Below are 70933 nucleotides of genomic sequence, written 5' to 3' on the forward strand. Positions count from 1 at the left end.
TAAAATCGGACTGTAAATATATTCAGAGGTAATTTTTATTCCGTGCCATTCTCAGTTTTAAAAAAAAATAATTTCATGCTTACTTTGGCAAATTTTCTTTCTTCCTTTTGCATTCAGCATACTGCAAGAGGCTTGGAGGAGGCATAATTCATAGCTTTATCTCTTCTCATTAGCGTAAATGTCATAACAGGGGTGGGATGTTTTAGGCAGCACTTTGAGAGCTCTCTGTCTGCACAGAACGGCTCAGTGAGTTGCAGGAATAATCAGAGGATAGGCCCTTTATGCTTCCTGCACCTCTTGCTCAAAGCCAATTCAGTCCAGTGTGGCCAATTCAACTGAAAACCCAGACAGAATCTGTTCCAAGCAGGCCAAGAGCCATTCTATGAGAAAACTGATTAGACCGATTAAAGAGCTCTGATTCTGCGCAGGCACTGTGGTGAGTTTCGTCTGGTGGGGGAGGGGTGTTTTTGAGTTAAGGGATTCCTTTAGTAACTATGACTAAGTCTGTCCCGCTTCACCAGCCAGTAAGAGCCCATTTTACATGCCCAGTCAAATGTGTTTAGTAGATAGCAGAGATTTAGATGTCAGAACAATTCAAATTAGAGTTCTGTCTTTTTTATTTATAGTGTGAAAAACAAGTGTGCGGAATAACTGCTGTGAAATACATGGTTTATCAATATTTTTGCTCATATTCTGCTCATGTGGCAAAACTCAGTGACCACACTAACTGCAGCTAGTGCTAAATAACTGTTCTCTATGCACATGAAGCACTACATTATAAAGTACTTTAAAGAAGTCAAAACTTAGGGCTTCTATATTTGCAACACATCACTAAAATTAAATGCTTTAGGTAATTTTACTATTGCACAGACACACGGACAAGTACAGTTTAATAGTTAAAAACTTTTTTCAGTTTTAAATGTCAGGATTTTTGCTCCCTTTTGTATATTTATGAAAAATGTTTGGTGAAGAAGTAAAATGAAAATACAAAAGGTTATACCTTTAAATTAAAATAGTGAAACAATTTGACCCCATTAACTTCTGTATTTCTCAGTTTGGATAAAATGGTTTGCTAAATGAATAAATTAATTTTCACTGCATGGACAAAAGAAATAAAGAAAACAAATTTTGAAAATAAAAATATTTGAATTTTAAAATATTAGAAAAACCAAAAACTGGTTTAAATGAAAAATAACTATGGCCTGAGATTTTATCTATTTTATTTATTTTTTACGAGATATGGGTTGTGTCTTCTGTAGGTGTGTTCTCCACAGCTGTGTATCTTAATGGTTGTCTACAGGTCAAAGGTCAGATATGGCAGGCCCACTAAAAGACAAGACAGTCCACTGCTCACAGATGTCCGAAAGTAACAAACACTCACACAGTTTCCCACAAGAGAAACATGCTACACCCCTTCACTCCAGATGGCACCACCCTTCCCAGAAGAGGTGAGGCACCAATCTCACCCAGTTTATGCTTGCGGCATATTAATATGCAAGTCAAACTGCAACCATTCCACACAGCACTTTTCATATAATATTTTCATATCTCACACACAGATACTATTAGTGCAAAAAAACTGCAAATATGATGGTGTATGCCAACTCTCCCTAACGCATCCCAACAACATTTACTGGTGTCATTTGAAAAATTAAGTTTTACTTGTCATTTGGGCCACATAAAAATACCTCAGGTTATTTAATAAACACGGTGTTTAAAGTGGATCAAACTATGCATGTGTTTAAGTGAATCATATCAGATGATTCTGTGTAGCATAAGCGCTCCCTTGTGGCAATCACAAAACTCACAAAAGTGACAAGCTTGGCCCAGTGCTTTTGCATTTCATCAAATCCGCACTTTTGGATTCACCCTCTCTTCGTTAAGAGCCAGACAGAATTTGTTTCGCTGATATTACACAGAAGCAGTTTCTGTGGAAAACAGCTTAGTTTAATTGGACGCCTGTCAGGCTGTGTGTGGTTCTGTGCTAATGCCATGAAGTTCGAGTCACGGTTTGGAGAGGGTACCTGTTAGTTGTAATTACCCTTAAAACGCACAGCTGGATTTAAATGGCAGTAAAACAGCAGCAACAGGTGTGAGGGCTGTTGAGGTCTGCTTCCAAGTCAGTCACACAAAACACACCTGGCCATAAAGTCACTACCTCACATCAAGGTGCAAACACACGGCCCTGAGATCGCAGCTTAGTTACAGCACAATCACGTTCCGAGCAGCTGGCAACAAAGTAGTTCCTTGACTAGACTAAACAAATAGACTACTAGACAAATACCAGTGTCAAAAGACGCTCTGGATGTGACTGGGCTTCTTCAGTGGAAACTGAACCCAGCGGGAAGGCCTGACAGAGCTGGAAACGAGCAAAGGAGATGGCGTGTTTGTACAAGTGTTTGAACCTGGCCAGCCGCCGGACATTTTTCTGAATGAAAGAGGCGACTTTTAAAAATCACACCTCCCTCCACGGGCCTCCGATGCGCAGCTTCCCGAAACCATGAAACGTTCCAATAGCCTGATGCTTCACCCTCTAGGAATCCCTCCAAAAAACACACTGCGCAGGTGCATCTGCTCTGAAGTTTGCAAATAAATGATTTTGCTCTCGATCGTTATGAAGTCTGAAGACTATTAGCATTCCAGAGTGGTGGAAATATTCATGAGTTTTCCGCATCTTCAGATGATAAATTCTCCAAGACAAGAACAATCTAGCGCAAGTGCATAAATCAGCCTAAATTATCACAACTACAAAAAGCGGTATCGGCGACTCGGACGTTGTCAGTCAGTGGTGCTAATGATATTTTGCTTTTTTAAAAGTATAGTTCACCCAACACACTTAAAGAAATAGAGTTTCCAAAAAGGGGTTTCATGGTGAAGCCATAGAAAAATAATTTTGGGTTCCCCAAAGAACCCCCCTCCCCTTTTTTTTTTAACCTTTATTTTTTAAGAGTAATTATAAAGAACTTTTTGTGCAATGGAAAGGTTCTGCACTCGGTAACACTCTACAATAAGGTGTGATTTGTTAACATTAGTTAATGTATTAACTGACATGAACAAACAATGAATAATACATTTATTACAGTATTTATTCATCTTTGTTAACGTTAGTTAATAAAAATACAATAATTCATTGTTAGTTCATGTTAGCTCACAGTGCATTAACTAATGTAAACAAACAACTTGTGATTTTAATAATGCATTAGTAAATGCTGAAATTAGCATTAACTAAGATTAATAAATGCTGTAGAAGTATTGTTCATTCTTAGTTCATGTTAACTAATGTTAACTAATGAACCTTATTGTAAAGTGTTACCCTGCACTCTTCAAAAAAAAAGTTCCATTATTATTATATTCAGAGTGATGCTTTTGAAGAATTGTTTGGGGTTCTGAGAAGAACCTTTCAGTGAACAGTTCTTAAAAGAAAGTTTGATGTTATTTATTTATTTATTGTGAAGAACGTTTTTGTACAATGTAAAAATGGCAATAAAAAAAAAAAACCTTTATTTTTGGGGGTGAAGTAAAAACAAAATACAAAGGGTTATACTTTGAAATTAAAAGATTGAAACATTCTGACCCCATTAACTTTTGTATTCCTCATCTGTAATTCAGTTTGGATAAAATGGTCCACTAAATGGTTTGCAAAAAAAAAAAACAGATACATTCCCACAAGTCGTGATCAGGTTTCAGAACAACATATTGTGTTTTAGGGTGAACAATTTTTTTTTTTTTTTTTTATCTGCCGTTACAAACAATAATTTCCTACATCTGTTTTCACAGCTACAGACAATTTTTCCCGAATGAGATTATGACTATATGTGTAAAACAAATGAGGTTGGATGCTTCTGAGCTATTCCACCATTTTTTTCAATGATATTTTAAAGAAATTAATGTAACCTGATAGTTCCCTGGTTCAAGTCACAAACACTCACCACCTGCTGAGGCTGGGGAGAGGGGCGGCTGGAAGCTCGGTGCAAATCAATCAGCAGGCTAGTTCAGACGAGGACACTGGCAAACGCTCCTCAGGAGCTTGCGTGTCGAGAGGCCTGGCGTGAACTGTGGAACCAAAGCACCCTGCCAGCCCTCTCCATAACTAAAGCTGATTTAGACTGAGGGCCTAGAACAGAATTAGGTTTCATCCTCTGTCATGTATTTAAATAGTGATGTTTTGAGTCCTGCGGCCCTCTTTGATATGGCCAAAAAAAGCCTGCATTTTTGTCTGAATCTATGTAACACAAGATGAAGAGCACAGCAGGATGAAATGCAGTCCTCTCCATTTCAGTCTTTCCCTCCAAACACTAAGAAAAACAAATCTAATGTTCACTAAACTGGCCTTGGTGTTATTTAGTACGGTAAATGTTCTTCTTCACTCTTTCCAATTTGTTATTCCTTAGCGAGCCACTCAAGATTATAAATGGACAGTCGAGAGAGACATGGAGATATATATATGCAATGAGGGAATACTTTTTTCTCTGTTACATCATGATTTACATACTGAATAAATAGTATCCTGCTTCCAAGTATGTGACTGCGTCCCAACGAGCCTTTCAAAGATTTTACGGTGAGTGCAAAATATTATGAAATGTGTTAAATAAAAGAAATGCAATAAAAGGGAAGGCTTTATATGCCCTACAGCCTAATAAACATATGATGCCAACATGCTTGCTCTGACAGAACAGGGAGTTTAAATACATTTCCCTAATGCGGTTTCATTTGAACGGGGAGCATTGATAATTGGGTCAATGACAAATAAGAGAGTCCAAGATAAACAAAGTAAATGTTTTAAAATTCTAGTTTAAAAAACATGACAAGCTTAAGCAATGTAATTTATGTTTATGTTGGTTCCATATGGTTAAGAATAGCTTGAAAACACAATTTTCATGACAGTTTGGAAGTCATTCAATTGTGAAAATTGTGTTTATTGTGTAACCATCAAGTAAAAAGTAATAACTTGTTTCATCTTAATTATTTTCCAGAAAGTTTTAAAATACATTTTGAAGGTAAAAATATTGAAATATTTTTATTTGATTGTACAAATTCACAAAGTTGTACCATATGACATTTTATATCCTGATCTAACATTTCAGGAAAAAGGCCAAAAAAAGGCCAAAGTGTTTATTTTAAGGGACTTATTGTGCATAACACATCGTTATTATGGGTCCTGTAAGGTGTCCTATGTAGGTGTCGATATGTTGTTTGTACCAAATGACATTGATTTGATATTTTTATTTAGGGATGGTAAGATTCACCGATTAATATTGGTGCATCGGCATAAAAGTTAACGATGCAATGTATCGATTTAAAAAAGTGTGCATCGCAAGTTGCCATTTGGATCACGATGCATCGTTTCTAACATATTTGCATTGGTAAAAAACTATTTATATATATAGAATTATAAGTAGATGTGCTATACTTTTATTATTTAGAAAGTGACCAATAATTTGTGACCAGTATTTTATATTTAGATTGATTTCTCAAGCACGTTCTCTCATCACCACAAATAACTATTTTAAGGTTGTACTTGACATTTTATGTCAATGACCCAAATATTAAATGATGTTATGCTCTTCAAATGTACATTAACTGCACCAGGGAGAAAATAAGAGTGGCAAAGTGTTTAACCAGCCAGGTTCAACAGGTAAACTAAGGCCTGCCCTCCACATGTAAAGGAATCTGAGAACACCAACAAATGACCATTATCTGAAATTTCATATGTTTGACTTTACAGTCAAAACGTCCTTCACAGTTCCACAAAAATGGCTTATCATAGTAAACCTGTCCACTATTACTCTCAGGAGCCAATCCACAGTAGAAGCAGAAAAATGGACCCATGCCAGAATCAGTCAATATGATTTTGTCTTCCTGACCTAGACTTTACTTGGCTTGGCCGATGAGCTGGATTTCCAAAACTGAAATTCTCATGGTAGGAATATGTGATTTTGATGGATGTGCATGGTCTGTTTCCCTTGAGGGAATGAAAAAGAAAGGATAATAATGCTCTGTTTTTGGACTGACTATAAGCAGTCAATTTGCAGTTCATCTTGGTGTAACATCACTTCCCATCTAACTAAAGCTCCTCACGGCCAACCCAGTTAGCAGACAACACCTGTGGTCTCCATTCAAAACATCAGCAAACCAGAGTGACAGTTTGCAAAATGTCTGTCGGATACATTTTTCTTTAATCATACAGGTCGGACAGTACAGTCAGCATCTGTTCCCAAAACAGATCCATAAAATCCAAGATGGTCCACGATTACAAATTTTTAAAAACTGACAAATACAGAAAAAACAAACAAACAGTTGCTTCCAAATGCCTGAGGCAACGGTGAGTGCAAAATATTATGAAATGTGTTAAATAAAAGAAATGCAATAAAAAGGAAGGCTTTACTCCCTACAGCCTAATAAACATCTGATGCCAACATGCTTTTCTGACAGAACAGGGAGCTTAAATACATTTCCCTAATGCCTGAGGCAATGTCTGGGACTCAAAATTGAATTTAAATCTGGAAATAAACAGAAGGTTTTTGCATTTTGAAAAATTCCAAAAAGAAATGTTATGACATGAAATAAAAACCATAATAACAGTGGTCAATTTGTACAGCTGGTCAAAGATCCTGCTCTCCCAGATCATCTCAAATCATACAGGAGCACAAACTCATCAGGATTTTTCAAGGGCCTTGAAAAAAGGGACAAACCAATACTAAGAAATTATAGAAATTATAGCCTGAGCACGACATCCAACTAAAGCATTTATCATCTTTAACCTTCAAAGTCTTTGTTCCAAAACCCAGTATTTGCTTGAATCAAATCAAAGTAAAGAGGTAGGCAGGGGTTAAATGAAAAAGCAGCTCTTGTTCAAGCTCCCCCATTATCAGCCTTTCGCCCGCCTCGGTTGAATTTGAATCTTTTTGCCACGCGCTCGCGGTTCTTCCCTGCCAACTTTTTTTAGTGTGTTCCTCCTCTCTTTCTCCTCACCTCAAACCTGTCAAATCCTATAAGCAAAAACACATTGAACGCACAGTATTTTCTTTCTTTCTTTTTTTTCCTGTTTTTCACAGGACTGATGGATTTTCAATCTACGAAACATTTGTCTGCATGACATCACCCATGGGTTTTAACTGCATTATTTCACCAGATACTATACTAAGGAGAGAAACACTTTCATTACCTTCATAATTCACTTTGGAAAATGTTCCTATGACGTCTCCTTTCTCTTTAGTTTAGCTAGTTATTACTACAGGAGTAAAAAACCCATCCTTGCTTGTCACAATGGCATGCATTTAATTAACTGTCTCATAACAGAGAGTGATTACAAAACACTGTGGTGGATGGGATTCCTAGATGCTGACCTTGATAAAATTGCTGTGCATGGTCAAATTCTACATGTGACATTTCCTTCTCAAGTGGTTACGCAGATCAAACTCTACTAACATGCATTAACTTTACACTTATTGAGCTTTTATTTGACCATTTGGAGTACCACTGCACATAGACTACATTACTGTTTAAATGTTTGGGGTCAATAAGAGTTTGTTTGTTTGAGTAAGAAGGCAATAAATTACTAAAATTGTACTCTTACACAAGATTTCTACTTCAAATAAATGCTGTTCTTTTGAATTTTCTATTCATGAGAGAATCTTAAAAAAGGGCTTCCACAAAATGTTTCCAAAACTGATAAGAAATGTTTCTTGAACACCAAATCAGCATATTAGAAAGATTTCTGAAGGATCATGTGACACTGAAGACTGGAGTAGCGGCTGCTGAAATTTCGGCTTTGCCATCACAGGAATAAATTACATTTTAAAACATAAAAATGTAAAAAATAATAATGATTTTTCACAATATTGCTGTTTTACTGTATTTTTGATCAAAGAAATGCAGCCTTGGTGAATATAAGAGATTTCTTTAAAAAAAAATTAAATATTTTATTATAAATATTTTTAAAAAGTAGTTAATTATTAAAATGTTACTGATATAAATAATATAGTAAAATATATTTTATTATATAATATGCTATATATTATAAAATATATTTTATTACCACTAAATTTGATCTCTTGATCTCTTAAATTTGAAATTAATCTCTTGATATTTGTTTTAAAACTATTTAAAACTTTACATTTTAATAGAATCGGATAACTAATTTATATAATCTATATGCTAAAATTGATATTATTTAATTTACATCAATATTCTTATATTGTGTCAGACATTAAAAGCAGCAGCCGTTGCACTGTGACTCACCAGCTGACAGCCTTATACCGAACCCAATGCAAATACTTACAAAGAGGTGCATCAAGGCAATGGCTATGCCTACCAGACTCTCTTCCAGCTTGCAAGTAAGTTTACTTTCTTTCATCAGCCCCAGAATTCACAGGTGACTGCGATAACAGATGTTGTTGTGGCTTCATTTGCAGCTCTGGAAACCAAGTGTAAGAGAAATGAGCTGTTATACCTTCAAACACCACAGAAATACATTTGGTACAAGCTAATTTTTCTCACAAAAAGGGATTTGTTTAACTTTAAAGGAAGCAAGTGGGAGATTTTAAGGCGCGTTACTGTGCCAAAGGTCCCTCGGCTACAGAAATCACTGTAAACAGTTCTGGTGAATAATTACTGTTTTATCATGGTTTGGAAAAACACATCTGATTGGCTCGTGGATGTGGGATGTCAGCAGACACAACACACAGCAGACTCAAGGTAAGCACATCTTACCTCGGCGTGTGTGGAGGGTTATTAAAAGGAAGACAAACAGCATGCTGAGAGACGTGACTGGTCTGAAAGACCCAGATAGAGCCAAGCGACGCCCGCTGATGACAGACAGACACACATTCTTTACAGTACCGTTGTCCCAGGACATCTTGAGCAACATGGGCAGATGAGGCCACTTGAAGAGACGTAAAGTGCAAACATAAACACAAAAGTTAATAAGCCTGGATAAGGGCTGCTAATCTTACATTTAAAAGGTAACGAGTGACTAATGGAGCTGATTAAGTGCTCCTTGAAATGAGATTTGGTCATAGTTACATTACGTTTGCCCTCTAGGCCAAAAAATACACCAGCCATAAAAGCCACAGCAATGACAAACAAAGCAATGCGTTAACAACAGTTAAGATCAACTTGCAATGGCTTATCAGGCATCACCAAGTGCCATGTAGTCTGGTGGTGTGTCACAAATATTTACAGCCTTCTCTGAGTCAGTCATTCGCCCTTTTGTTGAATTTTTATTGAAATAACTCCAAACTCGGGTGCCAGACATCACTGCAGTTAACCTGTCTGATGGTAAAAGCATTGCACTGTGGGTCAAAAACCATTTAGTTTATAACTGAGAAGAAGAGAGAAACATATGGGCATTATAAATGACTGCAATTGTCACTCACAGAGCTTTATAATGTTTCAGGCATTGTAAAGCAATCAGAGAGGCTGGGAGTGATTTCACAGGTCTGTCTTATTCACTTGACTATAAATAATCCTGGAAGACTCCCATGAAGCACAATGAATGAGTGTGTGATACAGATGGGCCTTAAGTTTTACAGCTATATATTAAAGTTACAGTGTGTAAACCATACAACAAAAACCATACAAAGTTTTTCAAAAAAAAAATCATATTGTTGTTTGGATAAACAGGAAATCCCACACTCCAAACTTACACCACTGGTTGAACTTTAAGTTAACATGACAAGGTGTGCATAGTATTTTACCGTTATTTAAAAGTTTACACAAAGAAATTAATGGTAATTAACAGAAATTAAAATTCTGGACAATGCAAAAAAGCTGATAATTATTTTAACATTTTGGATCATAACCAATAACTATAGACAGTATTAAGGGTTTATATAAATAATTATTTTTATTATTATTAACAACAACAATAACAACTTTGTCTTAATAAATCATAAAATAAAAAAAATGCAACAAAATATATATAAAAATGGGTGAATTTAGGCATCACAACATTATAATGCACAGTATAATAGATATTCAATGTGAGATTCTTTGAGGATTACACTGAAAAGTGTAACGTGTAAAGTGTAAACAGTAACTTAAGGTGTGTTAGATGACAGCAAATGTGATCTAAATGTTAAAAACAGTGGAAATGTGCTCAAATTAGCACAATTAAATATACAATATCCAGTGTTGTTAATGTTGTCTTTAACTAAAACAATAAAATGGCTTTTGTTAATGAAAATAGAGTTGAAATAAAATATTATACAAACAAAAATTTTAAAAACTTAAATGGAAATGTTACTGGCAACGAAAATTACTAAAACTAAATCGGAAATAAAAAAATATATTAACAATATATTTACATTAACAATAATAAAAACATATATACAAATTATTACATAAAATATAGTAAATATAAAAATTCCAATTATAAAAAATTAAATGAAAGCTAATTAAAAATAATAAAACATACTTTAATAATACATAACATAAATACATAAATAATATTGTCAATAAAGCCACATTTTTGTGTGACCAGCAGAAAAAAAAAAACTGAGTGCCCCATCATGTGTGTTTGTCTGTGCACACAAAACAGAGCATTGAAAATGCATGGTTAGTGTCACTCTCAATAGAGGTGGTGGATGCATCTAGTCTGACATCTTCAGACCACACCGACCTCATTTATGAGCGTGCTTTCAGCTACAGACCACACTTCAGAGGGACTTATTGGACCTCTTCACCTATACCCAGGTTGGCTGGGTAAGGACAGACATTTCATCACTTTAAAAGAGGAGAGGGGGGAAAATTTTATCAGCAGATCTGAGATCCAATGACAAGCAGTGAAGCGAGGCGACTTGGGCCCTGGCAAAGCACTCCACACAGGCCTGATTCTCCCTGGGGCTTCACTCTCCATGTGTGGTCCCTCTCTGTTTCTCTCAGGGCCTGTGTGCCTCCATGCACATGGACAATATGACAACACTGACGGCCCAAGATGAGCCAAGACAAGAAAAACAATCAAGCCAGGGCTGTGAACTCGACTGTGAGAGCTTGATTTTCACTGCCCTTCACTCCCTATCTGAAAGCAGCCCACAAACATGCATAAGCACACAGGATCTTCTCTTTTTTTCCACACTCGGCTTGCTAACGTATAATGGAGTGATGGTAAAGATCCAGATAAAACATGCACCCCCTTCTTTTACGTCCTCCATATGCTTTGATTTCACTGCTCTGAAAGGAGGGAAAATGATTCATGCTGTTGGCGTGCGCAGCGGAGCTGCAGCTGGACGCTGCACCTGCAACTCCCAAATCTGGGAAAACAAGCTCCCGGGAGCAGGAGGAGAGAAACGGGCCGGGCTTCACACACACACACATATACATGCAGAATACCTCGTCACCATCCAAGAGCTAACTGATTACTTTGTACTCAGAAGAGTAGCTTAAACTATTATAGAAATTCCATTGATACATTCATTAAAACAGCCACAAACAAAGGAGGCAACATCACCTTCGTGATTCAAGCCAATAAAAAGCAGCTTTTTTTCCAACAAAGTCATTTTCTCATGAGCACGTGTATGACAGTTAGCGGAAGCTAGGTTTATAAAGTTTTAAATATGGATATTTTTCTTAAACAAACGCATGATTAGCTTCAAAGGCCTTTATTAATATATATATTTATTATACATATATATATATATATATATATATATATATATATATGGTCATTTATAAATTATTGTATGTAACTTGTATATCTAATTACAACCCATATTTATTGACAATTAATTGCACTAAAATGACTTATTACACTTACTATTTAAATAATATTAATATTATTTCATTGCAAAGTGCACATAATGATAATTCTTTATATTACTTATTTAAATCTCCCCCCAACAATTAAAATAAAATAAATAAAAAACCTAACATGAATGAGAAACAATATTCCTATATTTAAGGACATTTCTCTTATCTCTATAATCTATTTCAGAGTGTGAGCTGCAGTTTTATGTAATTTTAACTCATATTTACTGAAAACTAATTGCACTAAATATGGTTATACAATTATTACAATTACTAATTAAATAATATTTAATAGTATTATTTAATTGCAAAGTGCACATATAATAATACTTATATTGTTATATAAATTATTATTATTGCAAAATCCCTCTCTCTCAAAAAAAGTTGTATAAATGAGACTTTTTTCTATATTGTTACTATAATGTATTTCAGAGTGTGAGCTATATTTAGTGAAAATAGGCATTATTTGATTGCATTGTGATGTTACAGTGTGTCTCTGAGGGTTAAAAACTGATTGAGATATTGCAGAACTTAAAATGTTCTTAAATCAGTGACATTTGCATGCCAAACTATGACCCACAAGGACATTCACACACACACACACACACACACACACACGCGCAAACTTGTGCAGCCCCTCTATTCACACGCAAACAGCTGGGTGAAGAATGTGGGAAAAACATGCTCCCAGTTCTGTTTTGAATAGCAGTAACTTCACTGGTCACCCACTGCCACTTTGAAGCATTCAGAAGGACTCTTGATCCTTCACAGACAGACTGTAATGTGGGATTATGGAGTGCTGCTGGATATTTGTAGTAATATGACCTTTGTCCTATAGTGAAAGAGATTACTGTACCTTATGATGGTGCATATGGATCCATATCATGCATACTGGACCTGTTTAAACAAAAACAGAATCATGAGATAAACATAATAATAAAAGACTGTTAGACCTTTATCTCACAGTGAGATCAATTATCTTGTTTCAGCAACAAAGATGGTGACAGACATAGTGATATAACACCCTCAGGTAACTCTGAATCTTGGCCACCCACATTTTTTACATCAGATAGCATCTGTCACAGTAACAACTTTAGTTTAGTTAGGCTTCACTCTCTGACTCAGCTCAAGGTTGTCACACTGCCGTTGTCACTGCTAAAATGCTCAGGGCCTGGAACCAAATTTTGATCGGTGGGCCGCCTCTCCCCTGGGGCTAAATGAGAAGGCTATACTCATCAACGGTCCCGGGACAAAGTTCTAAATCTCCCCTCCCCTGACAATGACACTGTCTGGTTGTGGTACACTTGGCTGACTCATTTTTCATTTTTTTCCGACAGCTTGAAAATGCAGATATGTTACAAATGCCTTTAGGGTGCTGGTGCTTCAACTGGTAGGTCATGAGCTAGTAAGAAAAAAAACAAGCTTTTTGTAGTATTCAGAGGCAATTATTATTATTAAATATTAAATAAATAATACATATATTTGTTTTTAATAAATATTTAAATATTTTAAATATTATATTTAAATACACACACATGTGAGTATATGCATATACAGTATATGCACATATAAACATTATTAATTATACATATTTTAAATAAAAATTAATATATATAATTATTTAAACATACACACACACAATAATAATATACATTTAAGTTATAAATGTATAGTTTATAATAATATTATTTTATTATTAATAATATCATTATAAATATAATGGCTAACATTTTAAAAAACACTTTTTATTGCAATAATTCATATTTTTTATATGTACAGTATTACTGACATTATTATTTGTAAAATTATATGCATGTTTCAATTTGTATAATTGTACTTATATTAATTACTATAATATTATTTGTGTGTATAATGTGTTTGTGTGTGTACTTTTTTTTAATAAAGCCCAAAACACACATAAGACTCACCAGTATTCATCTGGGTACTGTTACAAGAAGGGGTCCAGTTTTCAGGGTGCTAGATGTAAACTTGAAGGTACTGTGTGATGCTGACTGCCATGCTAAACTGGACTGGTGTGACATGCCAAGTTTAAGAAACTTCATACAGCTGCTGCTCAGGCCAGAATTGACTTTGGCAAACACTCTCAAACCTCAAGATCCTTAACAACTTATGTCCTTTCTGCCATCCAAGGCAAGCAGAGCCCTGTCAGGAAACCTCAAACCAGAGGAGTGCATCACACAGAGGCCTGCAGGCACTTATGCCAGCGCCTCCTGCAACTAAATGAGCCAAGAAATAACATTTTTGGCCGATTTATGTCTTTTGCACGACCACAATACTAGGAAATGACATGAAATACTGTATAACTGCTTTTACAGCACTAATCGTGGTGACAGTAGTGTTGGTGGCACGCAAGCCGAAAATAATGCTATCAATGCAGGAACGCACAAACAAAGCATACGTTTAGCAAATATTTGGATACTTTTCGAATAAAATGTAAATATAGATGCACCTATGTCGCGATATTTATATTTTATGATTGGTTACTAAAAACGGACGTATCAACTGATCTTTTTCAATTGTTTACGTCTGTTTGATTAACTTACTTACATTTTTGTTGTAACTATATAGTGATACGTTAGCATAAACTTGTTTCTAAACACATACATGTCGTTTTGTTATTAAATTAATGTATGTATTTGATTTATCCATGCCTGCCAGGAAGAAAAACTAGAAACCCTACAAACAACCTCTTCGAAGATTGAGCTCATGAATATTAATTAGATTACGGTTTTGATTACGTGCCTGCAGTGTTGGATTACGTAATCACGTATATTAATATTCATGAGTCAAAACGTTTTGCTACGGTTTAAATCTTTGCATAAAACATTTTAAAACTTGTCAAAATTATTTAAAGTAAATTACATTACATTTTAATAATTTAATAAATAAAATATTATATATTATGTTAAATATAGGCGTATATGTCAAGGTCTACTTCTGTTGAATGCAGAGTAAGAACAGCTTTGCTGCTTTTTTCTCTAAAAAGTGTACAGCGTCTTAAATTCACCATGATTCGTTATTTTATCCTGATTATTATCATAATAATAATAATAATAATGTGATTAATGCTTATTGGTAGCCATAGTTTCTGTCAATGAAAAGTGTGAAAAAGCGTTTTTGAATTAAAACAATAATTGAAAAATTAAATAAAATAAAGTTATGGAACAAAACACACTTTGGAGTACTTTCTGTCACTAGAGGGAGCACCGGACAAAAATGCTCTGATGACGTGTCGAGCAACATGGCAGCGCACATGATGGAGCACAACAAGCACAGCAGCGATGAGCTTTCTCATCTAGAACGAACAGACTCTGAATCTCCTTCAGAGGATGGACACTTTACAGATGGTGTAGTTGCACTTGTTCAGAAAGAGATAGGTGGCGATCTTAAGTCGCTTAAGAAGGTGTCAGGGCTTTTGGAGAAACTGACATTAGAGAACAAGCAGCTGGAGGAGCAGGTAAATAAAGCCACACAGACTCCGTTAGAGCTCCTGTTGTAGCCATTTTATTACATGTGAATTTTATTTATTTATGTATTACGATTGGCTTAAAATGTGAGACAAACTACACTTGCTTGACTATTTATTTAGTTAGTATTTCTGTTATTTGTGACTGCATGAAATTAATTCTACAAGTGATTTTGCATACACTGAAAGCATATTAAATGCAAGTGAATTGTTTTCTCAAATGATTTAAATAACTTTTGTGAAAATAAAATGTCAGTATATTGGTGAAATTATGTTCCGTCATCATTCAGCGTGACAGATATATAAATATATGTATATAAAACATACTTATTCTGACCTGTACTTAAATAAAATATATAAAATAAAAAAGTTTTCATACTGCATTTTATAAAATTTTAATTGATTTAAAAATTCTAGCAGTTTGAAGGATAGTGGTAAAGACCACTATTTTGGGGGCTGCACTGTAATCCTTAAATACAGTCATTCAATATCTTTTGTTCATAAATATGACTGACAAGATTTTTTGGTGAATAAACAGTTGTTACAGTGAATGCAATTTTAGTGTGTGTCTTCTGTAAATCATGGTAAAAAGTGTCATTTTTTATGCTAAAAAAATAAACAAAATAATATTATGTACAGAAAAATTGAAAGCTGCTTTGATGCCTGAAAACCCCTTTTACTCTTTGACCCTTATATGTATAATTTATGTTCTATTTTTCTGTATTATTTAGTATTTTTGTTTTATAGATTTATAGTTCTGTTCTTAATTATTATTTTAGTATTTTGGAGTTATTTATAAAATTATAATTTTGTGTGTATTTACTTATTTTAGAAATACTTTGATTTATTTGTAAACCAGCATTTGTGTGTGCATGCAGGTGCTGACTGTGTCCTCTTCTGTGCCGTTGCGTGTGTCGGCTGCCCTGTCCGTGGCAGAGGAGTCTCGAGTGAAGCTGGAGTCTTTACTGGAGAAGGAGAGACTTTTGTCCAACACTTTGCAGCAGCATCTGCAGGGCGCACAGGTCTGGGCCGACAGCATCGGGCAGGTCTTGGGTCAGCTAGACACATTAGAGAGGCATATGAAGTACCTTCAATGTCTGGCTCGTATTGAGGAGCTCAGGTAAGGGTTAAACTCTAAATTGTGTGTTCAGATATTTTGGAGGGCACTGAAGGTTTTACACTGGTATCTAACACAGGTTCCACTTCACTTCTTTTGTGTTGCATTAGTGACAGCATCCAGCAGCATCTGATGACCAATAGCGTGTGGGATGCGGTCGGTGCAATAGACAAGATGGCCGCTCTGGATATGGGTTTGAGGAAGTCAGGCTGTAGCCACCTGCAGGCTTTCCTCAGAGAAACACTTCGCTTTTGGCACAAGATCATTAAAGACAAACTGGCCAGGTATTAGACTTCTTAAGAATTGTATGTTTAAATGAATAAATATTTAAAAGTTTTTAGCTAAATGTTTGGTTCTGTTTCAGTGATTTTGAGGAAGTCCTGATGCAGTTTCACTGGCCGTTCATCTCACCCCCAACACAGACCCTCTCTCCCCCGGCCAACGCACAGGAGCTCAACAGCCAGCTAGAGCTACTGGTCTCCCAACTTCTCTCTCTCCAGACCTCGTATCCTTAATCTTCTGGAATTATATCCATTTTAATATAGATTCATTTTCTCAATACACTCTACTGGATTGATTCGGTGTCCATAACCAGAGGAGTTTGATTGATTTGGGGTCACAACAATATCCTTAAAGGTATAGTTCACCCAAAATGAAAAATTCTGTCATTAATTACTCACCCTCATGTCGTTCCAAAACCCGCAAGACCACCGTTCATCTACACAAGATACTGTTCAGACCAACTACTTTATTTTGCTTAGAGTTTTTGTTTTTGCTTTTTTTTAAATGTATTTTTACATTAATTTAGGTTATTATTTTATTTGTTTATTTAATTTTTTTCATGTGCAAAGCTGGTAATTTTCTTTAACAGGTGTTGAAGCGATGATCTTATATCAGAGAAGAAAGAAACACCGTCTGGTCCAGGGCAGTCCCAGACTCCTCCACTCTCATTGCCCATTCAGATCATGCTGCTTCCCCTCAGTAAGAGGTTCAGGTATCACTTCACTGGAAACCGCCAGACCAACAACTTAAGCAAGGTTAGCGATTACACATTTGTGTGAGTAGGCAAACTATTGATAAATTATCATATGTACATCAATTATACAATATTAACTTAAATCTTTCACCTTTACAGCCAGAGTGGTTTTTGACCCAAGTCCTCATTTGGATGGGAAACAGCTTCAACTTTATGGATGAGAAGATTCAGCCTATATTGGATCGTGCTGGAGCCAAAGTTAATGCAAGAGTATGTTCATCATTGCATCAATTTTTCTACATGCATATTATTGTTTTTTTTCACCTTGTACTTTTTTACTCAATTTCATAACTCAGTCTTCCAGTAAAGCAACCGTTTCTCTTTGGTGACGTAGGGCAGATCCCTTTCTGACAATTGACTGCAAGCTTGCATTCAGATCAGCCTCCATCCAATCAACAACCTATTGATAGAAACATTTTTTTCTATACTACATTTCACTTAAATGTACATCACAAAACGAATGAGATCTGTAGCTAATTCCGTTTTAGTGCATCAAAGCCATCTGTAGGCCTTAAAGTCTTATCAATCTGTCCTCCAGGTGGAGCTGTGCAGAGGACTCTTGACACTGGCACAGGAGAAGCTCGCCCACGATGCTCCTCGATTGCTCTACGACGATGCTCTCTTCTGCCACCTAGTGGACGAGGTGCTCCAGTTCGAAAAAGAGCTCCGCAGCACCCACAGTTACCCGCGAGCCTACCCCGGTGTCCTGCACATACTACTGGAGGAGACTGTGCTCCAGAAATGGCTCAGTGTGGAGAGAAAGAGTGAGTGTAAATGCTACGAATTTGAATGTAAAATTTTCAGTTTCTATGATAAATTAAATTTAGTTTGTTGCTCTCTAGTGGCTGTGGAAAAAGTGGACGCAATGCTGTCTGCAGAGGGAGCCTGGAGCTCTCAGTACAAAGACATCACTGATATGGATGAACTTAAAGCACCAGATTGTGCTGAGACCTTCATGACCCTTCTGCTGGTCATCACAGGTATCGATAAAAAAAAATCATCCTCAGATTTGATTCTTAAGGTTAAAACTTGTTTCTAAATCTCTCCGCCATCCGTCTCTTAGAACGATACCGCTCTCTGCCGTGTCCGCGGGCTCAGCTCAGTTTCCTGGCTTTGCAGAAGGAGCTGGTGGATGATTTCCGTATCCGCCTCACGCAGGTGATGAAAGAGGAGTCCCGACAGCCGCTGAGCCCTCGCTACTGCGCCATCCTCAATGCTGCCAACTATATCTCCACTGTTCTCGGTGACTGGGGGGACAATGTTGTAAGTGTTTTTGAGGCTAACAGGAATTTGTATGAGGGCAAGTGTGTCCAAACCTGTTCCTGGAGGGTCACTGTCCTGTAGAGTTTAGCTCCAACGCTAATTAACCCTTGTGCGACCTTATGGACATTTTTGTCCATTTTAGTTTTGTTCTTTTTGATAATTTTGCCTGTGTTAATGCTAAATGCATAAATTTTGTCTCAGGTGTGTATTTTTATTGGAATTTTAATATTTCACCCTCATTTCCTTTAATAAATCTATTTTACACTAGGTACACAAAATTGTTACACTCAGGACCTTTTGGACAAAAATGTCCCCATTGAAACCCATTAAAACTGCTATTTTTCATCGCAGTGCCGTTTAACTGTAAAATGATGCAATTTTTGTTAATAGGCTTTCATTCTGTTAGCAAGGCTTCAAAATTAAATTTTTTTACAATTTTTTACCAGATGGTGCCATTTTTTCAGGTTTGGTCTATAAAGGGTCTATAAAGCAAATACTCACTTTATTCCTGTTTTCTGCTTCTGCGTATTATAGAGCCAATTGGATAAATAATGCAGCTATAATTGTGTGGGTGTGTTGGTATGGATGTCAGAGTGTGGTTTGTATGTTTGTCATAAAAAAAATTTAGTAATATTTGAGAAAGAAAAACTCTACTGTAAATCACAAATCCAAGCACTGTGTGCACCAGCAGAGTTTTGCTGGCATCTAATGGGGAAAATTTGGTACTGCGTCCAAACAAAATCTTACGGAGAGCTCATTTTTTGAGATATCAACCTCAAATTTGGAACACAGCTTGTTTAGATTTATGGCTTTGATTTTCTAGCAGGTTTAGAGTTCAACATGTAACATAAAATATATATTTTATATAAAATATTGTTCATAAAGCATTTTCATAAACTTAAACTTCTATAACTTTTTATTGGTTTCATTTTTTAAACTTTTAAACTGGTTTGTATGTGTGTCATAAAAAAAAAAATTGTGTGTGTATGTGTGTGTTCTTGTAAAAATAGAGAGAGAGAAACTACTGCAAATCACAAATCCAAGCAGAGTTTTGCTGGCATCTAATGGGGAAAATTTGGTATTGCGTCCAAACAAAATTTTACGGAGAGCTAATTTTTTGAGATATCAACCTCAAATTTGGAACACAACTTGTTTAGATTTATGGCTTTGATTTTCTAGCAGGTTTAGAGTTCAAAATGCTTCGTATATAAAATATTCATAAAATAACAAAATATTGTTCATAAATCATTTTCATAAACTTAAACCTGTATAACATTTTTTTTGGTTTCACTTTTTAACCTTTTTTACTTCAACAATAATCTGCCATGGGTCTTCTTTAAAATGAGACCACACTTAAGTCTCTGCTTAATTTTTATGACCGTTTTTTTGACATGGACATTTTTGTCCACTATGGACCCAAGTGTAACTTTTTTTTATTGATGCACAAGGGTTAAACACACCTGAACCAAAGTAATCAAGGTCTTAAGATTCACTAGAAACTTCCAGGCAAGTGTTTTGGAACTGGTTTGAGCTAAAAACTGCAGGATACTGGCCTTCCAGGAACAGGATTGGACACCCCTTATGAGGGACATGTTGCTTATTTTTGTAGTAGCAGTAATTTAGCTTTTTTATGATAATTTCCTAGAAAAAAAATTACAAAACTGCTTATTAATATTTGAAGAAGTGTTGTCCACCAAATTTCCCAAGTCATGTGGTTTAATTTCCTTTTATGACAGGAAAGTTTAGTTCAGATTGTACAATGTCAGGTGGTGCGACTACTTAAAAATGTAATATTTATTAATTAATAATTCATGATATTAAATATAAAAGTGTGTGTGTGTGTGTGTGTATATATATATATATATATATATATATATTTTTTTTTTTTTACATTTGTTTTGAAAGATATATTTTAAAAAATTAGTGTGTACTTTACGTTCACATGTATTCAAGTGTGAGCTAAATGTTGCTTGAAGTCCAGTGTGAAGTTTCCACAGTCAGTGATGATTTGGGCTGCCATGTCATCTGCTGGTGTTGGTCCACTGTGTTTTCTGAAGTCCACAGTCAACGCAGCCATCTACCAGGAAATTTTAGACAAGCTTTATGGAGATGCTGATTTCATTTTCCAGCAGGACTTGGCACCTGCCCACACTGCCAAAGGTATCAAAAGCTGGTTCAATGACCATGGTGTTACTGTGCTTGATTGGCCAGCAAACTCGCCTGACCTGAACCCCATAGAGAATCTACGGGGTATTGTCAAGAGGAAGATGAGAGACACCAAACCCAACAATGTAGATGACCTGAAGGCCGCTATCAAAGCAACCTGGGCTTCCATACCACCTGAGCAGTGCCACAAACTGATCACCTCCATGCCACGCCGAATTGAGGCAGTAATTAAAGCAAAAGGAGCCCCTACCAAGTATTGTGTACAAATACAGTAAATGAACATACTTTCCAGAAGGCCAACAATTCACTAAAAATGTTTTTTTTATTGATCTTATGAAGTATTCTAATTTGTTGTGAATTGGTGGGTTTTTGTTAAATGTGAGCCTAAATCATCACAATTAAAAGAACCAAAGACTTAAACTACTTCAGTCTGTGTGCATTGAATTTATTTAATACACGAGTTTCACAATTTGAGTTGAATTACTGAAATAAATGAACTTTTCCACAACATTCTAATTTATTGAGATGCACCTATACATGCACAAAATCACTTTCCTTTTCTTTTCTCTCAGTTCTTCTTACAGTTGCAGCAGGCTGCAGTGTCAGTTGGCGAGGAGATCCTAGGTCCTCTTGGGGCCACAGAGACAGGGCGTCTGGCCTCTCTGGAAGAATCTTTGTTTGAGGCCCTGTTGGCCCTCCTGGAAAGGCTACGAGGAGACATGCTGGGACGATTACTGGATGCAGTCATGAGAGACGTCAAAGAGAAGGCACAGCTATACTGCAAGGACAGGTATGGATGGGAATAACTTAAAAACAGTTGTGTTAACAGTAAATTTAATAGATGCCTTATGAGGATGTGCGTTTTGTCCAAGTTTAGTTTTAGGCCTCAAGAGCTGCTAAATGGCTCTTTAGTTAACCGAAATTAGGAAACTAGAAAATTAGTTAGGATGGTTTCAATCTGAGCAATGATCTCTGGATAGCTGGGGGCATAGTGGAATTCTTTCAGGGCTTTTTTCTGTACCAGAAAAAAGATTGTCTGAAGTGAATCTGGTCTATTTCAGGTGGATCTCCTTGCCATCACAGAGCGACCAAGCCACTATGTCATTATCCAGCTCTGCATGTCCCATGATGCTTTGCCTACGGGATCACCTGCTCCAGCTGCAGCAGATGTTGTGTCTTCCTCTGTTTCAGATATTCTGGCAGGGCCTTGCTGAGAGGCTCGACAGCTTCATTTACGAAGATGTCAGTTTCTTGCTTCAACTTTTTCACTGTTAAACCTTAATTTACCATAAACTAATGTGGATTAGCTAATACTGGTTCGGTACGATTTTTAAAATGTTTTTGAAAGTAGTCTCCTGTACTCAACAAGGCTGCTTTTATATGATCAAAAGTGTCCTTTTTGAATAAAAGTATTAATTTATTTTTAAAAAATCTTACAGACCTCAAACTTTTTAACAGTAGTGTATCTCAAAAAGCTTCAAAATCAAACTTAAAATTGTAGAATGGTTAAAGAAAGAGACATATTTAAAAAAAGAAAAATCTTTCATCATATTTTAGTCAGGATTTGCTGTATTTGAAGTCTGCATGTAGTAGTTTGTTGGGGAGTGTGTTGTTTATCTGTCTTTTTTTTGGCTCTCACTCTTAGCTGATCCTGTATAACCATTTCAATGAAGGCGGGGTGGCACAGCTTCAATACGATATGACCAGAAACCTCTTCCCTCTGTTTGGACACTACTGCAAGAGACCTGAAAACTTCTTCAAACAGTAAGTGTATATAATCAAAGCTAATATTTAGAAAAACCTGATTCAAATTTCTCTGTTTCCTCGTCTCAGTGTGAAGGAGGCCTGCATCATCCTGACTCTTAAGGTTGGGTCGGCGCTGCTGTTGTGTGATGTGTTGAAGCAGTCAGAGGAAGATGATGGTCTTCTGAACCATCAGCAGCCCAGTCCAGAGTCAGCGCTCAATGAGCTGGGAGTCTATAAGCTGGCCCCCAGTGACGTGCAGATCCTTCTCAACCTCCGTTCAGCCTGGCTCAACCAATCATAAATCACCCAAAGCAGCACTAACAAAGCATTACCAAGCACTAAAACACCTGTTACATTTCAGATATGACTGAATGAAATATCCTACATCAGCTGAGCTACAGTATTTAAAGTGAACTGAAGGGAATAATGAAGAGCATGTTGATGTAAAAATGAAAAAAAAAAAAAAGCTTTTGCTGACATTTTCAGCAGAAACAAATAAATTAATTAATCCATGTTTAAGTGCTGTCCTCTTTATTTGGTGTTAAATAAAACATTAAAGTTTTTATAACACATTAAATGTGAAGTTGGGTTATTTTGTTTTATATCATCAATCTAGAGCAGATCAAGGCTGTGGGTTTAATCTCAGAAGAGAGAGGAGCCACGTTATGAGGGCTGTATCTTTCAATGTGCCACCTGTTGCAGGATTAAAGCAGTGTTCCAGATTCAGAAGGGTCTGCATGCTTAGGTCAAAGGGCATCTGCATGGGTACAATTCACATATTTGTGACAAAATCATACACACATGTTTTTTTCAATCATAAATACATGTTTAGAATCTGTGTTGTTATTAAAATGTTTTAGTTGAAAGTGAACAAATCAAATGAAATATTAATATTAGATCAAAAACTTAAACCTAAACAACTTTAATAATTAGAAATGTTGCCTTGGTATCCAACTGAATGTTTAAATTGAAGTTGTAAATTACTAAAACTAAATTCAAGCTAAATAGAAAAAAAAACAAGCACATAAAATTAAACTAAAATGAAAAATATTAAATACTATAAAATAGTATAAAAATTCAACTAAACACTAAAAATAAACATTTTAGAAAATAAAACTTTACCTCTGCGATGGGTGCTAAATTGAAATCAGACTTCAGTAAATTCCTGATCTGAGAGCAGATGCGTGTAGTTTTCTCCAAAAGCATTTCCTAGAAGAAACCATTGTAGATGAATGACAAAGAGATGCAAATTCAGTGTGCCCTACATTTAGGGTTAGTGCAAAAGTACAACATGGTGATTTAGGACTCAGGGATACCTGTCGGTGAGGGGTGGACGTAGCCGTTCTGGGCTGAAGGAGGAGGCTGAGCTGGTGGATTGTGAAACATGCCCATCAACCTCTACACATGCTGTGTTCAGCAGCGCATGAACAGCTTTCAGCCTGGATGGAGCAATAAGAGTAAATAAAACTCAATTAACTACCACTTAAATCAAACAGACAAAAAGAGAGTGGTAAATCTAAACCACAGTCCCTTTGCTGACAATTATGCACTCTGTATAAACAGTGTATGTGTATCCAACACAAAATAAGGTTCGTCTTTGGATAGATAAACATAAAATGTACCTGTCCAAACAGATCGCTCTCTGTCCAGCCTAGTGCTGCCACTGCATCTGCAATAGGGCTCATTGCTGATAGAGGAACATTATTTACAGCGAAGAGAAGCAGAATCTGAAGAGATCAAATACAACTCTGCTCAGGAACCGATATTTATTACAGAGAGAACCATTTAATTTAAATAAAGGACAGATACATAATTCACATAATTTGTAAACATTGAAGGTCTGATTACCGTGTTGTCCTCTGACATGTGTCTGTACCACTGAATGCTCAGTTCATGCATGTCTGTGCTGGCCCAGGGGTAAAGATCTGACAATGGCTGGTCATGCTGGCAGGAGTTAGGAAAGAGACAACAATAATGATTTTATTTTTTCTATTATCATTTGGTGATAAGGTAATGCATGTGTGAATAGAAACCTGTATTCTCTGATGCCTCAGTATTAGAGCAGCAGGGGGATCAGGAACGGCCCACTGCTCTCTGTAAGAGGGTTGGTGATGGCTAAAGAAGGTGTGTAACTGGTAGAGTCTGCGAGCAAGTTTAGGATCACCGGACATGGACAACAGCCCATCAACACCCTGCACTGCTCCTGAATTACACAGCCAATTAAACCATCATTACATAAAAACATATATACAGTACAAAAGTTTTCAGAGTTTAGATTTATTAATTGTTGAATGAACTGAATAAAAAAGCCCTAGTTTATTAGTTACTTGTGCCGTACCTGGTTGTGAAGAGACCTGTAGCAGGTTGATTAAGTGCATGTAGTAGCGGGACATATGAACCCAGGTCAGCTGAGAGCATTTCCAGCTGTTTATCTCATGCTCAGCATCCATGAATGCCTCAGGACTGGTGATACAGTTCTCAGCATTTTCTAGCCCTCCTGCCAATGCGATCAGCACATGTACATATTTAGAAATAATACCTTTATTCAGCAAAGATGCATTCAATTGATTTAAAATAACACCAATTTGAATCCAATCCAATCCATGTCTAATGCAAAACTAAATACTGAATTTTTGCAATGTGTGCACTGTGCACTGTGCAGTGATTCTGGGTTAAAGTTTACCACAGGGGTGGAAGAGATCATTCAATGCAAAGTCAGGCAGGGCTTTTATTGAGGAAAGTGGTACAGGGCCTTCAGTAACTCCAGTGAATCCATGCAAATAGCCACATTTGCCAATAACTTCTGATGATTCTGAAAAAACAATATAACCACTATAAAAATATAAAACATAAATTTAATATTGTTGTTCGTATATGTTCAAAATGACCTAATCTGGAGCTATATATCTTTATCAGATCTTTACTGTCTTAACACATTTTAGATAACAACAAAGGTCAAGTTCACATGAATATCTACTTGTGTCATGCTTCAACAAACATTTTGAGCATGATAATATCCAAAACCTGTTGTTGCAGTAGTTTCTGTGTGAGCAGATGAAGAGTCTGGCTTCCTGTTCCTCTCAGCTCACTAAGAAGTAACACAGCCTCAGCTAGAGTCATTTGAGAGCGCAGAGATAGGGCACTGCGCCCAGATAACAAACTCACAATCTCCTAAACAGACACCCGTCATCACCCAACAGAAACAGTCAAATAGCACTAAATCAAAATCAACTGTCATAACAAACTACTGACCTGTAGCATGGACGTACTGTCTTCTCTGGGTCTGCCACAGTGTGTGTTGAGTTGGACGCCTTGTAGGAGCAGCAGGGCTTTAGTGTCAGGGTCTCCCCAGGCCTCGGCCTCCTCCAGACCCTCTTTCAGCATTCGAAGCGCCTCTGCACTTCTGTCCGCACCTGCACAAACAAGAGCAAATGGTCAAAAAAAAAAACTGTTACATACAACATCATTTACACCACATTAAACTTTGCAAAGCTGCTAACCAGAGCAGATTGCAGTTCCAAGGATATGGCCTACGAGGGAGCGAACTACCGCCAGCCTACAGCGCAGCCAGAAAAGGAGATATATGCGTTCTCTTGCTTCCACTTCTTCTGGAACATCTCCGCTATGGAGATCGAGAACAGACTTTGTGTCCTGGGAGCTTGTCTGCAGAGAAAAATAACTCAGAGGTTGATTATTACCTGATGTGCTTTGGCTCTGGGTCGTCTGAGAGCAGAGGAGGGTGGTCCGCGAGGTGGCAGCGGTCGGAAATCCCTTTGAAATACAGGAGACCTCTGGAGGAGCCTCAAAGCAGACACTGACAGATCTGCACTACAATAGAGAGGAAAGATGTTTAGATTTACAATGGATTCAAACATACAGACAAGCATGCATCCTTTAGGAACATACCATACCAAAAAAAAGTTACGTTTTTTTTTTTTTTACATTTTTGAAAGTGTCATATGCCCACCAAGACTGCGTTTATTTGATCAAAAAACAAAGTAATATTGATAAATATTATTACAATTTAAAATAACTGCTTTCTCTTTTAATATACAATTTATTCCTGTGATGGCAAAGCTGAATTTTTAGCTGACATTACTCCTACTGTTTCACATTTTTGTAGAAATCGTAATAACACTTTTTCGGGATTCTTCAGTATATTTAAAGTTTAAAAGAACAGCATTTATTTGGAACATTCTAAAAGTCTTTACTCATAATTTCTGAAAAACTAATGCATCCTTGCTGAATAAAACTACTAGTCTAAAAAAAAAAAAAAAAAAACTTCACAAACATGCCTTTTTTCCTCATGATTTAAGTTTCTGTACTACCTGGCAGACATTCTGCCCTGTTGCATGTTGATATTGGACATTAACAGTCTGATCTCCACTGCCAGCTCCATTTCTTCAGGATCGGTGCTCTGAGGATGTGGGGTGAAGAGCTCTGGACTAACCAGAACATGTGCTTCTTTTAAAAGTATGGCCTGAAATGGGCAATAAAGACATTATGTTCACTTTGTCCTTAATGTTCTTGGCATTCGGTAGATGCATTTATATTTTTGTTTATAACTTTATACTTTAAAGGTATTAATGCTATAGGGTCAAATAATGTTAAAACGCTTTTATAGGCCTAGATCTGGAAGAACAATTTAACAGAAATAAAAGTTGGACAGCTTTAACGGTAAAATGGAGCACCTTGACTTCTCCTAATGCGAGTTTCCTGGCACTGAGCTGGAGACCCTTGGACTCGTCAAAGCTGAAGACATCAGGCAAACAGGAAGTGCTGAAGCTTTTCTCCTGATATTGGGATAACTCTGTGGGTTAAAGAAAATATTTCAGTAATGTGTTATGGAGATTTATAATCTGTATTTGTCCATAATAAGGTAGTACTGAAATTTTACCTGGAGTCAGTGGCTCAGGCAGGTCATGTATAGTGCTATATACAGCCAAGATGAGATGAACTCTGGCCATCAGGAGCTGCCTGGTCAATTTTGAGCCATAAAGAGCCACGATGTCTTTACATGGCCTACTATTAACCACTTACTCCATAACCTGAGAAAAAGATCACACAAAGCATTATGCTTTTTACAGACAGTACAGCATGTTGTCAGTGACTTGATGTACATGTGTAAAAACAAGTAAACTCACTCGAAGATTGGAAGAATCCAACAGCGGTTTTCCTTCATTAAATATTTCCTTTGTCTGTGGGATTCAATGTGAATTTTTTTAGCAGCTATTACTCCAGTCTTCAGTGTCACATGATACTTCAGAAATCTTTCTAATATGCTGATTTGGTGCTAAAGAAACATTTCAACTCTACACTTTACTGTAAAGAAAATAATTGCATGTATGTTATTTTTTTATTGTTTATGCTGCTTTACCCAAGGCGGCTTCTCCACTCTGTGGTGGCCTGCATGAGGTACAGGGATTTCCCTGCCAAATGTGAGACTGCTGAGTTCTTTAAACGCCTGACTGAAGGCCCCCAACTCTGTCAATATCTTTACCTGTATACACAAACAAACTTAATATAAACCCATAGAGTCAAAATAGACAAATACATTCAATCAAACACAGATTTACAAGATTTACAAGAACAGACAACAATGTCTTTCAAACCTTCAGTATTCTGCATTTAACAGTGAGGTGTAGATCCCGAGACACTGTTCTGGCAATATACAGGTACAGAGCCAGTACAGGAAGAACCTGAAATAAGCAGTATGATGTGATGAATATTAAGATGAATTAGACATCAACTGTAAAATGCACAAATGCAACCATCTTAATGTAAGTATCAAGGAGTGTTGCTCCGGTACCTTGAGAAGGTGTCCTGAAGTATACAGCCAGTGGCAGAGAAAAAACAAACTGGCAACAGTGGTGCCAAGATTCCCCCGATCCGGTTCAGAGAAGAGGTCGATACCTGGGATCAGCTCCTTCTCCAGAGTACATGGAGTAGGAGAGGTCCGTCATCGGATGGGGCATAGAGGCCATCGGTAGGCACTGCGGAGCATATGAGTGTTGACATGGGTGCTGCTGGTCATACTTTCCTCATTAGCTGAGTTCAAAACAGAGTACTTTTTCATCTCTACGAAAAGTAACTCAATTATTACCTTGAAGAGTTTGCCAGAGAGAAGGCAGCACTTTGTGCGCTGATCGATGTTGGAAGTCAGGATGTGCCTGTCATTTGAGGTGAAATCATACAGCTGTAATGAAGCACAGTCACAAATACACTTTATGGTTTCTCACTTACTGTGCAATCTTGGCCGAAAGCAAAGCTCCCTGAAGACAGCCCCATATCCCAGCATGCCGCAGGGTTTCCTGAGAGGAGCTGCTGCCCCATGAGTCACCATCCCAAGATTCCAGAACTCCAGAGCTTTGCAAGAGCACAGTCCAAAGCCTTACTCCAGAAAGAGTGTGTGCAGATCTACACACAAACACAAACACAGATAAAAAATAAAATAAAATGTTTTTTATCCTTATATGCCTTCTCCTCCTTATATGAAATCAAAACATCTGATTACCTACACTGCTGTTCAAAAGAAAATTAATAGTTTTATTTGGCAACTGGCAAGGATGCGTTACATTTACCAAAAATAACAGTGCAGAAATGTATATGTCACAAAAGATTTGTATAAAAAAACACTGTTCTCAAAGAATTCTGAAATGGATGCACAAAAATATTAAGCATCACAATTTCTGAAGGATCATGTGGCACTGAAGACTAATGAAAAGTAATGGCTGCTGAAAATTCAGCTTTGCCATCATAGAAATAAATGCATTTTAAAATATATTCATATAGAAAGGTTAGTTGACCAATGATAGTTTCACAATATTGCTTCATTTTAAGGTATTTTTGATCAAATAAATGCAACCTCGGTGAGCATATGAGACTTCTTTCACAAACATTAAAAAATCTTAGCAACCACTAACTTCTAAAAGGTAGTGTAAACATATACAGTACAACTTCTCTAATTAATAATAATCAAAGCAGCAAAATAATGCAGTGAATCATACTTTTGATTTCCATTGTAGAAATACAAGTTTCCAAGGTCATTGAGTGCTTGCACCTGGAGGGAGTTGTACTTATTTGCTTGAAGATATTCTGCATAAAAAAAACATAAAAAACATTAAAACAACAAAAAAAAAAAAAAAAAAAAAATGCTGCAAAAGCTCGTTCTAGAACAAATTCGGCTTGTAAGATGTTAAAGTTCAGATTGGTTCTCACTAATAGAATTGTTGTAGGAAGAAAAAACAGTCTGGAGCTGTGATAGAGGCAGGGTGTTGCTGTAGATGGAGCCCAGAGAGCTGAAGTCCTCTGCAGACAGGTCTATAGGGCTGATGCTGGCTGCCATGCTGAATTCCACTTTTCCCTGCAGAATGCCGCTGATCTCTTTAGAGAATGGCACCTCAGCATATGCTGAGGCCACATATAAAGGGTGTGATTGAAAGTGTAAACAAAGTAGAGTTATATGTATAGTTGTATAGTAACTTGTATATTATAGTTTGAAGCCCTAAAACACAGAAGAGACTTTGAATGCCACGAGTTCCCAAAATGGTTTTCAAAATAGCAGTTTTCAATTTAGAAGCAAAATAAGGTTTGTGGTTCTAACTTTTTCTAATTTATGTATAATTTAATATGAAACTCTCTTCAAGTAATGTTCACCACAGAATGCGTTGAATGCGTTATTGCTAAATATAACAATTAAATTCTTTCAAGAAAAAAAATTTACTAATCACCAAACTTGTGCTGTGTGTAAGACTTACAGTGCTGTGTCCCCGCCAGTAGGAGCAGGAGTAGAGTTCGGCTGTGCTGAAAGGTCAGCAGTGTGTGATGTCTTTTCTCCAGAGTCTCTCTGAAACACTGCAGTGTGTCCTCTACATCCAACGGTACACACACCAGACACATGGTGTCACGAATCCTGGCCATGAACTTCCATTTGTTCACCACCAGAGGTCACCCGCTCACCACATAGACTTTCACACTACACAGCACACTGGACTACATTTCCCATCATTCATTGCACTGACAACACACACACAGCTGATTCAATCAGTAATCTAATCAAGCTCACAGCTGAGAACTATCACCCAATCACACACGCTTTATAAGCCTTGGACTTCCTCGTTGTCACTGCTGAGTATTGTATAGCGCATATCCCGGTGATAGCTACTCTACGGAGCCCACTCAGGCTAGGCTAGGCTAGGCTAGGCTAGGCTAGGCTAGGCTAGGCTAGGCTAGGCTAGTCTAGTCTTGCCTTGCCTGTTTCTTTGTGTTTTGATATCTGCCCGTGTTTCCTGGATTTACCCTTTGCCTTGCCCTTCAGACTCTGTTTGCCCCTCGTTTGGATCTTTGCTTGTGTACCTGGATTATCTCTCTGCCTTGCCCTATTGGATATTGTTCGCCGATCCACGCTTGCCCTAGGATTACTCTTGTGTCTTGCCCTCTCTATACCTGTTTGCCGTTGTTTGACCCTGACTGTGAACTGACCAGGTTTACTAATAAAAGCTTGCACATGGATCCGCACGCCTCACGTCTTGTTCGCCCCGTAACACATGGCTCTCTTCACATCTGCAGTAAATTATAAAGCACACACGTAAGACTTAATTATACATGACACAAATATGACATGCAAAATGCACAAAATGGTAGATTAATCAGAAAATAAATGGGACCTGGCAACCCTTTTTTGTACCTGCAAGTTTCTTGGGCTCTGAGTCAGTGATCATAATCTGACCTCCTCCACAGGGAAACAGTAACTGTCTGCTTGCATAATTCCTGCATGTCACCTACGGACGTCAGTTACAAAGTGTATACATTTTTCCAACTCTAATGGATGCACAACTGGAATATCCATTATAAAGGTTTGCATTGAACAGGCTGTGAACTCAATTTTATGCAGCTCTTGTCAAAGTTAATCAAAATGATGTGTAAGTGATCATTTCTGTCTACCTTCTCTCCAGAGATCATCTCAGTGTAGGTGAAGTGAGGTTGAGGGGCTGGAGGGCCCCCGAAACAGCTGATCCTGTCCAGCAACCTTCTCTGCACATGCACCAGAACAAGTGTTACCATGTGAGAGTAGCGCTCCCTGAAACCCATTGCATTTTAATAGCTACACATTTGCAAGAGAAATTACATTAATGAACATTTCGATTACTTGTTTAATTTCGGCAAGTATACAAATTAATGCTACACCAGCGAGAAATCAGCATACCGAGTATATGTATTGAAAAGTAAGGCGAGGTGGGCGAGATTCTCCCACTTGGCCTGGTAGTACAGAAGCTCTAATGTGTGCAGAACCAGAGTCCTCAGCCAGTGCAAATCTATAACTGTCCCGTCATCCATTGGGCCAGAGAAGTACAGGCTGGCCTCAAGCTCTACATCTTGATCATCATAAACATTCCACAGCTACAGAATAAAAAGAAAACAAATATGAAAGATATCTTTACAGTTTAGCTGTCATTTTAAAAATATTTGACTGCAGAATGGTGCAAATGACCAATCATTATGAAGTAAATTTTATGGGAGCTGTAGGATGACTGAAAATATATATATATATATTTAACTAATTTTATTTAATAAAATAAAATAATTGATTTTAATAATTTTAATTATTAATTAAAATGTAAAATTAATTTAATTAACTCAATCTTAAAAATAATTAAATTAAATTAAAACTGAAAACATATTTTTCCCCCTCTCTTATTATTTAGAGGGCCTTTGAACAATGTGTTGGACAGAGGACCTTCAAATAAATAAGATTGAGAACCACTGCTCTAGAGGTGATGTGGATTAACCTTCAGCTTCTCCATCATGTCCATGAGAAGATCTGAGGCCAGTGCTAGTAGGCGAGTGATCACTGTATACAGCTGCTCTATCGTCAGCCGTCTGGCATTGGCATCAGGGCCTTGAGGTCGCTCCACCATCAGGACCAATGTGCTGGATTGGTCCCAGAGAGTCCGACATGCCCATTGTAAAGTTGTCCAGTGACCCCAGCGATGTGCCAGCACCTAGTGGAAAAAATGGGAGATGCTCACAAGATAAAAAGCATGGCAAATTAGGGCTATTAAAATAAAACTGCATTTACCATAGCTCTGCGCATGTGTACAGAGGCTTTGTTAAGTGTGTCCAGTAACTGAGACATGGTTTGATGAAAAGGAGTGCCGTCAGCTTTAGGGTCATGGGTGTGCTCAAAGTCCACTTCACCTTCAACGTCACTTTCTGCAGAGCTGAACTCCTCGTCACTGCTATTTGGTTCTTCTGAGAATGTAGTGTAAATTAGGACAATCATATACTGCATCTACATGTAACGATCTACACTACCATTCAGAGGTTGGGGTCAGTAAGAATCCTAAAAAAACTGCTTTCAACAATGATAATAATTAGAAATGTTTCACAAGCACCAAATCAGCATATTAGAATGATTTCTGAAGGATCACGTGACACTGGAGACAACAGTGTAGATTCTGTCACAAAAGTGTAGAGATGTCATGCTAAAGAAACTTTAACCTACCTTGATTAGTATTTTTAACTTTGTGCTTCACTTCCTTCTTGTGAGCACGGCGTCTAGGACGGGGTACAGCTTTGGGATGTGGTAGAGTCATTTCAGGTGGCCTAATGTGCTGTGGAACATTCTTCCACATAATCAGCATTCCACAGTGAGCCAGAGAAAAGAAAGACTGCGAAAGATGTCTGAAACTGGAAAGGATTGAAAAAAGCTCAAGTTTCAATTGAACAGGTCCAGAGAAAATAATAATCAAAAGGTATTAACATAACAGAAAAAAGTATTGATATTAAGATGAGCTTGAGGTTGAAGACCCAAACTGACATTGAAATGTATTATTTGGCATTATTCGGTTTTCAGTTTTGCTGATGGATCTGAGTACCAGAGCTTTGGTGGTCCCAGGTTCCTCCTCAGTAGGCATAGGTGGGCACAAGCCAGACTCAGATTGACATGGCAACGCCACAGTGAATCCTCAGAGCGCATCTGCCTTAGCTGCCAGCGGCGCTGATGTCTTCTGATAAGAGTAGCCAGTTGACTTAGCAGGACGTCCACAGCTCTGACCTCTCTGAGGGACACAACAGTAAATACAGACAAAGTTTTAAAGATATAATCACATCCATTACCGTTCAAAAGTTTGGGGTCAGTAAGCTTTTTTAAAAAAAAGAAATCAGTACTTTATAATACTATTTCTAAAGGATCATGTGACACTGAAGTAATGGCTGGTGAAAATTCAGCTTTGCTATCTCCGGAATAAATTAAAATTTAGAATATATTCAAATAGAAAAGAGTTCTTATTATAATACGATTTCACAATATTACAGTTTTTACTGTATGTCTGATAAAATAAATGCATACAAAAAAAAAAAAAAAAAACACTTACAGAATCCAAACTTTTGAATGTTAGTATACACGACTGTACACTAAAAATACATTTTAAAGATGGAATATTTCACTCTTTTGCAAGCTGGGCTGAATATTCTTTTACTTTTGAGAGTAAAATAATATTTTTGTCTCCATTATTTTTGTTTTCTTTGCACACAAAAAGTATTCTCGTAGCTTTGTAAAATTACGGTTGAACCACTGATGTCACATGGATTATTTTAACTGAGCCTTGCTACGTTTCTGAGCCTTGATCGTGTTAGGATCCTTGCTGTCTATTGGAGGGTCAAAGAGCTCTTAGGCTCCATCAAAAATATCTTAATTTGTGTTCTGAAGATGAATGAAGGTCTTAGGTTTGGAACGACATGAGTGCGAGTAATTAATAACAGAATTTTCATTTTTGGGTGAACTATCCCTTTAAATTCAACAGCTGGGAAAAATGTTCTGAAACTAATAACAATGCTATTGTTCATCTGTTTTGTTATTGTTATAGTTGTGGTGCAGACTCCATTGTTCTCATAGAATTAGAAAGATTATTAAAACTTTATAGTTATTGTGATCATTATAGTTATTGTCCTTAGCGTGAACAAGCCTTAAATTTACATTTAGTTGGACTGAGGCAGACAGGAGGAAAAAGTGTACCAGACAACAAGCTAGTCCCAGCCGAAATGAGCTCCAGCACCACATCCTGGACCTCGAATTCTTCTGGAGCCTGACTGAGCTGTCCTGTAGAGCTTCCAGCACTGCCAGAAACCGAGCAGCATTGCCCTCGAACATCTCCATCAGGATACGCTCGGTTGGTGTGCGAGGCCATGGGGTCTACCGAGAGATATAAGAGGAGAGATAAGAGTAAAAAAGAAAATATTATAGAGAAGAACTAAGACAAAGCTGTATTCTACATTATTAAAGTGAATACTCACTAGCTGTAGCTCTTTCAAATTGCTCTTCTGTTTGGGTCTAAAGAGGCCTTCGGGGCTCATACACCGAGTGCTTAAACACCATTACTGCAAGATTCTCTCCATTAATGGAACAATAACAGTAATAAAATATTGTAGTTATAATACAAGAACGATAAAAACAACAACATGTTTCATTTAGGCAGCATTTCCTCACTTTTATTGTGGCCTCCTTATAAGCTTGTTGGGTCTCCAATGACACTTGGGAGCCAGTCATCTCCTCCAGCTTGGCCAGTTCACTGATCTTCCCAAGGGCTCGGCGAGCAAACACCTACAGTAATGCACAACAAGAGGCGAGAAGGACAGATTGCCTATGGGCTCTTGAGTAATAAAGCTAGGTTGATTTAGCGTTTTGATGTGAACTCACCTCTGCCTGAACTGAAGCACAGTCATGAAAATAACATTCGCACACAGCACAGTAAAGTGTGGCCCTCCATGGCAGGAAGTTGGCAGTCAACAGAGGAACAGAGGTCTCTAGGCATGTGCATGCCCATAGTAAGTACTCTAAAACCTGAACAAAGACATAAAAAAACTTCAGAACAAACCAAAATATACAAAACGGATATGTTTTGTGAAAAATACAAACAAATAAATTAGTGCTGTCAAACGATTAATCGCATCCAAAATAAAGGTTTTTGTTTACATAATATACAGTATGTATGTGTACTGTGTATATTTATTATGTATATATAAATATACATACATGCATGCATGTATATATTTAAGAAAAATATGTTATATTTGTATATTAAATATATTTATATACAACATAAATTATATAATTATAAATATATGCATTTAAATACATGTAAATATTTTCAAAATACATACTGTATGAGTGTGTATTTATACATACATACATAAATATACACAGTACACACACACATATATTATGTAAACAAAAACTTTTATTTTGGATGCGATTAATTGCGATTAATTGTTTGACAGCACTAAAATAAATACATAAGTATATTGAGTACTTGCTCCAAACATGAAGGAATTTAATTAATAGAAATTTAATACATTGTTATATTTTAAGCAAGTATATTGTTGTTTTATGTATCTACCAACATATTTACTATTATTATTATTATTTGCAGTTTTTTCTTTTATGTTTTTCTATATTTATGTACAGTATATTTGTAATAATAAGATCTTGAGGCAGGGGACATGGGAATATAACAGCTGATACATAAAAATAAAGTACACTAACGTTCAAACGTTTGGGGTTGCTTGATATTTTTTTAAGTTTTCAAAATAAGCTTCTCATGCTCGCCAAGGCTGCATTTATTTGATCAAAAACACTACATTATTATTATAATTTAAAATAACTGTTTCATATTTGTATATATTTTTAAAAGTAACTTATTCCTGTCATAGCAAAACAAAAAAGTTTTCAGCAGCCATTACTACAGGTTTCAGAGTCACGTGATTCTTCAGAAATCATTCTAACTTTTGATTTGGTGCTTGAGAAACATTGTATTATCAATGTTGAAATCAGTTGTGCTGCTTTATATTTTGGTGGAGATTTTTTTTACAGGATTCTCTTATAAATAGAACATAATTTATTTTAAATGTTTTTGATTTTTTGCAACGTGAAAATCTTTACTGTCACTTTTGATGAGTTAAAAAATATATACTGACCCCAGTAGTGAACAGTATTGTTTATTCTGAAAAGTGTCGCAAAACATCATAGATAAAGGCATGTTTTTGCGAACCTGTGAAGCATGGCCTGCTGACATCAGAAATCTGCATGTTGTAGTACATGTGTAATGAGCCTGAGGCGCACTCTTTTTGGGGCACGACCTTGCGCGTGCGTGTGTCCCATGTCAATCGTCTTTTTCTTCTTCCTTTTATTTTTTTAATACATTGAAATGCACTTTTTTAATACATTGAAATGCACTTTATTCTATCATGAACAGAGTTTTATGTTATGCTTGTTTTATTTATTCATTTTTTTCTTGGGTGTTAGGCGTAAAGCATATTTATATGTAATACAATTTCCCAAAACATAATAAATGAAAACGGACAGCTTTGCCAATTTTACAGATTTCCACCATAGACTGTAAAAAAAATGTTTTCCACCCAACTGTTTATCTTCACCAACCTGCCATCTACCGGCCATTCAGTAATGACGAATCTACCGCAAAAATGTGTATTGCAGCAAATATTGATACATAGTACTTAGTGATGTATAATACTTAGTAATATAAATTGATAAATATTTAAATGTAATTTATAATTATATTATTTAAAATCACGACAATTCGACACGATGAATCTGCGACCTCGAAACTAAAGCCTGACTCCGCCTGACTGTTGTACGTTACATGTGGAGCTCAAGTTTATATCGAGAAGGACAGACGACTGTAACCTCAGGGTCAGTAACATTTAAACGTGTTGTAACTGTAATTTTGTGTTCATATTACAAATCCTGTATTTGCACCGACCAAAGATAGTGTTATAAACACATATTTTCGAAGAGCTAGCTTTGCTAATATTGTCATTTACCTGCCATAGAAGGCTATTGCATACTATATAAGTTGCTATGGGATGGAATGCATGTATATTCAGTGTCCGTTTAAAAATACCTTAAATGTCTTAATTTATTTGTTTGTTTATTCGTTTTCAACATACCAAAAATCAAAACAATCACGGCTAAATGAACAGGATCAGAAAAAAAATGATTTTACAGTGTTATGATGTAATTTATATACTTTTATACCGATGATTATATATTGAATATTTATAAACTTACGATTTGTGTTTTCAAATATTCTTCTGTTGTAGATCTGTATAATTTATTATGAATAAACAAATTGTGATCCTGTTTCTGGAGATCTGCCTGCAGAGTTAAACTCAAACCCTGAATAAACACACCAGATGAACAAGATTATCAAGGTCTTTTCACTTGTAAATGAAAACAAGTCAGTCTGTAGGAAGACTGATCTCCAGGATTCAAAACCTTGATTCGGACTGTACTTTATCAAAAACATTTGAACTTGATTACTCCGCTCACTCCATTCTTTTTTGTCTTCATCAGTTATTCTGAGGATGTTGAGACTCAGAGGACTGGACTGGCATGTGACGTCCTGGAGCATCCTACGGTCAACAACGAGAGAAACAAATAACCTTTCACATCATATCCCAAAAGCCACATTTCCCTCATGCAGGTCTCTCAAAAAGATACATATGTCCCATATTAGAACATCAGCTCAAGGTTTTCTTCCACCACACTGCCGTCTACCATGGTTACTTGGAGAACAAAGAGCTTTTTACTCTCAAGGTTCCTCTAAAACGCCAAACCCAGGATCATCAGCAGGGATAAAACTGCGTACACGTTTGGTGGTGACACTGCTCTTCGGAGGTGGTATTATTGGTACCTGGTGGTATGTTTATCAGGAGAAACAAAAGAAGATCCAGATGCAAAGACTGGAGCAGTTGAGAAAAGTGGCTGTTGGACAGGGAGACTTCAGTCTGTCAGATCACACAGGACAGCGAAGGACCAAGCATGACTTCCTGGGCCGTTGGGTGCTCTTATATTTCGGCTTCACCCACTGCCCGGATATCTGCCCAGACGAGCTGGATAAAATGACCAGTGTGGTGCGTATTCTTGATAAAGACCCCAGCCTGCCCCCTGTCCAGCCATTATTTATCACTGTTGACCCTGAGAGAGATGATGTGGCTGCAATGGCAAAGTACGTGAAAGATTTTCACCCCCGGCTGATTGGATTGACGGGTACTGCGGAGGAAGTGAAGCAGGCAGGACGGGATTATAGGGTCTATGCCAGCGCTGGGCCTAAAGATGAGGATGGAGATTATATTGTGGACCACACCATCATCATCTACCTAGTTAACCCAGATGGACTCTTTCTGGACTACTACAACAGAATGAAAAACGATGTACAGATTGCTGAGAGTATACGTAATCACATGAAAAACTATGTTAAATTATTTCCAGATTAATCTAAATGGGGGAAAAAAATGTTTGCACAATAAAGCTGTATTTCAAAACACTGATCAGCTACATCCTAGTTCCTCATGTGCAGAAATAACGGCATTATTAAATCAAGTTTTTTTGGTAACTGAAATAAATATGGAAAATCTTAAACTTGACAAATTGGAAATGTTGGCAACTAACTGAAATAATTTTAAGTACTAAAATGACTCAAATTAAAATTGAAATAAAAAATTAAAACATACAGAAATATTTTAGTGACAGGCATATAAAATTACTAAAATGAAAAAGGAAAAAAATATAAAACATGAATTAATAAATGCTATAATAGCATATATATATATATATAAAGATTGGTAGAGGGAATGTTCTATTTCTGATTTAAACTCAGGTTGTGCAGTTGATTAAAACTACAGTACATATAAAGACTTGTTTATCTAAGCTATAACTCACATCACACACAAAATGACTTTTTAAATAGTACAGCACTATTTTTTATTTTATTTTTGTGTCACCTATAATTATATAAAATTGGTTTAGAAACTGTACAAGACATGCAGTTTACTTAGAGATGAAAATGGGGAGAAAAAATCTCCATCTTAAAATCTCAAAGAATGCATAGAAACCGAAATTTTTAACCATTTTATCATAATTTTAGCCGATGAAATTACATTCGGTCTCAAACACCAGTTATTTCTTCATCTCAAGACTCAGATTCATCCAAGCATATTTAAAGGCCAAACTGAATTTTTAAGTACAGTGCTGGATATCAGAATACAGGAATTACCAGACAAAAACAAAAAAACGACCTTGAATAGAAAAGCATAGAAATTCTTTGTGTGGATTTTATCTCTTTGACATTGTCGGTGATAAATAGTTTCTGCTTGGGGCCAAAAGGTAAGAGATAAGCAATAAATAAAAATAGAAAGTCAAGGAATATCTGTAGCGGAGGGTGCGTTGTAGGTTTTGAGACGTTCATGAGCCCTCTGTGTAGTAAGTAACGTGAGCTCCATAGTATCTACGCTCTCTTCAAGCCCATCTCTCTTGTCAATCTCCACTGTGTAATCATTAGCCTGTAAAACAAATGTAGCATCAGGTGACATTTTTGTTTTAAAAGGTTATGTTTTAACTTAAATGTCACAAGTATCGATACAAATCTCAGTCAAAGAAATAGAAGTTGCTCAAAATGGCACAGACATCCTAACTGGTAAAGGAGAACTAGACTCTCAGCCTCTGGTAAATAGTACCGGCAGTCATAGCTTTTTATACCCACCAGCTGTAGCGCAGCCAGCATGTATCTGCAGGCTTCTGTTTTCTCTTTGCCTTTGGCGACAAAGGCAAATGATTTTTTCACACCCACGCTACAGAGTGATTGGACAATTCTGTCTCCATACTCATGGATGTCAAAAGCTGGACAGGTCTCCTGTATACAAAATGTAAGACTCATTTAATGGGGTTAAACTGCAACCAATAGTTCTCTATATTTATTTATGCTGAACATTTTTAGAAGCATTAGAATCGGTTACAGAAACCTTGCAAAAATCATCCCACATTACCTGAGCAGCAAGATGAGGGTTGATTCCATCCTCCCACTCTTTGACTCTTCGAGACAACGCAGTCTCCTGCGCATACTTCTGAGAGTTCACCAGAAACAGGTCCTACATACAGAAAAAAATCAGAAAGAATAAACTACCACGGTCCAATTCATGAATCATTATTTTCCTGGAAATCGATCTTAAGCTTTCATACCACACTCTTCTTGACCAGATCTTCATAACTCATCCGGCTCATATGCAAGTCATGGAAAATTTGCTCCTGTTCACCAAGGTGCTCCGCAGGTTCAAGATCATCAACCAAGTTATCATGTTCGTCATCTGAAAAGTCATCACCTGGATAAAATTGAGGGAATAACCACAAAATGTTTATGTTTGGTGCATTTTAAACAATGGTTCTAGGCAAATAATGCCAATTAATGGTGTAGGAGAAAAATCTAGGGCTGGATCATTTTTAGTGTGCATCTCACCCTCTTCGTCTGGATGCCGGACAACCTCGACCTGGTCCTCAATATTCTCTGGTTGCAAGTAAGTTTTCTTTAACTCCTCAATGGAGACAAAAACACCCTAAAACAGAAAATACCTCAGATTACATGACATCACAAATCCACTACTGTTCAAAGTTTAAGGTCAGCAAGGCATTTATTTGATAAAGAAAATATAGTAATATTGTGAAATTTGATCACAGTTTAAAACAATTGTTTTATATTTCAATATATAATTTATTCCTATAATGGCGAAGCCAACCTTTTATCACTCCAGTGTTCAGTGTCACTTGATACTACATTTAGCAGATGCTTTTATCCAAAGCGACTTACAAATGAGGACAACAGAAGCAATCAAAACCAACAAAAGAGCAATAATATGTAAATGCTGTGACAAGTCTCGGTTAGCCTAACACAGTACATGTAGCAATAAAAAGAATTTAAATTTGTACTTACCCTTTTCCTGAGAATCTGCTTCTGTGCTTTCAGACGCTGACCCATTTTACTCACAAAGATGTAATTAAGGTCTACAATAAGAAACAAAAACATTATTTGTATAAATTTCAACAATGTCTTAGAGAAAATGTATTTTGAATAGCACAAGGTCTGAAAGTATTACCAGGATAAGTAGGTCCATTCTTAAGCTTGCGATCGGCAGTCTCAACTGTAAAAGAAAAAAACAACTAATTCATCCAAACAGTTATGCCATCCATTCCTTTTCAAATAACAGCCTGATAACAACTTACAGGCTTTTGAGTACCAGCTCCCAAAGTCTTGAAGTTTTGAAGGACCCTTCCTCTTCCTCTTTCCAGACTCTTCAAGACCATCTGGCACTTTATAACATTTCCCTAGAGAGCAGAGAAGAAAATAAAAGTCCAACAGCAAAAAGCCATTATAAAATAACAAATTGAGTTATTTTAATGGAAAACCATCAAGACACAAACACAGAAGAACATCAGATTGAGCACACACCTGTTTTGAGAGGTTTGTCCTCCCCAAATGCTGCATATGAATCATGCCATTTCCAAGGGTCCACAATTTCCTGTAAATATGCACATGCAATTGACTACTTTTACAAGGACATGATAATGCAACACATATTACAGAATGCAACATAACATACCAAAATCATATTGATATTTTAACATGTACTATGTGTGAAAGAGTTTACTTGACTGATTTGGTGTGCAAATAAAAAATGCTGATTTTGTGTCATTGCACCGCTCTATACCTTGAGCTGCTTGGGTTCCTCTGGAATTGGCTGTACTGTAGGTCTCGGTCTTAACATCCTCCCCTCACTAGGGGCCTAGCACAATTTAAAAAGGGAAAACTTTAATAATTACATTCAACAGACCTATCAAACATATCAATATTTAAATCACACAAACTGTTTTGGTACCTGATGTCTTTCCACCCATTCTTCAGACTCCACCTCCATCCCATGATCTTCCAGTGGAGGAAGAACCTCTGCCCCACCATCTTCTTCACCATAACCACCATTAACCTCAGCTACACCTTCTGGACACCACATGACAATGATAAGACAAAAAAATATTTGATCAATGTGGTAATGTATTTGTCTTGAAATAGGAATAAGGTTCAGGTTTAATTTGGAGTCAGTAAGAGTTTTTAAAATGTGAAAGAAGTCTCTTTGGCTCACAAAGGCAGCATTTATTTGATTAAAAATACAGAAAAAAGCAGTAATATTATGAAATAAAATTACAACTTAAAAGAAGGGTTTTCTATTTTAATATAATTTCAAATGTAATTTATTTCTGTAATAGGAAAGCTGAATTTTCAGCAGCGTTTACTCCCGTCTTCAGTGTCACATGATCCTTAAGAAATCATGCTAATATGCTGATTTGGTACAAAATAATAATTTCTTATTATTATTATTGTTGAAACCAGTTGTGCCAATTCATATCTTTAAAAAAAAACTAATATATTTATTTCAGGATTCTTTTATGAAAATAAAGTGACTTTTTAATCAGTTCTAATCATCTGATCTCAAACTTTTAGACACTAGTGAAACATTCAAAAAAATTATAATAAATAAAAGCAAAATATCTGTAAAGATTTGCACACAAGAAGTATGTGTCCTCACTATTGTCTAAGGGCGTAGGTTCATGTACAGAGAAGTTGTGCTGGATTTCTGCGATCTCCTTGAGGAAGTGAGTGTGGGAAGAGCCCAGACGCATCAATCCTGATTCGTCCATGGTGAAATGATTCATTCGAAAATCCTTACAGCTGCTAAGAAGCTCCCCTTTGAGGCTAGAGGATAACATTTAAACATTTTGGTAAAGCATTTTTAGTTCTTTATAAGTATGAACTTAATTTCCTGCAACTGAGTCACTTGTTCAGATAATATTCTCCTGAAGAGCAAGAGGACTGGACAGTAGGGATGGGCGATATCTTATCGTTTGCGATATACCGTTGAAAATTCTCCTCACGATAAAAATTTGTCTCCTCACGATAATAACGATAAGTCTAGTTGATGACGTAGTTTTGTGCGCGCCCGATTCACTGTTCACGTGCGGAGTGAAAACAAGCATGGCGGAAGGCGGACGTGAGGCTGACAGTGCGTTCACACCGGACGCGACTTGCGCGAATAAATCGCGCTATTCGCGCGTAGTTGGACGCGTGAACATTTTGGGTTTACGCGCTTCATTCGCGCGTGAAATTCACTGCACAACAGGCGCGAATTCGCGTCATGGGCAGGGCTTCTGCCAGGCGCACATGTATGACTGCCACAGAGAGCATATGTATAGAATTTCGCTCTAAACGCTCAATTCGCGCTGCGTCATTCGAGCGAATTGCGCGGCAGGATGTCTATTCGCGTCTTTGCATCGACTTAACATGTAAATCATTCGCGCTTAACGCTTCATTCGCGTCTGGTGTGAACGCACCATGAGGAGGAGCTTGTTGTTACGCGAGGAGCTACCTCCACAATTTGCAACTGGTTTGGTTACAGAAAATCAGATCATGAGGAGCAAACTACCATAATATGCAAAGTGTACAGAAAAATGGTGGTTACAAAGAGTGGAAACACGTCCAATTTGAATTTGACATAAAAGATGCCATACTTTTAATAAAGTTAAATATGCCATTTCTGAGATATTACAATGAATTAATTTCTAAAATGTTATGATATGGAAAGCCTGAAACAGATCACAGCAGTATAGCCATACACAGGCTTTCAGTCATCAGCAACGTGGTAAACGTGTGCCAGTAGCCTATGCATATGATTTAATATGAAGTGTCCATAACGCATTATTATGGTTGATAAGAGCAATTAATGGAGATGAGCTGTTGATCATAATTAGCATGGCCATAAGTTGGCTGTGTACAGAAAGTTTCAAGTTAATTGCATTAATAATACTATATGAAATAAACTTAATCTTTAAAACTTAACCTATTTATATATATATATATATATATATATATATATATATATATATATATATATATTATCGTCATTTGTATCGTTATCGCAATAAATACCTGAAATTATCGTGATAAATTTTTTAGGCCATATCGCCCATCCCTACTGGACAGGTATTGTTGGACTGTAGTACCAATAAGATTACCAGATCAGTGGGTCAGAGTGTCTTTACCTGAGAAGGGGGTATTTCTGTTTCTCAAGTGATTCAACAGGAATGAGAGATTCAGGAGGGAGACGGATAATCTTCACTGGCTAGAAAAAGAATATCAAAGAATTAGTCCCCATCAAAAAAAAAAAAATGACGACAAACCAAAACTTGTGTGCTATACAACAACTTAAACTGCAGAACATTTAAAAAAAATACAGTAATTAGTCAATATCAACATTTTTCATTTTTTATAATTTTTTGCAGTTTTTCCCAGTCAAAGACACAAACGCTGAATAGTATAGATGTCCAATATACACATTAAATTCTAGAAATAAAACTTTGAGGAGGTGAAACGCAACTCACCTCTGTTAGATCTTTCATCGTTATATTCTGAGAGTTGACGTTCTCATCCTGCTCAATCTCATCAAACTGCATCAAAAATACTCAATTATTTACACAGTTATATATAAACTTAAATTTTTGTTAGAATTAATAAGTATTATTGCTCATTGACGCACCTCACAATCATCTCCTCCTGAAGGGGCTTTTTCTTGGTTACCATCTGACGAAGAACCTTGTTTGTCACGTCTGTTGAAACAAAGACAAACAGCATGACAACACACCAACTGCCGATTCAACAGAATATAAAGGTCCAGGACAATAACACTTACTTCTTGTTTTTGTTAGAGATGTAATCTAATGTTTGAAACACCAGAGTGTGAAGGAGCTCTACCTAAATATTAAAACAGATCATTTTGTAAAGAAAAAGTCTTTTGCCATCATAAATTTAAGTTTGTGACATATTAAAGGATTAATTCACACAAAAATGAAATTTTACTTACCTTCAGGCAATTCAAGATGTAGGTGATTTTATTTCATCTTCAAGCAGATTTGGAGAAATTTAGCATAACATCACTTCATCCAACTCACCAGTGGATCCTCTACAGTGAATGGGTGCCGTCAGAATGAGAGCCCAAACAGCTGATAAAAACATCACAATAATCCACAAGTAATTCACACAACTTCAGTCCATCAATAAATGCCTACTGAAGTGAAAAGCTGTGTGTTTGTTAGAAACAAATCCATCATTAAGGCATTTTAATACCAGGCCAAAATACAAGACTAAATAATGGCACCTCCAGTGAGAAAGTCGCTTGCGCTGTGCATACGTCTCTCCTGATTCAGACGAGATTACTTTTTTTTTACTGGAGAAAGCAATATAATGTACAAACATGCATCGTTTTGAATCTCAAGATGTAAACTGATGGACTGGAATCATGTGATTTACTTATGGATTATTGTGATGGTTTTATGAGCTGCTTGGACTCTCATTCTGACGGCACCCATTCACTGCAGAGGATCCACTGTTGAGCAAGTAATGTAATGATCTGTTCCAATGAAGAAATAATCTCATCTCCACCTTGGATGGCCTGAGGGTGTGTAAATGTTCAAACATCAAATAATTTACCTTTCTGCCATAGATGCATGTTGATCCTTGGATTAAAAGTGCAGCCTCTGCAAAGTTCATCATGGTTTTCCCACCATCAAATGAAATGGTCATCTGGTCCAGCTGCCAACACAGACAACAGCAACAATATGATACTTAGGCTAGAAAATGAAGCTTTATCTAAATTAATTAAGGTAGTTCTTGATCAGCCTAGCTGTGTTTTCTCACCTCCTCAAGATACTCTCCAAGCTGGCTGGCCAGGTCAATGTCCCAGTTTTTGGTGAGGTCTCGCAGGGGCTGCAGCAGATGGCCATATCTCGTCTCTGCAGAATCCATGACCATGTTTCTAAAATACCCTGCAAATAATATTTCAGATAATTTACAATTCACAGGTCTAATTAACTACCCTCCACCAAATATATCAATAATGATTTAACTAAGACAAGTCTGCTTCATTGTGAAAAGAAAAAATTAGTATTGATTGACCTAAAAGCTCTGTTTTATTATGGTACTGTACTGTACAGTCAAAGGCAAAACACAGTTTACATCTGAAAGAAACAATTATATCGCTGTTACTGAATAACAGTAAGTGTAAACAGGAGATTTGCTAGTTGTCTAGTAACTACACGCATAGTAAATAATATGTACATTACCATTAAATGTAAATAAGTGTTTATATTGAAGCACTGTTAAAGTGTAATCTATATGTAAGTTAAACCTAAACAGCAGTAAGTTGACAGCTTCACAACACTGAAGCTCCAGCGCGACGGTCAGATATCACTTAAACACCAATATGCTCACCTTTAGTATGCCTTTAAGCAACGGTTGCTGGATAAAAAATAATCTATTGCTTGTGTATTTCGAAAAACGTACAGCTCCTGTCTCTAAATTGTGCAAAAAAATTAAATCTACTCTTTGGGCAAAATCCGCGCGTAAATCATTTTTGTTTTTACCGCGTGCGTTACGTCACATCGGAGTCACTGGACATATAGTGAACCGCTGCCCTCTGCCCTCTGTCGGCCTGGCGGAGCATCTTCTCAATCCGCCATGTGTTTCCAAGGGGAAGACCACAGCTAAATCATTTCGGCTTGATTAGGATATGCTTTATTTTATATATTGCATAGTAAAAATTTTTTAAATACAGACAATTTAACGAAAACACAAGTCAAATGGTTTATTATTTATTTAAAAAAAAAGTTATATATGAAACAACAGTAACAATTCTTTGCACGTCACAATAATTTATTTATTTATCTATCATCCAGAAGAGGTCACTATAAAGCAGACTTTTTTTTACCCCATCTCAACCCCAGAGATGTATAACAAGATAAAAGTGAACAATTACAGTAAAATAAATAAATAAAAGATTATTAAATAATTATATTTCCTAGCATTTACTTCATTTTGTTGTAAAATGGTTTTTATTCGTTTTTAAATGTATTACAAATTAATTCAACACAATCCCTCAACCCTGACCTATTTTCCCCACAGTTACTGTAATGCTGACCATTTTCATAAGATAATTGAAAATATGAATGTATATAAATATATACACGCATACATGTATACATGCCAATAAATAAACAAATAAACTGGTTTTACATCCAGACTACACAGGAATATTTAGTCAATAATAGTGCATTATTTAGAACAATCGAATTATTTAATAAAGGGGTGCCAGATCTTAAAAGATTTTTCAGATCCTCTTTATAAGTAGTCTACCTCATCTTTGTAAGGTGGAGGCAAGATATTATATCTCTGATCCACTGGATGTAAATTGGTGGAACAGCCTCCATCCACTTTAGTAGTATTGCTGTGCATTCTAAGGAAGAAAAAGCTAGGATTTACCCACTAATGGTGATAATCATGAATCTTCTGCATGGGGAAACATTAATTGCTACAAGAGGATCTGGTAACCTGCACTGGAGAACTGCTGAAACAGGCTTGGATACAGACCACCAACAGTCCAGAAAATGTGAACTAATGAACCCTTAGCACATTGACAGCTATTACACATATATAGGTAAATTTGGGCTCATTTGACTTTTGACATATAGGCGTTATACTACTTGAAATTGAAATGAGTGGCAAGCACGCATCGATAATGATTGAACCCGCTTGAGGACACAGGCCCATGTGTCATCTGAGGCTAATCTGCCAAGAGTTTCCTCCTAATTTTATCTATAAGTGGATGCTCGACCACAATTTTATTTGTTTTAAAGTAGCAAATTGGTTTACAAACACAAGTAACATGACCCGTCCATAAAACTAACAAGCATGCCAATTGTCTTCATAAGAGTGTGAGCAAGGTCATCTGAGGGTTCAGACTTACAGTCAGCTCTGAGCGCTGTGTTAGATAGTGCAAGCAGTTGAAAGTAGCCATTGACTTCCATATAAAATAAATACTATGGAAGTCAATGGCTACCGTCAGCTGTTTGGTTACCAACATTCTTTAAAATATGTTCTTTTGTGTTCAACAGGAAAAAGAAACTCACACAGGTTTGGAACAACATCATGGTGAGTAAATGATGACAGATCTTTCATTTTAGGGTGAACTAGCGCTTTAATGTTGTCTTTATTCAAGGATATATATATATATAAGGATTTATCTGTCGGTCTGTCTGTCTGTCTGTCTGTCTGTCTATCTATCTATCTATCTATCTATCTATCTATCTATCTATCTATCTATCTATCTATCTATCTATCTATCTATCTATCTATCTATCTATCTATTTGTTCTGTGTTTTGGATGTCCAGGTATTTTATTGTGGTTTTGGGGTTTTTGCACAAACACAAATCTCAAAATTATACAGCTTCTTATATTTTGTTTTGCCATAGGCAATAAATTCCTGGTTTAAGGTGGCACTTGTCATGCTGTGACTGTGGCTCAGAGGAGTTCTGTAACTCACATATCTCAAAAAGCAACAACTGTAAATTTCTTTAAAACCTGTACAGATTCTGTCACAGATTCAACATATACAACAATACAACATAAACAAATAATAAACAATAAAATAGATTTGGAATGTGCTATATTGAACGTAGCCTATTGCAGTATATTTCTGTCCCTTGCATTTCATTGCTGGTTGTGATATTAGACCTTTATGTAAAAAAATTAAGTCTTCTGATGAAAACATCCTTACAAGAAAAACCTCAATGTGAAAACAAACAAACAAAAATATAATAAAATACATAAATAGCCAGTTGGCACGACCTTAAGAGAGCGCGCGCACATCTGACCACGTGATACGATTCCTGGAAAGTTCCTGGAAATTTGTCTTTTGTATACCAGTCTGTTTGAATGAGAATGAAGTAGTTAACGACGAGCGCACACACACACACACACACACACAGAGAGAGAGAGAGAGAGAGAGAGAGGAATATCACTAAACTGCTGGAGACAGTAATTATATGTGTCCTGCTCGCTTGGCTCGCGTTGGAACGCGTCAGGACGCGCGGTGCGCTTGCAGACAGCGCGAGACATACAGTGTCGCCTTTTCAGTGCCGCTCCCGAAAGAATCAATGCAAATACACGGGAAAACACGTCCCGATCTGCTGAGCATCAAGGGGTGCTGGTCGTTTGACAGTGAGCCGATCAGTGTTCCCATTAATAATAAATGACGGATCTAAACCATGCTGCCACTGAACCTCTGTAACGTGAAACGCGCTGGACTTGATTGCTTATTGCTTTCACTTAGACAAAAGGTAAGTGCTGTGCGCTTTCTCCGACTGTCGCCTTTCAGGCTCAAGTTTATTTTCAAAATATATTCTGCTTTATTTCCTCAGATTTATTATGTCTCAGATAGCAGCTACATCAAATGATTGGTGCATTTAGACAAAAAAGTATCATCATTTACACGTTCAAGAGAAAATACACTCGTTTATCTTATGTCACACTATCATTTACCAGGAGCTGTCAATGCAGTTTCCTAGTAAAGGCAGTTCTGCGTATTTTGGCGTCTCTCAAAGGCAGCCTTTGTTTTTATTCCTCATGCACGTGCGCAATGAGCCATTCACACAGAAAACAGACGTTTGTAATGTTAATGCAGCTTATGAAGATCAACAGAAAAAAGCACAGTAGCCGACCTTTGGATTATTCAGTGGAGATTGAGACGAAATGGCCACTTTCATGTATCACTTTCTGAGAGTATTTCAAATAACCAGTTAGAAACGAGCTACAGGGGTGAAATGACTATCATGACCCTCCTGACAGTAGACTGTAAAAATATTAAGGATTTACAGGACAAAAACAATTTTAAGGTAATGAAAGAATGATTTCTCAACTCAAATCATGAATGTTAAAAGACAGAACTGTGATCATTATTGTTTAGTGTGATAGCTTTTCATTTACGTGTTAAAAAAAACTATAAATACCATGTATGAGTAGACGGGAAGGGTTGTAACATTTTCCATTCTGCTGGAGACACAAATATTGAAAACAGGACAGTGTTGCTACGCTTATTGTGTGAGTGCGTGACTAACACACACTCTTTCATTTAGCTTTTTCATGCATTTGCATATTTGTCTTGTTTCATGTTATTTTAAACGCTTTTTAACCTTTCCAATACGGTGGCTTTATTGAATTAAATGATTAAAAATAAATTAGGGTGACGTGGGATGACATAATTATTTTGAAAAAGTAAATTTGATTACCATAAATGCATGCATGTCAACGTTTTCTATTAGTCTTATACTCAGGTAATGTGAAAGATTGTAGTACCAGCACTCCTTCAATTAACACAGGTTTAGGAATAATGTAGTTTTTAAACATCAACAGATTTGCAGCGGGCAAATATGGAAATATTATATTAGCATTAAATATATATATATATATATATATATATATATATATATATATATATAACACAAAAAGCGTGAAACAAAACGTAGGGTTAAAAATGATGTTTGTATTTCAGGCGCAGCCAAACCAAGTCCACGGACGCTGTGGAAGACTTCTCACATGTTTTGGTCGATTGTAAGAGTTAGTCGTCTTTGAAGGATAATTATAGACATTGACTGGATGCTGAACGCAGCTCTCCAATGACCTGTCACTCATCCGACTCCACGGAAAGCATCGAGAATGAAAGGAGATCGCAAACAGAAACCCAAGTCGCGGGGTCCGAGCAGAGTCGCATTGCCACTGCCATGAGAGACCTTAAAAACACTGGTAAACGTTTACTGCTCGTTTTACTTACGTACTGTCTTCATTTGCTCCTGTAACACTCACTGAATTAATGTTGTATGCAACGCAGCCAAGGCAGTGATTCATATAGTTAAAAAATAATTATAATGCGTCAAACAGTCGATTTTAAAAAGATTAACTTTCTATATAAAATTTCAATAAAATGTTTAAAGGTCGTTTTAAGTGTACTTTAATCTCATAAATCAAACTAGCAGCAGGTCTACACTATATCATCCTTTTGGCATGAGATCTATTCAAAGCAGATATGATTTCGTTTTATGAATGTCAAATAGTTGAAAATGTTGTTTCTGGACTGCTGTTAATGTTTTTATTCATTTGTGTGCCATGCTTTGCATCTGGTGTGTTGTTTCTGGGCTGTTGTTTGAGCAGAAGATAATAATGAAAATATCAGAGAAGTGAATGTCAACAAAAAGTGGGCTATGTAAATCCAGTCATTTTTACATTAAGGGGCAATTTTCGTCATGTATAGATTAAATTATACAGTTTTTCGTTGTTGTATGTCAGTATCTGAATTTGATACATTAATCCAAATAATGAGATATTATAAAGTGCATTTAAAATTAATTCAACCTCAACTAGAAAAGAATATTAAGAACTATATCAGACATTACAAATACAAATGTTTTTGCAATTTAATAAAAAAATTTTGCCGCCACATATTGAATTCTGGGGGCATTTTTGTCTCTTTCTGTGGCATTTGTCCAACAAGCCCCCATTTCTGACCCTGATATGAAGTATGCAAGTGAATTTAAGTAGGAACTATGTGAATTTCCTGACAAAGCTTTTACTGTTTACATTTTCTGTTTGCTTTTTGTGCAACAAAAGAGTGACATTATCATGAAGCTTTTGTTATATTTCCTGGTCTGGCTGGAACATTTGTCCTCAATGGTTTGTGTCTGTCACATTCCTTTCTGGTATAAAGTGCATGAGCAAATTTAGTCCAGCACTGCACTGACTGTATAAAAGAGAAACACAACATAAAGTCATCGTTATGATGCTGCAGCGATATCCATTTTTAGGTTTGTTTGTTGCTGAGAAAAACAACGTGAGCAGCTTTTGGGAACATCTGTCAAGCATCCGCCATCAAAAATGTCTCCCAAGATACTCCCAAGATGAATAGTCAAATGGTCTAGTTCAGTTTTTCAGGAAAAATATGTCATTTATGTTGACATTTCTGCCGTCTTGTTTAGTCTTGCTACGCCACAGTTGTCATAATGTTTTCAATTAACGTTCATTTAACAGCTCATTTCGGAAGTGCTTGGTTTCTGCATTACCAGATGTGAATTAGCTCTTTGAATCAGGGCAGAGTTGAGAGGTTGAAAGACCTCTTCTGAAAGCCAAAATCTCTGCAGTGACTGAGAAAACGCCTGATAAAACAACAGCAGAATAGTCAGGATATGACTGTAGCCGTGACGGTTTTTGTGAGCAGGTCTTTATAGGGACACGTTATAGGTCTCATGTTGCACAAACAAGCGACTGAAACAGATACTGTGGAAGAGGATACGTATGACCATCTCTGTGTCTTCTTTTCTTGGAAGCAGGCTGGTATTGGGGCAGCCTGACAGCCAATGAAGCCAAGGGGATCCTGCAGGACACGTCGGAGGGGACGTTTCTTGTCCGAGACAGCTCTCAGAGCGACTATCTCTTCACCATCTCCGCCATGACATCTGCAGGACCCACCAACCTGCGAATTGAATACAAGGACGGCAAGTTCAAGCTGGACTCTGTGGTGCTGGTCAAACCCAAACTCAAGCAGTTTGACAGCGTCGTCCATCTCGTGGAGCACTATGTGCAGCTGTCCCGGACGTCTTGTAAGGGCAGGACTACACCTCTCGCCCAATCCAATGGCACCGTGCAGCTGCTGCTCACGACTCCGGTGTACACGGCCACACCGTCTCTGCAGCATCTGTGTCGTATTGCCATCAACAAAACCACACGGCGGGTACAAGAACTGGCTTTGCCGAACCGGCTGAAGGATTACCTGACAGACTACACTTATAATGTATAGAACCAGATGGACAATGATGACCATAAGTGCTGAGGTTCTATGGATCATAGACCCAGTGATAATGGGGTGCTGATGTCCCATTTAGGATCATTTGTCTGCGGGATCCTCATCTTGTGCCCAAGGACTACTTTAAAATGATAGTTCACCCAAAAATAAGAATCTGCCATGAATTACTCACCCTCATGATGTTCCAAACTTGTCTGACATTCTTTATTTCTTCTGTGGAACACAAGAGAAGATATTCCAATTTTGTCCATATAATGAAAGTCAATGGGGTCCAAAAGAACACTCTCTCCCATTCACTTTCATTGTATCAGCATTTTCAAAACATATTCCATTTCCAGATTTAGTGAGTAAATAATGACAGAATGTAAATTTCTGGCTGAACTATCCCATTAATACACATATCGTAACAATGTTAAGTGTCCTTCATTGCGCACTTAACAAATAGCCTGTAGATATTCTACAGTCAATTTTAAATGAGCGTCTGAGCAGTATCTGTGAGGAGCATTGGCCTGCACTGACATCTGTGGGTTTCTACCTGTAATACGCACATCAGATATACAGGACGCCTCACGGTGTGACCATGTGTCTCTTTTAAAGGAAGAGTTCACCCAAAAATGAATATAGCTCAACCTTAAACTCCATGTTTTTTATTCTGTAGAACATAAAAGAAGATATTTTGAAGAATCCTGTAGCTGTCTTTGTCCATATATTGAAGTCAATGGTGTCCAAAAAGTACACTTTTAAAAATGAAATGTTCCAAAAGGAGTTTTGCAATGATTCCATAAAGGAACCATTTTGGGTTCCCCAAAGAACCTTTCAAAGAACAATTTTTTTTCATTTTAATAAGATCCTTTTCCCACTGAAAAGTTTCCATGGGTATTAAAGGTTCTTTGTGAAACCATTCAAAGAACCCTTATTTTTAACATGAAATAAATCCATACAACTCATCTGGCATATTCTAAATAAGGATTATTTACTCTCCAATAACTGATCAAAGCACACAAACGCAAACCACATTAACTATTGTGGCACAAACATCCACTGATGTCAAACCTCATTGGGATTTTAACTGATGTTTGAACTATCTTCTTTTATGTTCCACAGAAGAAAGCAAACCATATGAGTTTGGAGCAACATGAGGGTAACATGAGTATGACAGAATTTTCATTTTTGGGGGAGCTATATTGCAGCAGGTGTCTGAGAGGTTCTGCATCCTGTGTTTGAGACATGGGAGTTTGAAACTGTATGCTTTTTGACTGTTTTATTTGCTCATTATTCATGTTATATTTTTTTACTGTAGTCATAGATGATCATTTGATGTCATGGTTGCCCAAGGAACTGCTGAGAACTGGCAAGTACCTTGCGATATGATATACTGTATATCCCAATGTCATCATGATAACGTAACACCTACTGAAAAATTACATGAAAAAATAGCCCCCAATTTTAAACATAAAATGTATAAAACATATACACTACCATTTGAAAGTTTGGGGTTAGAGTTTTTAATACTTTAATTCAGCAAGGACACATTGAATTGAACTAAAGTGTCAGTAAATATATTAATAATGTTAGAAAGAATTTCCGTTACAGGTCAATTCTGTTCTTTTGAATTTTGAAGAATCCTGAAACAAATGTAGTGCAGTTTCATCAAACATATTAAGCACCACAATGATTTCTGAAGGATTATGTGACACTGAAGACTGGAGAAATGACTGCTGGAAATTCACCTCATCACAGGAATAAATTACTTTTTGACATATTATCAAATAGAAAATAGTTTGAAATTTCACAACTTTTTTGCTCTATTTTTGATTAAAAAATCAGTGCAGCCTTGCTGAGCACAAGAGACTTTCAAAAATATTGCAAAAACATACTAACCCCTAACATACTAAATTTTGAATGGCAGTGTATATAAAATAACCTTTTAATTTAAAAGCTCAAACTTGCTAAAATGAGTCTTCGCCATTCCCCAACATTTAAGGGTGCGTACTTTGCAAATAAAAATACCACCGACTTAGTATTTTATTGCACATTCTGAACCAAGAGGTAATTTAGCAGCATGGTTGTTTCAGCTTTTGTTGCATATGGTCAAGAAGTATTGGCCTGTCTTAACCCTACCTTAGGAGGGCGTCGTGATAAACCTGCATGCTGATTGGTCATATTTGGAAAATATTTGATTCTATACTGAATCGTAATTTTTGACACAGACCAAAAAAAAAAAAGACGTACTAGGTGAGGTCAGAAGCTTTTTGTTCCCTCCTCACTGCTATTTGTGGAGAGATTGTAAGAAAAATTGGATTACGTTCCTCACTAATCTGACCTCCTTTCTATTTTGGTTTAATGAAACATACATAATTTTATCCCTTTAAGAATGGGTCGCTCAATGTGTTCTATTCACCATTGTGCTTGGGTGCTAAATTCCTGCATTTTCTATCTATGCTTAGTCTTTCAGTTAAAGCATTCGAATAGTATTATCTTAAATACATTGCGCTAAAAATTATTACAGATTGGTGGCTTGATTTTGCCATTATTTTTAAATTAAGAAGTTCCTTATTTAATGTGACTTAATTTAATAAATCAATCTAAAAGAAATTCTTAAATCACTTTAAGAATCTGATCTCAGATCAGCATAAAATGTAATTATGCCAACATCTCTAAGATCCAGTCAATATTAATATTGTCAATATTATTCGTCGTCTTCCTTGAGGACATGTTGTATCTAGGGTAGTAAGTCTGATATGATCTCTTTGCCACTACAAAATTTCAGTAATATCATTTTACAACATTGTGCTGCATCAGGGGTGAATGGCTTGTCTCCCAAAAAGTGAGAAATAAAAGCAAGCATATATTTAATTCCTGTTCTGTGTGGGGGTTTTTTGTTGTTGTTGTTGTTGTTGTTGTTTTGGTAATGTTTGATAGAGGACTTGGGAAATATGATTTCATTTTAGTGAAAAAAAGTTAGTGGAAAAAAAAACCCACATTGTCTCAAAAAAACAAAAACAAAACAACAACAACCAAAACAGTTTCTACAACAACTTCACTCTTTTATTTCTGCCCCTAAATGAGCCAATCATGTGCAGAACAGATAATAACACCCATCATCAAGGTCACACACCCACAACCTGGCAACCTCTCAAACCTTTAGTAAACCCACTTCCTAAATGGAGTTCTGGTTCCTAATGTTCTGAAAATATACAAATTATCCAAGTGTATTTGGTGTTTGTATGGAAATCGTTTGTTTGGTTGTTTAGAAGATTCACTTTTTAATCCAACAGTGTCTGCAATAATTTTGCATGGTTTCATGTATGCTAGCACTTCATAATATTGAATTTCAAAGTATTTTTGTTGTGTACATTTTCAGGTGATTTCTTTGAAAGTGTTTTGTCTTTGCCACCTGATTTGGAAAGTTTCACTCCCAATTTGCCCAGTCCATTTTCCATTTCTACAGCTTTACTTGTCCCCTCAATGTTTTTTTTTTTTTTCTTAGCTTGCACCAAAGCATTGAAATTCTGAGTAACAATTTGAGTCACTCCATATTTTCCAGGGATTTTTAGAGTGAATTGTGTGTACAAAGGTTGTATATTTGCAGACGTTTCCTCGAGAGGCAACCGCTAGCCGATCAGCGCAAGAAAGTGACTATTTCTCTGTTAAATATTGACATCATTCCCAAGAAAGAGCTGCTAAAAGCAGGAGTTCTCCTTGTCACAGCACAAAAGAGTTGTTTAGTCAAAGATAACGTGGAGATAGCACTGTTTTCCAGGTAATCTAAACTTCATTGGATTTTACATGGAAATTGGACGTAATTGACCCCACGAGTGCACCGTCACAGTTTCTGCAGTCACAAACACATTTAAGTTTTGGCTTCAGCATGTTAGAAGAACAGCGTCATCCTATCCAAATTACTTGAATTACTATACAAGTCACTTAATGTTTAAAGTTACACCAACAAAACTTGACATCCTATATACATACATTGATGTATATCTATCTATCTATATATATATATATGTGTGTGTGTGTGTGTGTGTGTGTGTATACTTTAATGACTCCTTGCAGGACTTTGTTTTTTTTAAATGTCGTACCTAAATTATGGTATTATAAATGTGTTACCTAAAATACATAATACATAAAGTAATTTTATCTATGATATTTTGACATCTTTTGACAGTTTATCTATGATATTTTAATAGCAAGTTTCATAAATTACAATGTAATTTTTATGTTTGTGATAATTAATAAGACCAATGATGATGATACATTTAATGTATTTTGATATTTATATATTATAATTATGTTTTTAATATATATATTACTTCTGAAGACATCACATGAAATTAAAGTCGGATGCAGTTTCACAAGAAACCTTCCAAGCAATATGGAATATAATATAGTTTTTAAGGGAAGCAGTATTAGTTATTTTGGTGTGTGATCATATAAGGCCAATGACAATGATACAGTTAGCATGTTTTATCATTTATATTTTATTAATATGTTTTAATATCCATAATTTGTCATTTTTCTTTAGACAAAATGTAAATTTTTTCGGATGGGATTTCAAAAGAAATCTTCCAAGTGACAGGGAATAAGTAATTAAATGTAGAAAGATGCACACATATGTTGACCTGAAACCAATCAATGGTTGAGGGCAAGAGGGCCTGAACTAACCCAGTGAGGAATATTCTGGAGCTCACATCTCTTTACATGACTGGACCTGACACTGGCTTGGTGAATGTCTTAACAGCTCATGCGGTCAAGTAAACAGGATTTAAAAGGTCAGTTCAGGGACAAGGGCTAATGAACTCTCATCTTATATCACATGCACAAAACAATTCAAAGGAGTACTTCAGCTCAAAGTCTTCATGTTGTACATCTGATAAAAACACAGCCTTTGCAATGCAAAGCACGCTTCGCTAAAGCGCATGTGACACCTTTTGTTTCATTATGCCATTATCAAGACCAGATGATGATAACAACAAACTGTTCATTCAAATGAGGGGAAGTCGTGGCCTAATGGTTAGAGAGTCGGACTCGTAATCGAAAGGTTGCGGGTTTGAGTCCCCGGCCGGCAGGAATTGTAGGTGGGGGGAGTGAATGTACAGCGCTCTCTCCACCCTCAATACCACGACTGAGATGCCCTTGAGCAAGGCACCGAACCCACAACTGCTCCCCGGGCGCTGCAGCATGGCTGCCCACTGCTCCGGGTGTGTGTGTGTGTGTGTGTGTGTGTGTGTGTGCGCGCGCATTTGTTCACTACTCACTGCTGTGTGTGTGCACTTGGATGGGTTAAACGCAGAGCACCAATTTCGAGTATGGGTCACCATACTTGACAATACGTCACGACGACTTAAATTTGAGGCAGGTGCGGTGCCATGTTCAGAATCAACATATGGAACATATGGAGAGCTATAGGTGATAATATGAAATAGATTATTAACATCAGAAAGATAAAACATTAGATTAAATGGATAAGATTAATAACTAAAAAATGAAAATGTTTGAAACATTTAGTGACTGTACAGCACAGTTTTACACAAATATCCATGTCCTTATTGTGCCCGGTATATGCTTCCAATTTAGTTTGAAGTCCTTAAGCCTCAAAAATAATGGATTCTCTGAAGGGAAAATCCCTTCTAACAGATTTTAAAGTGTAAAACATGCTTGTTGATAAAGCAGGCCTTATGAATGGGTATAAAAAGAGCCATATAAATGTAATGACTGACTTGAACGTATAGGGAATTATTTGTGTGAGGACATGGGGTTCAGACTTCCGCACCCCTGCCCTGTGTGTCCAAAGAGGAGCACAGCTAGGGCAAGAGAACAGAAGAACCTGGAGTGGCTCCCATGTCCAGGCCATAAAACATGACGAAGGTCAGAGGCATGGACCAACCCGCAGCGTTGTCCTGGATAGGGACACCTGCGAAAAAGGCCTTGGAGGCCGCTAAACTCCCAGTGCCTGCTCGGGGCCCACTGACGTGGAAATCACCCTGTGAATTTGAGGCGGACGAGAACCAAACTGGATTCTGTAGCCTCTTTCTACAGTACACAGGACCCATCGAGACACATTTGGCAGTAGTTTCCACGCTGCGAAATAGTCTACTAAGGGAACCAGTTTCTCGAGACTGGCCTCTAGTGTTATCAGAGCGGCTAGTTCGGTGCCCTGAAGTGGCGAACCGGCAGGGAACGACCAAAGCAGCTCCAGAGACCCCCGAAGGGGTGGCGAGCATCTCAGCTCCGCTACGGTCCCGGGCGGAAGAAACTGAGCTATGCGCTCACTGGAGACCGCTGCGCCTTGAAGCACCGTAGGTGGCAGGGTTGGCAGAACGATCTCCTGAGGGCGCTGGGGGGTGACGATCGCTGTGTGTTGCACACAGCGGGGGCTACCCTCATAAGCCCTGGTCCACCACCATCAGGGCCTCTTGGTCGAAGACCTCTTTGCTTGAAGCATGGTCCTCAGATCCTGCTTAGGCTGAGAGGTCTTCGGCCGCGCACCCTTCTTTCCAGCCAGCACGCGGTAGGGGCTGCTCTCGCCCAGCAGCCCCGAGAGCTGGAGAGCGGCGAGGGAGAAACCGCTGGAATGCCGCCGCCTGCCTCCTGGCCTCCTGGTGCCTGCTGACAACCGAGTCAACAGCGTCACCAAACAGGCCAGAAGGCGACAGCGGGGCGTCCAGGAGGAAGACCCTGTTGCGTTCTTTAATGTCCGACAGGGTCAACCACAGGTGCCTCTCCGCCGCCACCAGGGCTGCCATAGACCGCCCAATGGCACGGGCGGTCTCCTTGGTGGCGCGGAGAGACAAATCAGCGGTTCTGCGGAGTTCGCGAACGTCCTCCGCAGAAATTCCCTCGCCCTCATCCAAATCTTTGAGCAGGTCAGCCTGGTATGCCTGCAACACCGTCATGATGTGCAGGCATGAACCAGCCAGACCCACTGCCGCGTACCCCTTGCCAACCAGCGCCAATGATGTACGCAGCGGCTTGGTGGGCAAGGTCGGAGCCTTCAGGGATGATGCCGCGTCAGGAGACAGATAGCTCGCAAGCGTCGGCTCCACACGCGGCGTGGCCCCGTAGGCACGCTCCCCCGCCCCCATCACACGGCCGCAATAACCATGTGAGGGGGAGAAGAGGCGGGCCGAGAAGGGTTTTCCCCCACGACCTCGACACCTCGGTGTGGAGGTCGGGAAAAAAGGGAAGGCTCCGGTGTGGAGGTGAGGTCTGGAACCGCAGGAAACGCTCATCCAGTTTGCCTCTCCGCGGTTCGACCGAACACTCGGCTGGCCAGTCGATGTTCAACTTGGCCACAGCCCGAGTGATCACCTCCACAAGCTCCTCGTACTGGGGTGAAAGAGGGGGTGCAACATGTTCGGCGCTCCCCATGTCAACCTCCTCAGAGGAAGACAAGAGAAGCGCCTCGGCCGCTGCCCGAGGGGAAGAAACCGCCACGTGTGCTTCCAGACTCGGGGAGCGGTCGCGGGATCCGGCAGGTGAGGATGGAGAAAGAGACTCGCTCGTCTCCGATCCCTCTGCCAGATCCCGTTGCGAACCCCACGAACGCCGTCTCCGCTCCGCCTCAGCGGAAGTGGGTCCAGTGCTGCGGGGAACGCTAGTGAAAGAGCCCTCTCCGGGGAAGAGAGCCTTTCGGGAGCGAAGCACACGCAGAGGAAAACCCTCGCAGTGCGGACAGTCAGCCCCCTCGAGGGCTGCCTCCGCATGCCTCGCTCCCAAGCAAAGCAAACACAGACTGTGTGTATCCTCCGCACACAAATAACGTTTGCACGGAGGAACACACCGCCTGTATTGCGCCTCACTCCTCTTCCCACTTCGCTTCGACATGTTTACAAACAGACAGACAAAGGTAAATAGGACTCCCAAGACACAGAGCGCTTAGCTGAATGACAGAAAGCTGATGCCGGTTTCACCGCACGTGCTTTTATACCAGCTGGTCATTACGTCACCTCGCCCGTGATGTCCCTTCCCATTTTCTGGACAGATTTGATTGGTATTCAGAGCCGATTACGCTGTAGGCGTTGCCCAAAGCGTCGTCGATGCAGCTCGAGTTCCTGAAGAGGAACAGGGCATTTACCATAGACTGTACTTTTTACTGGGTCATCGGGTTCGAATATGGACCCAAAACACAAAAAACTGCTTCGATCTCAGCGGCTTTTTATGTCCGAGGAGCTTTTAGTGGACGACATGATCATACAGTATTTATTCCAGGTGGAGATCTTAACGGAGAGTCATTTAGAGGAGATTCAGTCTGAGTCGTCTAATTGGAAAAAAATGCTAAAGCTGCTGGATATTCTGCGCCTTCCATCACTTTATTCAGTCATTAGAGAAAGATTTTCCCTGGATCAAAGACAAATTCCTGCGAATGTGTGCTGAAGACAACAAGTCTCCTCCTCCTCCATCCTTCACAGGTGAGTGTAAGTTAACTTGGCTATTGTTTGAGCCACATCTGACTGAACCGATTAATAAATAATATGAACAAAAAGAAAGCACAAATGCCATAAATGTCCTCATTTGGATAGCTAAGCGTATTTCCCCACAAAATTAAATTAAATGAAAATCAAACATGCATGAAAGTTTTGTGTGAGGTTTAGGGAATAGAAAACATCTTTATCTCACTAACTAAACTACATTCCATAGGCATAATTGTTTTTATATTGTGCAAACTGTATTTTCCCTCACACAAAACTTTCTGCATTTGTAGATTTTCAGAAATGAATAGCCTATTCTGCATCATTTATAAGCTTGTTTTAAATTTTACTGGTATTACTATACATGTGGGGACATTTGGTCCCCATAACATAGAAAATACCAGGTATGCACACACAGCACACACAAACATGTGTGTGAACCTTATTGTTAACATAAGAGTGGGTGTGGCCATTTGTAACTTACTGTAAATGTGCAAGGCTTCCAGTGTCTACAAAAACAGTCTTGCCATTGCAAACTAGTATTTATCACATTATTTTATTATTGTAATCATAAAAACATTAATGGGGTCATCGGATGCAAAATTCACTTTTCAAGTTGTTTGAACATAAATGTGTGTCGGAAGTGTGTGTACACATCCATCCTATAATGATAAAAATCCACCCAGTGTTTTTTTTAAATCCCTATTTTAAAATCCTCTTTCTCAAATCAGGCTGTTCTGAGATTCCTGTCAGAATGATGTAGTTCTGCACAGGCCCCTCCCACGATATTTGATTGACAAGACCGTCTTCCCTTAGACCCACCCTGAGTGAGCTGAGAGCTGTCCGCCTCCGGTGCAGGGGAAGACAAGATGTCTCAGATTAAGCGATTGGTAATAATGAATATAGCAGTCATCATTTACTCCGGACATTGGAGCCACTGAAGGCAGAGGATTAACGTTACTTTCGCTTAGAAGTGAATGCGCCGATCCTCGATCTGCCTAAATGCGTCTATGTTTGCCCGAATCATTCGTGATCCAGCTTTATCTACAGAACAAGTGAGTATAAGGGTTTTTTATGAATCTTTGCAAATCGCTTTTCCTAATAATGTGCAAAGTCTCTTTAAGACAAGTCCGGCCATCTTTGAAACGCCTCTTGGGCATCCAAGTGCAGCTCCTATCTTTTTGAATGGGGAAACATCAAAATCTCCAAAACTGTTCACTAAGCTTACGATTAAATTTCATATTTGAAATCACCAAAAAATCTGACAACAACTGTATCATAAATGTTGTTTCTTTTGCTCAAATAGCGTTATAACAAGCTTATTTCTAAGGCTTGACCCACCAGTGCGCATGTGCAGTCCTCAGCACACGTCTCGGAGTGCTGACTGTTTCTAACGGCAGCTGCAGTGACGCGCTGACTTTAGCAATGGGCTTTTTCATTCAGAAGGCGGGGCTTCCTGCGGTTGAGCGGCCATATTGAGCGTTGCATTTTACTCCATTCAATACTATACGAGTGACACGTCTTGGGTATTCTATAGTCTTTGTAATGTGCTAGTTAGCCAGTTTCGTAGCTGAAGTTTAGTATGCTCCATAGATATATGTACCTAGATGCCTCATTATTGACTGATTCAATGGGCCGCGACATGTAAGCCATCCGCCATTTTTGGAATGATCTGCAAATCTTTGAGCGCAGGTGTGCGTCTACAACAGAAAGTTATACGCTTGTATATCTTTGAATATTCATTGATTATTATCTACACATATCTATGGTCTGCTCGTCACTCCACAGAAGAGAGGGGCAGGGTCAGCAGAGCTCACTAGGATTTAAAGAAACATGGACAGGTTTAAAAACGTGTTTTTTTAGACTACCATTTTTAACCAAAGTATGTTATAGACTTTTCATTAAGACCCTAAAGAATCATATCAACTTGTGTAAAATGTGCATCCGATGACCCCTTTAATTTATAGTGCAAATTGTTTTACCATATAGTCTACTGCACTTTACTATCTTCTAGTTATTTATCTACACTGTAGGTCTTAATGACGTCTCACATATTCACAGAAAATAGTTTACATTACTTATGTCTTGAAATATAAGGTTGATATGTAAACCTACACTGTTTGGGCAAATGTCTCCAGACACTGTGCCAGGCCTGTCTCACATGTGTGAAGAGAATAAATATATAATATAAAAATATAACTTTATTTTAATAAAATAGAATAAATTATTAAAGGGGTCATATGATGCTGTGTATTTGGTGTAATGCAATGTGTAAACACGGTTCGAGGTTCAAAAAGTACATTATTTTCCACATACAGTACATTATTGTTGCTCCTCTATGCCCCGCCTTGAAATCGCATAATATGACCCCTTTAATATTGTTTTAGTTGCATAGCTTTTAATACAAATCCTATATATAAATAATAATATATGAACAAAATAAAAATGTGAAAAATAAACATAACATTATAAGCTATTTCAAGGCACCAGTTGCACTAAAAAGCATTTTGTTTTCAGATGTGTTTCTGTTCCCTCGTATTCCCTCCCAGTTTCACCTGATTTCACTCTCTGTCTCATAATGAGACTATTAATTTTTTAATTGAGATGAGGTTATGAAAGCTAGAGGTCAAGCTGTTACATCTCCCGTTTCTGACCAGAGTGTTAAATAACAAGTGCTTTAATTGCCCTTCCTCTAATCCCTAACACTAAACCCTCTGTTACTAATTCTAGCAGAGAACCTACAGCAAATGCATTTAAAGCATAGCAAATTTCCATATGATTTGAAAACTAATGTTTTTGCATATTTACAGTCTGTGAAATGCCTTATTTACATCCACACCAGTCTGGTTTCAGACGTTTTTAAAAACAAAAAAATTATCTGCGTGCACTACGTATATTTCAGCTGCTATTTCACTAAAATACTGCTTATTATCTGCTTTCTGTTGTCTTCCTGTGTGAGAACGGAATACCCATTAACAACCACTCCGCATCCCCCTTTTTAGTCAGTTAACCGAACCCCAGAACACCTTTGAAAAAACCCAACCCCTTACCTCCTAGAAAAACAAGACATAAAAAGAAAAACAGAAGGTATAAAAAGAAAAAAAAAGAGCTGAAGTTGTGTTTTGAGTCTCTCAAGGCCAGGCCGGCTTGGTGCGCTGCCCTGGCTTTCCATGAAAGCTGCAATAATTCCTGGCACTAGCGCTGCGGCCCAGCACTCTTGCCGAGCATCCTCCTTTCTAGGAAAAATATAATCAAAGCCGTTTGTTGGCTGCTCTCCCTCTCCCTCCGGTCTCCAGTTACTGAGATGAAGATTTTATTGACTTACTGTGGTTCAGATGGTAATAAATTGGGGGATGGGTTGGGGTTCGAGAGAAAGCATAGAAGAAACGGAGGGAAAAAAGAAGCGTGCTTGCAAATTTCTTGGAAGTCGCGGACGAGCGCTACTCTGAGCAAGTATTCTTCACACTTAAGTAGTTGCTTTAATTTTAAGCTCTTCTTAGGTTAATAGGTTTGAGTCGTCAGGGGCCATTCAGGGACACAAACAGTTGTGGGGCTTTGTTCTTCCTTTCCCGCTTTTGTCATCCGCTGCTCATATTATTAATATTCATGTCACTGTGAATTTGGATCTTGACACCAATGATGTCATTCTGTTGGCATGGGAACGTGTTTTTCATTCAAATCTCTTTCATTCTCCATCGTTGTGAAAGCCTCTGAATCTGCAGTGTCACGGACACATTAATAAATGAGATGCATGTTCTGGTTGAATTTAACAAAGCACGATCCTTATGATCTTATTACCTACTTTTAAACCAAGATCAGTCAGGTGGGGACACAATATCCTCATTTTAAAGTCCATTTGCACACCTGCAAGTCATGTGTATTTGCATGTTTATTTATGACATGCTCGCTTTAAGGAAAATTATGCAAATGGTTCACTTACGGGTTCTGGGAATTATCTGATGCTGTAAGGTTTTGAATTTTAAGTTGTTTACAAGGCTAAGTGTTCTGTGGCAGGCCTCTAGGCAAATTTATCACAACTGGCTTCCATTATAGCAGAAGTTAGCATGCTCAGAACCCTTGGTGACTGCTTGTTAGTGCTTTCTTTTCCAAATTGGCTTGTATGAGACCTTGATCAGACAAAAGGCCATATTTTTGTAGTTGCTTTGTTCTTTACTTTGCCAGTTTTAGCCAAAGAACTGTCAAAAATTTAAATTTATTAAAACTAATGATAACACTTTACTATGGAGACTAATTCTCACTATTAACTAGTTGCTTATTAGCATGCCTATTATTAATATATTGGCTGTTTATTATTAATAATAACACGCAGCAGGGCTGACGAACAATACCGGATGAGGGACCGTAGAACAGAACACATTATAAAAACTCAACATAACGAGGAACTCAATGGAAAACACCTGAAGTCAATGAACATAATGGGAACGGGAAACAGGAAAAACCATATATGGATCTAAGAGGGAGGGAAACACACCACACAGGGACACAAGTCTGACACATCCCTAATACTATCAAATACCTAAACTTCCTTACTAACTATTGAAAAGCAGCAAATTTAGAGTTTATTGAGGCAAAGGTCGTAGTGAATGGTTTGTTAATAGTGAGAATTGGACCTTAAAATAACAAAATTATACATATTGCTGCCCTAGTAACTTATTTACTTTTTCATTGTTTTCATTTAGCGTTTATTACGTTTGAAATATGGATATTTATTTTACAAAAACTGATGGATTCGTTACAGGAAGCCTTTATTCACCCCCCTGGGCCGTGTGAGGCACATTTTATTACGAATTACTTTATTTCACGTTTTCTGAACTGTTGCCCCATTGTAAGGCTTGGAGGGGCCAGGACAAATTTTAATATAACTCTGATTGGATTCGTCTGAAAGTAGAAAGTCATATACACCTAGGATGCTTTGAGGGTGAGTAAAACACAGGCTAATTTTCATTTTTGGGTGAACTGACCCTTTAATATACACTAACACCATTCTAAACTTTGAGGTCTTTAAGTATTTTTATGTTTTTGAAAGAAGTCCCTTATGCTCACCAAGGCTGCATTGAATTTCTAATTTCTTATATTTAAAGCTACACCATTTTCACCAGAATCATTCTAGGATGTAGTAACAGTCATCATAACGTGGAATCGATCTCCAAGATCTTGGTTTTTCAAAGCCATTTTTTTATATAATCAGTGAGCTAACTGAACGGAACAGGTCAGCTACATAGCAAAAAATAGATTCAATGAGTGGGTCATTATTTTAGGAAAACATGCCTTACCGAACGCTTGACGCATATAAACATACAAGCAAGGTAATTTTTAATAGCAAGCAAGATTGTTCCTAGTAACAATCACATTAATGTCGGCTAAGCCGGACTCTTCTCCTCGTCCAACTTGTCACCTCTCTGCCTCGCCCACGGACAAACGCAGGAAGGCACTTTTAATAATTTGCTTTTGAAACAAGCCAGCACAGTGTTGTTCACTTGTTTTTGTTGGAACATCACATTGACTCTCCTCCTCCGTTCCCTCCACCCATCTCTAGTACAGTCTGATTTCCAGGAACATTGGCTTGAGGAGAGTCTTCCTGTCAGAATGTGGAAGCGGGCTGCAGTGCTCGGCCGTTCCAGCTGGACTGTACACGCAGACTGACTCCTTGATGTGCTGCATCTGTTAGGAATGTTTTGTATTGACGAACAGAGACGACACTCATATTGGTGCAGTTTGGAGATGATTGGGAGGTTTATCGAGATCAGATGTTAAGCGTCCACAGCCAATTTTGCCACACAAGATTGTTTTTTGTTCATGTGCCCAAAGCCAAGGCTTACACATGGGGTCTATTAAGGACAATTAATAGGTCCTAGATTTATGCTCCATAGAATATTTTGAGCCACTTTATAACACGAAACCATCTGTCTCAAGTTGCTTGTCTAGGCAAATCTTGATAGTGATATTGTGTCTGCATGCATTGCTGCCATTCTGATTTATATGGAGCTGGATTAATGACTTCAACTGATTGTGTCAGTCATCTGAAAAATAACAAACCACAGTAAGTGCTTTTGTGCTGGCCCAGTCAGTTCAGATTTGTACTTTCCCTGCTCCTATTTTTACTGAGAAATACGATACAAAACACAATACAATTTATTTTTGCAAGCAGTTTTTTTCCAGAATGTCTTTTTTTTTTAATTAAACATTTTTTACTTGCTTAAAAATGTTAAATAACCTAAGTTATAAATGGCTAACACCCAAGAAAATCTATTCTTTGTGGAAGGGATACATGGGCTGCGTTCCCCAAAAGCTTCGTAAGCCCAAGTTGATCGTAGATCCATTGGTGGCAATGGGTCTACGATGTACTTAGGCTTACGATGCTTTTGGGAAACGCAGCTCTGATCACTGGCTACAAAGTTGTCAGGCCAGAGCCAACCAAAAACATAATCAATTATTACTTTTTAAATTATTGCAATATTTTTAATATATAAAACAATAATAATGATGTAAAATAAAATGCATTCTATATAAATACGTGTGTGTGTGTGTGTGTGTGTGTGTGTGTATATATATATATACACACACACACACACACACACACACACACACACACACACTTTTATATATAATTTTTTATATGCATGTAATATTTTTGTTTTATATACATAATTATATAATACAAATTATATTATGTACATTGATATGTTTCTTATTAAACAATTATTTTTATTGTTTTAATTACAATTATTTAAAAAAAAATGTATTGTTATTGTTTTATTGTAATTGTTTTGAATTCACATTAATAGTTCTGGTCTGATAGTCCTTGTGTATTTCCACAAAGGATGTACTTTCATGCGTCAACTTATTCATTCCATTCTTTTTTCTGTAGATGAATAAGCCGCATATTTTTGACCGGACATTTCCATCGGAAAGAGGTGTAATCTTATCGTTCAGTCTGCAGTACATCCAGTAATCCAACTGGAATTCCTTCCTTAGGCAGCAGAATTGTGGTCAAAAGGAATGAGATGGAATATTTAAAGTCTGATAAAAACTGGAATGTACTGAAATCACATTTGAATATATGAAATGTACAACCTCAGAGGAAGCCAATCACATCAAACCACTAAAGTCAGGTCCTTTTAATTGAAAAAAAAAAATATTTAATGATCAAAAATTGTGCTTCTATTTAATTTGAGGCTAATTTGAAGTAATTTGTGGATTGGTAGCATGATCATGTTTGTTCTGTGTCATCATGATCAATCTTCAATCTTCACATGATTAGTCTTCACAAGCACCTGCATTGAACCTAAATGTCCTCAGTGAACCTTCCTTTACTGTCTCCATCTCTCTTCAAGAGGAAACAGGAACATTAATGTCACATTGTTATGGTATCCTGCAGGTTTATGTGAGGTTAGATGTGAAATTATCTGGTTTTTATTGTATATTATAGTGATTTATATACGCCTGTGACTTTCCCTCTTTTTAATGTCAGATAAACAAGCCCAGGCCTGTGACATCACGCTTGTTGAAAAGCAGGGTTTATTGTGAGATTTCATGGAATTTTCCAGAGATACGACACAGCTTGCTGTTCCCTAGAGCCTGTGTGTGGGCGGTTCACTATCACCCTGCTCAAAATTAACAAATTAACTTTTCCTAGAGAGACAGAGTGGCCTGTTTTAGGAAATTCAAACTCACACACACATGCACGCTGGCTTACGTCTGTATTTTTATTGCCTTTAAAAAAAAAACATTCCTAGTCCTTCAAATTTACTGCATCCTCTCACAGGGATATTTAATTATGTAAACACTTTCCGCTGTTATGAACGAACTCACGGACACTTCTTATAACAAAAGTGTGATGGATAGGCTATATACTGTACATCAGAGCTACATGTGTCTCCTTATGGCCTCTTAAGACTAAGGTACTGTAACTGTCCCCTCAGATCAAGGCTTCTGCATACTTTACGTTCTTAAAGTGCACAATCTGTTCCCTCCAGCAATCTGGAGTTAAGTGTCCTCATGTACGCATGGAAATTGAAGCTGGAATGCGCCATCCTATAAAAAAGAAACAATTCTCAGAAAAGTTAAGCATTTCGCCGAAACCCAGGCAATGTTCTTTGCAGAGCACCCCCCCTCTCTCTCTCTGTTTTTGTTCTTTCTTCCTACACTATATTTTTATCCATTTAAGATTTATCTACTGTATTTATTTTGATTAATTAAGAATTCAAGTAAAACCCCTTTACCAATTTTTTCTTCTTTGTTTTCATCAACTTTAATCGTGTTCGCTATACACATTTTACATTAGTTTGTCGTAACATAACTGACTTGTGTTTTGCACTTTTTTTTTAACCATTTTAATCATCAGGCTTATTCTCAAAATGTCAGTGAAATGCTACTTTTTTCTTGGTAACCCATATAGTAACAGACATTTTTGTCAGCAAAATAAAATAAACAGGGGTGATAAATATGCCTGCGAATATATTGAGTACAATGGCAAAACTGTTCACAAACACAGAATGACCACAGAAGTTTTATGAGTCAGAAATAATCCATCTAAAGTATCCCTTTACTGAATTAACTAAATTAATCTATCACAGTCTGGTTAATAAATCTGACCCACTAATTGAACAGCAAGATGAAACCTTCCTTGTCAGAATTAAGCTTTTTTTGTTAATTCAGTTAACTCCGTATCATTACTACTAATTGTTCAAATGACAATGTGTACTTAAAGATTTGTAAGATTTTTTTTATTTTAGTTTTATATTTCAGAATATATTTATATGAATTTGTTAATATCAAAAATAATAGTATTCATATTTTATATTTTTATTTAAAAACATTTAATACATAAAATTAAAACATTCACTGGCCATTTTTTTTTACCACTATTATGGATTAATTTTTCCTTTCCCTGATACCCGATTTCTATGCTCACTCCCAATGTCTTTTCTGCACTTTGTCTTTATTCTCTTTGTCTCTGAGTGTCTTTTTTCCCGCTTTGGTGGGTCTTTTTTCCCACCACCGTGTGCCATTAATCAGATAAAGTATTGCCACAGACATGTTATGGTTCTGTTGGATCTTTATCAGCTCACCCCTGTTTACTAAACCAGCACTTGCTGTGTGAAATCCTCTTTGTGTTGTTTATTGCTGATGGTTGGGCCACCTCAACACACTAATCTTTGTCTCAGGGGTCTAGAAGCTTTAAAGCTGTGAAGAACTACCGCAAAGTGTCCAAATCCATGGTGGAAATTTACTGCATTTGGGTTTTTGAGCTCTTATAACAGTGAAGAAGAACTGAATTGAACCTTTTCTGCTCCCTTAAAGCTGAAGTGGGCAATTTCCGCACCTGTTAGTGTCACCTATTGTAATTGCAAAAATA

General features: G+C 37.4%; 4 protein-coding genes and 2 pseudogenes across 12 annotated transcripts in view; 4 read left to right on the forward strand and 2 right to left on the reverse strand.

Annotated features, from left to right (window-relative positions):
- The first annotated feature begins 14989 nt into the window (after positions 1-14989).
- On the forward strand, positions 14990-23134 carry LOC306861711 (RAD50-interacting protein 1-like). 3 transcript variants are annotated; one of them, XM_079404129.1, is made up of 13 exons: positions 14990-15223; positions 16111-16352; positions 16460-16633; positions 16714-16985; positions 17221-17386; positions 17485-17595; positions 17924-18149; positions 18228-18365; positions 18449-18648; positions 21387-21604; positions 21876-22056; positions 22460-22578; positions 22648-23134. In XM_079404129.1, the coding sequence occupies exons 5-13, from the start codon at positions 17315-17317 to the stop codon at positions 22859-22861; spliced, it is 1479 nt and encodes a 492-aa protein (XP_079260255.1). In that variant the 5' UTR covers positions 14990-15223; positions 16111-16352; positions 16460-16633; positions 16714-16985; positions 17221-17314; the 3' UTR covers positions 22862-23134. The 3 variants fall into 3 exon arrangements, with proteins under 3 accessions (XP_079260255.1, XP_079260253.1, XP_079260254.1); XM_079404127.1 differs by having other exon boundaries at positions 14991-15223; positions 16714-16854; positions 17230-17386; XM_079404128.1 differs by lacking the exons at positions 21387-21604; positions 21876-22056; positions 22460-22578; positions 22648-23134 and adding an exon at positions 20778-21217 and having other exon boundaries at positions 14991-15223; positions 16714-16854; positions 17230-17386.
- Positions 23135-23182: 48 nt separating this feature from the next.
- On the reverse strand, positions 23183-36718 carry LOC306861843 (cilia- and flagella-associated protein 54-like; annotated as a pseudogene). The gene is made up of 36 exons: positions 36656-36718; positions 35258-35401; positions 35048-35161; positions 34629-34753; positions 33438-33620; positions 33065-33249; positions 32639-32811; positions 32349-32561; positions 31766-31959; positions 31504-31639; positions 31247-31340; positions 31086-31122; positions 30318-30472; positions 29779-29970; positions 29568-29655; positions 28804-28977; positions 28664-28730; positions 28370-28553; positions 28173-28259; positions 27938-28060; positions 27705-27758; positions 27458-27608; positions 27252-27370; positions 26889-27040; positions 26259-26388; positions 26061-26223; positions 25813-25973; positions 25559-25731; positions 25244-25392; positions 24899-25057; positions 24594-24763; positions 24409-24504; positions 24183-24287; positions 23877-23927; positions 23683-23769; positions 23183-23317 (listed from the first exon to the last, which is right to left on the reverse strand). The product of its transcript is annotated as a cilia- and flagella-associated protein 54-like (transcript).
- Positions 36719-37162: 444 nt separating this feature from the next.
- On the forward strand, positions 37163-39004 carry LOC306861131 (protein SCO2 homolog, mitochondrial-like). 3 transcript variants are annotated; one of them, XM_079403227.1, is made up of 3 exons: positions 37163-37270; positions 37681-37791; positions 37934-38903. In XM_079403227.1, exon 3 carries the CDS (start codon positions 37945-37947, stop codon positions 38854-38856), a length of 912 nt encoding a protein of 303 aa, XP_079259353.1. In that variant the 5' UTR covers positions 37163-37270; positions 37681-37791; positions 37934-37944; the 3' UTR covers positions 38857-38903. The 3 variants fall into 3 exon arrangements, with proteins under 3 accessions (XP_079259353.1, XP_079259351.1, XP_079259352.1); XM_079403225.1 differs by lacking the exon at positions 37681-37791 and having other exon boundaries at positions 37934-39004; XM_079403226.1 differs by having other exon boundaries at positions 37201-37270; positions 37681-38903.
- Positions 39005-39314: 310 nt separating this feature from the next.
- Positions 39315-46902, reverse strand: LOC306861230 (condensin-2 complex subunit H2-like). The gene is made up of 19 exons (XM_079403382.1): positions 46725-46902; positions 46152-46279; positions 45945-46046; positions 45148-45209; positions 44995-45064; positions 44840-44905; positions 44501-44580; positions 42991-43157; positions 42286-42404; positions 42118-42192; positions 41859-41928; positions 41633-41734; positions 41506-41550; positions 41343-41413; positions 40872-40968; positions 40598-40737; positions 40405-40506; positions 40122-40271; positions 39315-39921 (listed from the first exon to the last, which is right to left on the reverse strand). Exons 2-19 carry the CDS (start codon positions 46263-46265, stop codon positions 39778-39780), a joined length of 1776 nt encoding a protein of 591 aa, XP_079259508.1. The 5' UTR covers positions 46266-46279; positions 46725-46902; the 3' UTR covers positions 39315-39777.
- A 2258-nt stretch (positions 46903-49160) lies between these two features.
- Positions 49161-56348, forward strand: LOC306861149 (suppressor of cytokine signaling 2-like). Of its 3 annotated transcripts, XR_013783452.1 has the most exons (4): positions 49264-49628; positions 50840-51090; positions 52668-54599; positions 55050-55353. XR_013783452.1 is itself a non-coding variant. In XM_079403257.1 (3 exons), exons 2-3 carry the CDS (start codon positions 50964-50966, stop codon positions 53132-53134), a joined length of 594 nt encoding a protein of 197 aa, XP_079259383.1. In that variant the 5' UTR covers positions 49161-49628; positions 50840-50963; the 3' UTR covers positions 53135-56348. The 3 variants fall into 3 exon arrangements, 2 of the variants coding, with proteins under 2 accessions (XP_079259383.1, XP_079259382.1); XM_079403257.1 differs by having other exon boundaries at positions 49161-49628; positions 52668-56348; XM_079403256.1 differs by having other exon boundaries at positions 49253-49628; positions 52665-56348.
- Positions 56349-61258: 4910 nt separating this feature from the next.
- LOC306861845 (death domain-containing protein CRADD-like) overlaps positions 61259-70933 on the forward strand; it is an 11446-nt pseudogene continuing 1771 nt past the window's right edge. Inside the window, exon 1 of the transcript in view lies at positions 61259-61554. The product of the transcript in view is annotated as a death domain-containing protein CRADD-like (transcript). The remainder of the gene's footprint in view (positions 61555-70933) is intronic.

This window comes from Barbus barbus (genome assembly GCF_936440315.1).
Source record: "Barbus barbus genome assembly, chromosome: 42".
Classification (NCBI taxonomy): domain Eukaryota; kingdom Metazoa; phylum Chordata; class Actinopteri; order Cypriniformes; family Cyprinidae; genus Barbus; species Barbus barbus.

What these genes read in the sequence shown, in the direction of transcription:
- LOC306861131 (XM_079403225.1), top strand. Translation starts at nt 37,945, where the DNA reads ATGTTGAGACTCAGAGGACTGGACTGGCATGTGACGTCCTGGAGCATC.
- LOC306861230 (XM_079403382.1), bottom strand. Translation starts at nt 46,265, where the DNA reads ATGGTCATGGATTCTGCAGAGACGAGATATGGCCATCTGCTGCAGCCC. An exon ending in ATCTCTAACAAAAACAAGAA is followed by an intron (nt 45,065 to 45,147) that starts GTAAGTGTTATT and finishes TTGTTTCAACAG; the next exon opens with ACGTGACAAACAAGGTTCTT. An exon ending in ACCCTCATCTTGCTGCTCAG is followed by an intron (nt 40,272 to 40,404) that starts GTAATGTGGGAT and finishes TTTTGTATACAG; the next exon opens with GAGACCTGTCCAGCTTTTGA.
- LOC306861711 (XM_079404127.1), top strand. Translation starts at nt 15,008, where the DNA reads ATGGCAGCGCACATGATGGAGCACAACAAGCACAGCAGCGATGAGCTT. An exon ending in AGACCAACAACTTAAGCAAG is followed by an intron (nt 17,387 to 17,484) that starts GTTAGCGATTAC and finishes TCACCTTTACAG; the next exon opens with CCAGAGTGGTTTTTGACCCA. An exon ending in CCTGAAAACTTCTTCAAACA is followed by an intron (nt 22,579 to 22,647) that starts GTAAGTGTATAT and finishes TCCTCGTCTCAG; the next exon opens with TGTGAAGGAGGCCTGCATCA.
- LOC306861149 (XM_079403256.1), top strand. Translation starts at nt 50,964, where the DNA reads ATGACCTGTCACTCATCCGACTCCACGGAAAGCATCGAGAATGAAAGG. An exon ending in GAGAGACCTTAAAAACACTG is followed by an intron (nt 51,091 to 52,664) that starts GTAAACGTTTAC and finishes TTTTCTTGGAAG; the next exon opens with CAGGCTGGTATTGGGGCAGC.